The sequence below is a fragment of the Stegostoma tigrinum genome, chromosome 30 (assembly GCF_030684315.1).
Source record: "Stegostoma tigrinum isolate sSteTig4 chromosome 30, sSteTig4.hap1, whole genome shotgun sequence".
Taxonomy (NCBI): Eukaryota; Metazoa; Chordata; class Chondrichthyes; order Orectolobiformes; family Stegostomatidae; genus Stegostoma; species Stegostoma tigrinum.
In genome coordinates, this window is record NC_081383.1 from 18,381,450 (window position 1) to 18,453,538 (window position 72,089).

Below are 72,089 nucleotides of genomic sequence, written 5' to 3' on the forward strand. Positions count from 1 at the left end.
CTTGCTCTGAACAGAACCACAAAATGAATCTGGTCTTATGAACAATGTTACTAACTATATAGAGACAGGAGACATTAAATATTTATACGTGACTGAAATGAAGAAGCTGTGTTTTCCTGATTTGATATTCTAATTACTTATACAATGAATTGCCGGCTTCATCAATTATCCCATTAAAATCTTTCTTCTTATGATGAGCGAAATGTTGCTTTTTCCATACTGATGATTTTTTTTGCATACAAGTGAAAATCATTGTTGAACATCTTGACTCAATTCTTTTCAGACACTTGCTTTTGAAAAACTTGAGTTAAATTTTTGCCTCCCCCCCGACGTTTTGGTAAAACATAATGTCATTGCTAAGAAAGGTGATGTGGCTGTAGTACCTGATTTGCTTCAGGACATGGTCGAGCAGTTTCAAGGCCGAAGAGACTACGAGGGAGTTGCAGTGGGAGAGAGATCCCTGAGGTTTGTCCAGAGGGAGGATGGTAACTTCTTCAAGGTAGGCATCCTTAGAAGAAGCTTTGCAGTGGGGTTAAAATTGTAACAGCGATAATAGGAACTGCAGATGTTAGAGAATCTGAGATAATAAGGTGCAGAGCTGGGTGAACGCAGCAGGCCAAGCAGCATTATAGGAGCAGGAAGGCTGATGTTTCAGGCCTAGACCCTTCATCTAGGCCCAAAACATCAGCTTTCCTGCTCCTCTGATGCTGCTTGGCCTGCTGCGTTCACCCAGCTCTACACTTTGTTATCTTGAATCAGCGGTGGGTTATCTCAGATTCTCCAGCATCTGCACTTCCTACTATCTCTGAATTAATTTATCATTATGTGCTCTGGAATACATAGCAATTACTGGGCAATAGAGCTACATGTTAAAGTTTGTAGTCTAATAGTCTTAATACAAGTTTAATTTGATTGATTGTATTATCACGTGTACTGAAATACGGTGAAAAGCTTTAATTATGAGCAGTACCGGCAGATGACAGCTAGCAAAGGATGTACAGGTCAAAAGGATTTAGAGGCATACAGTTGCATTGCAGGTTACAACATTTGAGGCTAGAGTCCATTCAATAGTCTGATAACGGTCAGAAAGAAGCTGTTCTTGAACCTGCTGGTGCATGTGTTCAGGCTTCAGTATCTCCTGCCTGACAGAAGGGGCTGTAGGAGATCGTTACCAGGATGCGATATGTTTTTGATGACGTTGGCCACCTTTCTGTAGCAGCGAGCCATGTAAATGGAGTCTTTGGATGGAAGGTTGGCTTCTGTGATGATTTTGGATGTGCACAAAACCTTCCCTAGTTTCTGATGGTCCTGGGCAGACCAGACACCATACACCTGGACAGCATGCTTCCAATGGTTTATCTGTAGAAATTGGTGAGGGATCTTATGGACATATCTAATTTCCTCAGCTGCCTGAAGAAGAGGCATCGCTGTGCCTTCTTGACTGTCACATCTACGTAGGAAGTCCAGGACAGGTCTTCGGCTATTGTCACTGTGAGGAACTTGATGCTCTTCACTCTTCTCAACCTCAGTTCCATTGATGTAGATGGGGGCATGTTCTCCTCCCTTCTTTCTGAAGTCAATAATCAATTCTTTAGCTTTGCTGACATTGAGAGAGAGAGAGACTGTTCTCATTGCACCATGCCACCAAGCCTACTATCTCCCTTCTGTATTCTGACTCATCATTGTTAGGTATCTGTCCCGCTATGGTGGTGCTGTCTGCAAATTAGTAGTTAGCGTTCATTTGGAATTTGGCAAAACAGTCGTAGGTGTACAGGGAGTATGGTAGGGGGCTGAGGACCCATCCTTGGAGGGGTTTTAGTGTTGCATGTTATTGTGGAGGAGATGCAATTACCTATCCTCACTGATTTCAGCCAATGGGCCAGAAAGCTGAGGATCCAGTTGCAGAGGGCATAGTTTTGAGGTCAGTCTGAAGGGGATAATAGTGTTGAAGGTAGATCTGTAGTCAATGAACAGGAGTCTGACATGTGATAATGACGTAGGTGTGTTTGTTGTCTAGATGTTCCACGGATGAGTGCAAGGCTAGGGATATGTTATGTGGTTCTATGTTAAGTCAGTAGGCAAACTCTGGGGAGTCGAGGCAGTTTGGGAGACTGGAGTTAATGTGGGTCATGACCAGCCTCTCGAAGCACTTCATGGCTATTGAAGTCAGAGCCACTGAGCGATAGTCATTAAGGCACATTGCATGTGCTTTCTTGTGTACGGGTCTGATGGTGGTCTTCTTGAAGCGGTGGGGGGTGGGCTTCAGTTTGTAGGAGGAAGAGGTTGAAGGTGTCAATGAATACCTCCACCAGTTGGTCTGCACATGATCGGAATGCTTGGCCGAGGACACCGTCCGAACCATCGCTTTCCTTGGGTTGATGCCCAGGAAGGCTGATCTGAAGTCTGCAGCAGTGACTGAGGGAACAGGTGTTTCTGGGGCTGAAGGGGTAGACATTGACAAACTGGTGGCATTCTACACAAACCGAGCATAGGAAACATTGAATGTCTCAGGGAGAGACGTGTCATTGTCTGCTACCTTACACCATCTCATTTTGCACCCTGTAATGTTGATTAGGCCTTGCCATGGATGGTGGGAGACTGTTTGGTCGTTCTAGGCCTCCAACTTGGCCTGGTACTGCCTCTTGGCCTCCCTGATGGATTTGAGGTCGTTATATCTGGATTTTCTGTATTGGTCCAGGTCACCCAACTCGAATGCTACACACCTGGTCTTCAGTAGGGAGAGGGTTTCCTGGTTCATCCAAGGTTTATGTTTGGGGAACACTCAGATTGACTTCTTTGGTACACTGTCCTCCAGGCATTTGCTAAAGAAGTTTGTGACATTGGTGGCGTATTCGTCTGGGTTTTCCGCTGAACATTTGAACATGGTCAAGTCCACTAAATCCAAAAAAAGTCATCTCTGAGACAATGTGATCAGAGATAATGGGAACTGCAGATGCTGGAGAATCCAAGATAACAAAGTGTGGAGCTGGATGAACACAGCAGGCCAAGCAGCATCTTAGGAGCACAAAAGCTGACATTTCGGGCTTCTGATGAAGGGTCTAGGCCCGAAACGTCAGCTTTTGTGCTCCTAAGATGCTGCTTGGCCTGCTGTGTTCATCCAGCTCCACACTCTGTTATCTCTGAGACAATGTTCTGCAGCCTTGGACCAGCACTATGCTTCATTTCATGAAAGGATTCTCCTGTTTCAGCTTCTGCTTGTAAGCTGGGAGGAGGACCACCGCGCTGTGGTCAGATTTTCCGAAGTGTGGGCGGGGAGATTGAGCAGTAGGCTGGTTGTGTAGTAGGGGGGCAGAATGTTTGGTCCTCTGCTTGGGCATGGGGAGGTGTTGGTGGTATTTTGTCAGCAGCCTCTTGAGGCTAGCTTGGTTGAAGTCACCAGCCACAATTAATAGGGCCTTGAGGAATTTTGTCTCTGAAGTGATTCATAATCATTTAAAAGTTTCATAGTCATTTTAAAACATAGGCATTTGGGGAGAGGCTCTCAATTGAGGTAAATGCTGAATCATTCAAAAATAATGTTTAAAAATTAGAAAATTGCTAATTAGATGTCCCCAAATGTAATCGCATGAATAGTTGTCTTTTGCCCTGCATTGTTAAAAAGTATCTTCTGATCAAGGGTCTAGGCCCAAAACATCAGCTTTCCTGCTCCTAAGATGCGTCTTGGCCTGCTGTGTTCATCCAGCTCTACACCTTGTTGTCTCTTTCATGAAGGTACAATTCAGCCTTCAGAAAGCCAATGACTCTTCTTTGATTGAGTAATTGCAGTGAAATTTAATTTTGTGATAAAGTGAAGCAAACATTGCTTTAAAAAGCTCTCTGATGAAGGGTCTAGGCCCGAAACGTCAGCTTTTGTGCTCCTGAGATGCTGCTGGGCCTGCTGTGTTCATCCAGCCTCACATTTTATTATCTTGGATTCTTCAGCATCTGCAGTTCCCATTATCACTCATAGGCTTTAAAATGTCTTTTGTGTATGTGAGTGGAATTGCACATTCAGAACAATTCCACCAGTGCTGATTTACAAAACTTCAATGAGTAGTTTTCCTTTGATTACAAGCAAACTCTGGGAATGCAACTCCCTGCTGTTATTTTCAGCTTTCCAAAAGAATAGAACTGTGCTTTGAGTTGACATTGCTGTGATCTTACCCAGGGTGACAGGATTTTTAGTATATCTCAGTTACAGACAGATTTTAAAAGCTGAATGCCTTCTCAATTTCCAACCTGCTAAATCAACCATTCTAGGCCTTTTTGTAGTAATGTGATGAACTTTGATACTGGTATCCTGCCAATTGGAAATAATACAGAAATGTCAAAAATAGGAGCAGGATTAGACCATTTGGTCCTTTGAGACTGCTCTGCCATTCTATAAGATCATGGCTGATTATCCAACACAGCACCCTATTTCCCATTTTCTGCCCAAACTCTTTGATTTTCTTGGACAAGAGCCATATCCAACTCTTTCTCAAAAACATACAAGGTTTTAGCCTCAAGATAACAAACTGTGAAGCTGGATGAGCACAGCAGGCAAAGCAGCATCTCAGGAGCACAGAAGCTGACGTTTTGGGCCTAGACCCTTCATCAGAGAGGGGGATGGGGAGAGGGTTCTGGAATAAATAGGGAGAGGGGGAGGCGGACCGAAGATGGAGAGGAAAGAAGATAGGTGGAGAGGAGAGTATGGGAGGGGATAGGTCAGTCCAGGGAGGACAGACAGGTCAAGGAGGTGGGATGAGGTTAGTAGGTAGGAAATGGAGGTGCGGCTTGAGGTGGGAGGAGGGGATAGGTGAAAGGAAGAACAGGTTAGGGAGGCAGGGACAAGCTGGGCTGGTTTTGGGATGCAGTGGGGGAAGGGGAGATTTTGAAGCTGGTGAAATCCACATTGATACCATTGGGCTGCAGGGTTCCCAAGCAGAATATGAGTTGCTGTTCCTACAACTTTCGGGTGGCATCATTGTGGCACTGCATGAGGCCCATGATGAACATGTTGTCTAAGGAATGGGAGGGGGAGTGGAAATGATTCACGACTGGGAGTTGCAGTTGTTTATTGCGAACCGAGCGGATGTGTACTGCAAAGTGGTCAGTTCCCATTATCTCTGATCACAAGGTTTTAGCCTCAGTCACTTTCTGCTGCAGAAAATTCCACAAGCTCACAACTCTTTGGGTGAAGAAATTTCTCCCCATCTCAGTCCTAAATGGTGTACCCATATCGTTAGACTGTAAATACCAATTCTGGGCTCCCTGGTCAAGAGAAAATCCTTCCTTTATTTGCCCTGTTCTCAGCCTGTTAGAATTTTATAGGTTTCTATGAGATGCCCCTCATTCTTGTAAACTCCAGTGAATATATACAATCTTGTATCATCTGCTTCTCCACTGCCTGCTACACGTGCATGCTTACTTTCAGTGACTGGTGCATAAGGACACCCAGCTGTCATTTCACCTCCCCACTTCCCATCCAATAACATTCGGATAATAATTTGCCTTCCGGTTTCTGTTAATTAATAAATGGGGAATCCCTTCTGTCAGGTTTGGCCAAATGATGCAGTGGATGGCATAGTGACCAGGTGGGTTGCTTTGCCCTGCATTTCATGCTGAACAGGGCAAGGAAAGAAAAAGTCACAAGAGACACTTCTAATACTTTCTTTGTTGAAGCTGCTAATCAAAATAAAGATTACCATTAATACAGCTTAAACTGGTGACCAGAGAAAGTTGACATTGAGAGCTGTCTCTGTGACCTGCCTATACCCTGGGATATCAAACAGTTTACGGACAGGTAGAGAAGCAGAAGGCTGGAAGAACACAGCAAGCCAAGCGGCATCTGGAGGAAAGGAGAAGTTAATGTTTCGGATATTATCCTTCTTCAGGGCTCTAGTCAAGTTTATCATAGAATCCCTACAGTGTGGAAACAGGCCCTTCAGCCCAACAAGTCCACACCAACCCACAGTGCATCCCACCCAGACCAATTTCCCTATAACCCAGCTAATCTACACATTGGGCAATTTAGCATGGCCAATCCACCTGGCCTGCACATCTTTGGACTGTGGGAGGAAACCTGAGCACCCAGAGAAAACCCACACAGACACAGGGAGAATGCGCAAACTCCATACAGACAGTCGCCTGAGGGTGGAATCGAACCCTGGTCCCTGGCGCTGTGAGGCTGCGTGCTAACCGTTGAGCCACCATGCTGCTTTACAGTTAGGGAGTTCCAAATTGTCAATTTGAATTTTGTCTACTGCAGCTTTTTCAACCTGGATAAAACAGGGTATTATCATCATCATGAGCTTATCAGATGCTTTACCTGTTAATTGTTTATTCAAAAGTTAAACTAATGTTCACTGTTGAGACTGCAGAAAACATGTACAACAGCTTGGAGTAGATTTAAAATCATTAATATGATACCGCGAGATTTAATTTCTTTCTTTAAAAGAAACTCCATTCATGCTGTTTTGCAGGTTGGTCCTCCAACCTTCCTTACCTTCAGACAAGTTTCTGCTCAAACTGCATTTTCAAAGTTGCAAAGTATGTCAGGCTCTCTCTGACTCAGTCTCCAGTGTTTATTTGGCTTCTTGTGAAAAAGTATGTCACAGTGATATCTTAACGGATAATGGTTCTTCTCCCGGCAAGGAACCAGAAGCAAAAAAGTGTAGCATAACATTTAATGTTGTGAGAATCATAAAATATGTTTTGGGTGACTGTAAAGACAAATAATTTTGTACTTTAATTCTGATACGATGGTTGGGTCCTTTCTGCTTGGTGCAAATTTGCTTACTTGTGAATTTTTTTTTTGCCTTTTGTTTCTCTTCATCAATTACGTTTAACCTAACTCAGTTCTATTTGGAAATAATGCTGACCAATACCAGACAGGTAGCATGTACAATAACTCCAGTGGTACGCAACAAGATTTGCAGGCACTTAACCACTCTAACAGCATTGCAGCTATGATATGAAGGCTCTAATTCCCATTTCATTCCATAAGCTCTCCATAGATGTTGACTGCACCACTTTTGGAACAGGTCCACAAGGGAATTGAATAAAATGTCAAGCTAAATTAGATTCATAATTTTAATAGGGCTGTGTAGCAGTTTGTTAGAAGCAAGATTAATTTACTTTGAGAATATTTTGAGTTGGAAGTAGTTGTAAAGTGAGCTGCTGGTGAATCTCTTAAAAACGAAAAGTGAAATTTGAAACAATGGGGTTAATTTTGTGGTAGTGTGCTGGTGGAATAAATTGTGAATGTAAATATGAATGAAAATTGGGTCAGTTCTGTAGTAGGTGGACAATGTGTTCCACCAGTTTATTGCCCCACAGGCAATGAAGGTGAAGTTAACTGCGCTCCTTCAGAAAATGTGTGTTGCTAGTACTTGTTTTTATAGGAAATGGGAGACACTAGTTGTTATGAAGGTGTATTTTGCAAGGTGCAAAAAATAACTATTGTCAGTCATCGTAATTGTATTGATATATCATCCAATTAACTCTTTTAAAAAGAAAACATTTCCACTGCGGTACTTATCCTTCAGAGACCTTGAATGTGGTCCTGTTTCAGCAGATGGTTTTTTAAGTGTTCTACTTTCTTTTTTGTAGTACTGAGGGAAAGTATAAAAGTCAAACAATGTAGAAACAAATATCATGTTACTTCAAAAATTTTCAAAACATTTTCACAAAATACAACTCCATGTGTACTTCTTCCCCTCTTTTTCCTCTCTCTGCATAACCAGTGCTGTGTATTCTGTGTGCTGACCTGTTCTGCATTTGCTTTGGTGTTTAATACTGAAGCTGTTCAAAATCTTACGATTTGTGTTATCTACATTTGCCAATTTGCCAATCAAGTGGACCTGACAGCTTAAGGTTCTCTGATGGTAAGATTGATACTGGTGAAATTTGTTGCAGTGGCTGATCATTGACATACACTTGAAGTTCTTGATTGTTGTCTTGATTTTGATTACTAGGATTGTACTTCCTTCCACTACATTTATTCTGTTTCCTTGTAGTATTTGTTGTTGATTAAAGTTGTTGTAAAGATTGTCATTATAGTATTAAAACTGAAAGCTTTTGCAGTTTCTAGTGCTCTAAATCCTGCTTTCAATGTAAAAATTCTATTTCCTTTCTGAAGATGGCTGAAGAGTTCTAAAAATTCTTTGAATAGAAAATGGCTTCAATCAATAAGATACATTGAGTTTTCAGATGGATTGAGTATGGTTGCAGTGATGTCATTTGACTGTTTTTTTCTGCTCTTGAAGAATTTTTGTTCTGATTTCAACATGAACAGAAGTGCTTTCTCTTTGCTTCTGATGTCTTTTTAAACAAATAAATTCAATAAAATGTTATAGTTAAGACTAAAATGTGTATTTTTCTTACCCAACCCATCAAAATAATAAAGCTTTAGCTGTCTTCACTGTTAGGGACACTGCAACTTAGAATTGCAAAATAACTCTTATTTCTAATTCTTCAATTGATCAATGTACCTTAAGCCTGTTCCTGAAGAATGCTGTTAATGTGATTATGATAGATTCTCCAACAAATAAACAATCTAAAGCTGTTAAATTACTGTCAAAATTCTTAACTTTACTTCCCAGCTACCTTCTGGGTTTGATTCTGCAATGCAATGGAATCAGCTGTTGGTGTTTAGTTATTGAATTCTTTTTAGAAATTCTCCATTCAGTTTTCCCCTTTCTGCTAATTGCTTTTTATTGCTTTCACTGCTTTCTTTTTTCCCTTTAAAAGTTTCTTTCCCAAATATAGGTCACAAAAGATTTTATGGCTTAGTTGAGTGATAATTTCTCTGAAGGTATTTTCTAATCAGAGATTCTTCCGTCTCAGCAGCTGTTATGCTCTGAGCTTTTTAGGCTTTTCAGGCTATTCTTAAAGTTATACAAACAATGTTTCAGAAATATGGTTTATTTTGGCCACTTACTTCTGCTGATGGTTTTAGGTCTGTTTCTTGATGTTGACACTGCCACATTTTCTAGGCAGTGGATCCTTTCACTGCCTTCATCTTTTGTCATGTAATTTAAGACCACATCTGAAAGTTTAGGTTCAAAATAGACTGGTAGAAGAGAAGGCAAAGTCAAGAACTGACTTCAAATTTATCTCTACTTATTGCACACCAACACACAGTACAACTACACATGGCTGTCTGAAAGATACCAAGTTCTGATCATATTGTTACATTTTTAAGAGACTGTTCCCTGAACTCCAACAATCTTCAATCTATCTACTCACTATCTAACTAACTTCACAAATATATTTAAGTATTTGTACCAGGTGGGAAGCAGTTCTGAGACATCATCTTAAGATTGCTCCAGGGTCCTAAAGCCCTTAGCTAATATCCGGAATGAGGCTCAGTTGTCAAAAAGCCTATGTAGGACCACATAGTCCAGAGTACTCCACCAATGAGTGATGACAAGTTAATGTATGATTCCCCTATTTCTGGCTTAGAAACTTAAAATGAGATCATTTCTGGATGTATGGGCTCATTTCACATTTTCTACGTCTGAGATACCCCTGATAACGGTCAAAAACTTTATTTGATTGACCCACTGAGCTGTTTGAAATAGCTATTGAAAATTATTTGAAAAACAGATTGCTGCGGAGAGATTGCATGTTGAAGAGAGGTAAAGACGTTAGGTCTTTAGGGAAATATTGAATGGCCCAGGTTTTCTTGAGTGGTTGTTGGGAAGAGCACTCTTGGACGACCTAAGGTGTTGCAAAACTGTGCCTTGCTTATTACCAAAAGACCGTAAGACGTAGTACCAGAAGCAGGCCATTTAGCCCATTGAGTCTGCTATCCCACTCAATGAGATCACAGCTGATCTGAAAATCCTTAACTCCATGTCCCTTGTTTCTCCACCTAAACTTGGCAATAGCGCATTATTTGACCTCAGGACCACCTCTGAGGCTGCAGTTAGGTTTGGTTTGCTTGAACGCAGCCAGAACTTGTCTTGGCTCCCCCAAACAAGCTAGTCTTCAGTGGGGGCTTTAAATAGTGGGGGCTTTGTATTGAAAGATATAAAGGTGAATTATTTTAATCTTTTGCCATTATTTAACAACTGCCAGTGGATTCAGCACTTCTGCTTCATGAAGAGATCTACTTCCTGCCCAACATTTTGGATGTTTAGAAATTTTTTTCAGTGTCTGGTAAGTGGGCAGTGTGGGGTTGTACTTCTAAGTTCAAGAATTTCACGTTTTGATCTGTAGGGCTGGGAATGATGCTGACTTGAAGGTGCAATAAGGAAGGAAAGACCAGAGGATGAGTTAGGAATATAGAGCTCTGTTATAAACTGGCTCTCTAATGTTCGAATCAAAGGCCCATATAGCAACCACCACCCCCCATCCCGACCCTGACCCTAGCCCGGAAAAAGTTTCAATAGTCAGCCTCTTAGTTGTGCAACGGTGGTTTGTGGTGTGAAAAAAAGTCAACCAAAAAGTCACTCCTATGTGTGAATGTACATAAATGGTGTGAAACATTTATAGGTATAAACTGATAAATGGAAAAAAAACCTTTATTTTCAAATTTGGTCAACATACTCGAATAACTTTGTTCTTTTCTGCAGTTTTATCAGCAATAGCCACCATGCAATAGATTTTAATTGGGTTGTATTAACTTTTTAAGATATTTGGTCATGTAACTGTCTTTCTACATTAACATGAAGTCATCCTTTGTTATGGAATGAAAGCAAGTTGAATGACCTAGTTACTGTAATGGAAAGAGGGTGGAAGTTTCTCCTATAATAAAACGTAATACAATATCTCCAGCTATTGCTCCCATTAAAGAATGTCTGCTGAGTTTGTATAAACTATTGAATACTGACAGCAACAGTCACATAATTTTCTGGGATATCTTCCCAATTCAAGTGGGAATTTTCATCAGAAAGTTCATAGATTTATTTGCAGGTGAGATTCAAAATGGCTCTTCATCCACAAGACACTGGGCTTCTGAAAGTCAACAATGAAGACAAAGGGGGAACCAAGTAGAGTTGAAGTGAATGAATCAAACTCGTGGAAATATTTCATGAGTACCAAGTGTTTAATGCAGCTTTTTTCCCTGCTCATGAAAAAGGGTTTGCTTGCAGTAGTTTTGCAAAAGGTTACTTTGCACATTTTGTAGGCTTCCAGAATTATAGCAGGATGGGTGGCACTTTTGCTGCCTTCGGTTGAACCAAAGACAAGGTAAGGCATGAACACAACTAAAAGCCAAGCACCAATCTGTTGTCCAGAGCCATGAAGCTGGACGGTGGTTCATGAAGTGAGCAACTGAGAGGGAAACATTTTGCAGCACCACCTGTAAAACAAAGCAAACGAACATTTTATTTTGCACCTCTGACCAGCAGCATCTCAGGAGACTCCAGTTGTCTATCATGTCACGTGGTAACAGAAACCCAGAGGAAGACTGATTCCCTGATGAACCACTGCACTTGCAGCAATTGTCAATGTTGCTACCACCCTCAACTATCTTGTACCTTGATCCTCCTGGGGCTCTGCTGGAGACACAACCAGCATCTCAAAGCCAGCAGCCTACTAACAATCATTCCCAGAGTCAACAACAATGTCAGATTTCCCTGTGCTGACACCAGTTTGAAGGAACATTAGGTTTGTAATTCTGGCTAGCATTCCACAGAGCAAGGCACCATTGATTGTTCACTCAATTTGAGAAATCCTAGACTACCTAGGAATATTCAGCTATCTGAGAGGCTTTCACTCCAACATTGTGCAGTTGGCATGCGACCACAGAAATTTACAGATGTGGACTATATGCCCAGGGCACTGCTATGATATTCATGCTGTGGCAGTTCCAGCTGACATGCAAAAAGACCTGAGGCACAGCTGCCAAGTGCCAAGTGCATAGCCCGTTCAAACTTGGCAAATGATATCTCTCAGAAACTAAAACAATGAATGCACCAACTCGAGAATGGGTACATTTGACCACCAAATGTGCAAGTGAACAAGCCACTGCAAAGCTGAAGAAGTGCAAGGGATGTGTGGTCAGAATTGCACGCATCTTCCAGTACATCCCAGTCAGGGTGTTCACAGTGGTCATCCTGTGCAGTGCTAAGCGCACCTTTCCTCAAACAGCAAGGCATGAATCTGTGTGGGCGGAGCAAGGTAAAGGGTTTTGATCTTTCTCAGACGATTCCGATTGTGAAGGCAGAAGAAAAGGTAGATGAGGAGGAAGAAAGTGATTCAGTTTTAAATAGTTGATGGCCCTGATAATACAAAGTCTTTGCATGCCTTGTCACAACTCTGATGGGAAAACTGGATTGGAAATCAAGCACCACTAATCCACAAATTAATACAAAAATAATAATGGCAATTTGTATCACTACGATGCTGAATGCCCAAGGTAAAAGGAATCTACATCAGGTTTATTCAATGAAGAAAATAAAAACATATTTATTACAACAAACCTGCTCTCTAACATGTGGCAAAATGGATTATTAATTACTAACATGCAGAATCAAAGTACACCCCTTTTAAATCCAAATGTACACATTCAGACAAACACATCCAGTGTCACTGAGTCAATATCATGGAACTCCTTTCCTAACAGCATTATGCATCTGTCTTACACCAAATGAACTGCAGCGGTTAAGAAGGAAGCTCACCACTACGTTTTCAATTGCAACTAGGCATGGGCAATAAATGCTGGCCCAGCCAGTGATACCCACATCCCATGAATAAATTTTTAAAAATTCATTTGTATATAAACTGAACAGGCCAAAAAAGACAATTTTGCAGAAATATTGCAGGTAGAAAAACAGACAAAAGAACAAAATTATCTGAGTCAAAAGTCCTCACAAGTGGATGAAGGAGTGGAAGGGTGGATTAGCAAGTTCGCAGAGGATATGAAGGGAGGTCATGTTGTGGACTGTGTGGAGGGCTGTTCTATCTACAAAGGGACATTGATAGAATGCAGAGCTGGGCTGAGAAGTGGCAGATGGAGTTTAACCCTGAAAAGTGTGAGGTGTTTCATTTTGGAAGGGCAAACTTGAAAGCAGAATACAGGGTTAACAGGAAGATTCTTGGCTGTGTGGAGGAGCAGAGAGATCTTGGGGTTCATGTTCACAGCTCCCTGAAAGCTGCCACCCAGGTGGATGGAATTGTTAAGAAGGCATATGGTATATTAGCTTTCATTAGTAGAGGGATTGAGTTGAAGAGCCGTGAAGTTATGCTCAAGCTATACAAAAGCCTGGTTTGGCCACATCTGGAATATTATGTCCAGTTCTGGTCGCCTCATTACAGGAAAGATGTGGAAGCATTGGAAAAGGTGCAGAGGAGTTTTACCAGGATGTTGCCTGGAATGAAGGGAAGGTCTTACGAGGAAAGGTTGAGAGAGCTAGGGATTTTCTCTTTAGAACGACAAAGGATGAGAGGTGACTTGATAGAGAAGTACAAAATGATCAGAGGTGTAGATAGAGTAGACAGCCAGAGACTTTTTCCTAGGGTGGAGGTAGCTTTTATGAGGGGCCATAGTTTTAAAGTGAAAGGAGGTAGATATCGGGGAGACATCAGAGGTAGGTGCTTTACTCAGAGAGTGGTAGGAGCATGGAATGCATTGCCGGAGAGGGTAGTGGAGTTGACCTCATTAGGGGCATTTAAGCGGCTATTAGATAGGCATATGGATGATAGTATAAGGTAGTGGTGGAGGTTAGATAGACGTTAGGTTTTGGGTAGAAATTTGGCACAACATCGTGCACCGAAGGGCCTGTACTATTCTATGTTCTGAGTGGAATAAAGTGCACTTCTCACTGTTCTTTTAGTTTTTTGTCATAAAACCGTGTTGTTGTTGACCACTATGATCCTTAATTTGGTATCTGGTCAGTTGGACCTCGGTCTTTCGTTTAACAATAAGAAGTTTTTCTTTTCAATGCCTTTTAGTGCTGGTTTTCTTCCACTCACAGGGCGAAAGAACAAGAGATATGGCTTACTTCCAGCCTTTCTGAGTTCTGAATGTCCATGGCTCTTTTTCGCAGTTCTGTAACAAATTGCTTCTTAAAATTAAACTAGTAGCTTTTGCTGGGCAGTTTTTTTTAAAATTCTAGTTAGTGGCAGTTAGTTTCACAAAAGTATCAAATCCAGAACCTCCAAAAATTTACGCAACTCTTGCGTAGCCTATGAGAACTTATACAGTTCCATTTTGGCTTTGAGTTGAAAAAAAACAATTAGCCTCGTCTCTGCAACAGTAGTCCAAGCTTTTTTTTTGCAGGTTATGTTTCAAGTAAAATGTAGAGGTCCTCGCAAGAATAGCATGGAGATTAGTTAAAAGTTTTGAGTGTGTTTATTGTACTCCACAGTTCAATTACTAAGCCATATAGAGAAGGGTACGCCTTATAACTGATGGTATAATTTGAGAACAGATATGCAAATAAAGAGCTAGAAGTCAGAATTTCTTATCTACGATAGATACTAACTTTGGGAACCAAACTCTGCTGTTACACTTCCTTTCAATTAATCTGTATAAGCTTGGAAGTGACAGCTGAACACCTATATTCTAAACTTCAAAAGCAGAAATTCAGATTTTATTAATGGAAACTGCTTTCTTTCATAAAATCAAAACTTCTTAAATTCCTGCAAAGTTGAATTTGTTTGACACTCCCCACCCCTCCACTCCCACCCGTCCCAGGTTTAGATCACTTCATGCTCAGCAATTAGAGATATTGGCGTTGATCCTAAGTGCCAAAACCATTATTTATGAACAGTAATGGCCTCAAAATGGTGCCCATAGACATGCAACTCCAATAAGGCAACTATTAGAGTCATAGAGCTGCACAGCATGGAAACAGACCCTTTGGTCCAACTCATCCATGCTGATCAAATATCCTAAACTAATCTAGTCACATTTACCAGCATTACAGCTTTTACAGGAACAACACCAATGTTGCAGATAGTAGGATTGTTATAGGAACAAAATAATGGTAACTACCATTCACTTTCCAATCAGCATCACTGGCTATAGAGCAACAGAGACTCTATTAAATCCTTATTGACTCCACTTTTATTTGACTATCTGTTTACTCTGTATATGTTTATAAGAGACTTTGGAGTTCCCTTCCAATTCTGTGGAATAATCAGGGTCACTGCCACCTTGGCATGCCCCACTGCAACATGTTTGTAACCATCCCACCCTTGCTTTGCCCACCTCAGGTGAGCTGTGTTGTTGTGGTTACAACTTTACAATTAAGCCCCAAAGTGGCTCTGGCTTCTCAGTATTGAGAACAGCCAGGCAATCAGTCAGCCAAAAGTTAAAATGAATCACTCTGGGTGTGTTACAGAGCCTTTACAGCAAACAGGAAGCATTAATTCCTCACTGGAAGAACGCATACTTACGTAATTCTTCTTTTGTGGCATGAACATCAACTCAAGTCCATCACAAAAAGGTTTTCTTTGATTAATTCACACCTCAGATTAAATAACGCTGAAAGGATTAACACTGACACATTTTTTGAGGTGTGAAATTTCAAAAACAGATTGAAATTGGGTCTCTATATTTGTTACATAATTTCAGCAGAAAAATAAAGAGAAAACAAGTTTTCTTCTTGACTATATTGAAAGCTGCAACTTTATATAGGAATTTTTAATAGTGCACACAGAAAAATAATTCAGTATATAAGATTTATAATGTTCAACTTTGTGGTTTTGCTTGTAGCTGCCAGGAGATAGAAATGTAGAAAATTGAAGTGGGAGTCGGCCATTCAGCCCCTTGGGCCTGTTCTGCTATTCGTTATGATCATGGCTGAACATCCAATTCAATAGCCTGTTGCCGTTTCTTCCCATATCCTTTGATCTCCTTAGCTTCAAGTGCTATATCTAACCTTTTCATGAAATCATACAATGTTTTGACCACCACTGCTGTCTATTGCAGTAAATTCCACAGGCTCATCACTTTTTGGGCGAAGAAATTTCTCCTCACCTCAGGCCTAAATGGTTAATCCATATCTTTAAATTGTGACTCTCTAGATTGGACTCCCCTGCCATCAGAAACATTCCTCTTGCATCTACTCTGCCTCATCCTGCTTGAATTCTTTAGGTTTCATTCTGATCATCATAGAATCCCTGCAGTGTGGAAACAGGCCATTTAGCCCAACAAGTCCACACCAATGCTCCAAAGAACATCCTCTTCAGACTTACTCCCACTTACCCTACCCCTGCATTTCCCACAGCTAATCCACCTAACCTACACATCGCTGGACACTGTGGGCAATTTAGTATGGCCAATCCACCTAGGCTGTGCACCTTCAGACTGTGGGAGGAAACCAGAGCAAACTTACATATGCGGGGAGAATGTGCAAACTCCACACAGACAGCTGCACAAGGCTGGAATCGAACCCAGGTCCCTGGGGCTGTGAGGCAGCATTGCTAACCACTGATCCACCATACTACCCCTGAACCTCTGATTCTTCTGAATGTAAGTGAAAATAATCATAATCAACTCAACTTCTCTTCATTTGTCAGTCCTGCAAGAATGCCCTTCCTCAGATGAGGAGGCCAAAGCTGTACACAATATTCCAGGTGTGATCTCACCAAAGGCCTTGTGTGATTGCAGCAAACCATCTCTGCTCCAGTACTCAAATCCTTCCATTATGAAGGCCAAAATACCATTTGCCTTCTTTACTGCCTTCAGCACCTGCCTGCTTAACTTCACCATTTGGTGTATGAGGACTTCCAAGTCTCATTGGGCATTCCTTTCTCTCAATTTATAGCCATTCAGATGATAAGTTGCCTTCCCAGTTTTGTTACAAATGTGGATAACCTCACATTTATCTGCATTATACTGAATCTGACATGCATTTATCCATGAACTCACCTTGTCCAAATCATACTGAAGGATCTCTGCATCCTCCTCATAGTTTACCATCCCAGCTAGCTTTGTGCCATTTGCAAATTTGGAGACATGGCATTTAGGTCCTCCATCCAAGTCATTAATATCTATTCTGAATAGCTGGTACCCTAGTGCTAAGTGCCTGCCATTTGGAAAAATTTATTCTAGCTCTTTGTTTCCTGTCTGCAAACCTGTTTTCTACTCATCTCAATACATTAACTCCAATCCCATGCACTTTAATTTTGCATGCTATTCTCTTCTGCGGGACTTTGTTGAAAGCCTTCTAATAATCCTAAAAATCCAAACTCACTGGCTCCAACTCTTCAACTCTATTAGTTACATCCTTAAAGAATTCCAGTAGGTTTGTCAAACATGTTTCCCCTTTCGTAAAAGCATGCTGACTCTGTCCATTTTTAGCACTGATTTCCAAATGTTTAGCTATTAATTCCTTTATAATGGACCAGCATTTACTCCAATATCGACATTAGGCTGACTAGTCTATAATTTACAGTTTTTTTCTTTATGTCACTTCTTAAATGGAAGAGTTACATTTTCTACCCTCCAACCTCAGTGAACTATTCCAGAGTCTAAAGAATGTTGGAAGATGAGTAGCAATGCATCCATTATTTTTATATTTCTAGGGCCACTTCCTTAAGTAATCTGAGATATAGATTATCAGGCCCTGAGGCCTCTGATCCCATCAATTTGCCCAATTCCACTATTTCCCTATTAATACTAATTTCCTTCAGATTATTCCTCTTAGTAAATTTTGTATTTCCCAACACTTGTGGCATATTATTTGTAGAATCCTTTGTGAAGACTGAACAAAACAACGTATTAGCTTGTCAACCATCACTGTGTCCCCATTATAAATTCCCCTATTTCTGATTGTAAGGGACTACATTTGATCTCAACAATCTTTTCCTCTTCACATACTTGGAGAAACTTCTACAATCAGTTTTTATGTTCCTTGCAAGCTTCCTGTCATACTTTCACTTCCTAAATCAATCCTTTGTCCTCCTTAGTTGAGTTCTAGACTGTTCCCACTTCTCACATCTGCTCTTTCTTTTGACCAATTCGTATGCTTCTTCCTTGGATCTAATCCTATCACTAATTTCCCTTGTAAGCTATGGCTTGGCCATCGTTCCTGTTTTATTTTTGCAGCAGACAGGAAAGAACAATTGTTGCAATTCACCCGTGTGCTCTTTGAATGTTTGCTACTGCCTTTCCTTTATGTACTGTTTGCTAATCTATCATAACCAACTCGCACTTCCCACCACCATAACTTCCTCTATTTAGATTCAGGATCCTAGACTGACAATCAACTACATCACTGTCCACCTTGATGAAAAATTCTAGCATATTATGGTCGCTCATCCCCACAGCACCTTGCACAATAGACTGCCAACTGTGTAGAACTGGATGAAAACAGCAGGCCAGGCAGTATCAGAGGAGCAGGAAAGCTGACGATTCGGGCCTAGGCCTTTCTTCTTCATTTCTGAAGAATGGGCTAGGCCTGAAACGTCAGCCTTCCTGCTCCTCTGATGCTGTTTGGCCTGCTGTGTTCATCTATCTCCACAGCTTGTTATGTCAGACTCCCCAGCATCTGCAGTTCCTGCTTTCTCTGAGACTGCCAATTGTTCCTTGCTCATTATACAATATCTATTCAAGGATAGCCTGTTCTGTAATTGGGTCCTCAATGAACTGTTCCAGAAAACAATCCCAAAAACTCTCCAGGAATTCTTCCTCTATGGTATTGTTACTAATGTGATTTACCCAATCTATCTGCAAATTAAAGTCACCTGTAACTGTAAATTTTCCTTTATTGCATGTGTCTCCAATTTCCTGTTTATTGTCATTCCCAACATCACCCCTATAGTTTGGGAGCCTACATACAATCCCATAAATGTTTTCTGGCCCGTGGTGTTTTTCAGCTTTACCCATTAGGGTCCCGCATTGTCAGCGCTAATATCGTTCCTCGTTATTAGGTTAATTTCGTCTTGAACCAAAAATGCAACTCCACTGCCTTTTCCCTTGTTTATATGTCCTTCCCATACCCCTGGACATTGCACCATGCATTACGGGAAAATGATTTGCCTTTTTACCATTTGCTTTATTTATTCACCGTGTCATTGATTGATCCTAGACTAGGACTTTTCTGCCTATCACTTTTCTTATTACCCTTTCCATCTTTTCTTTTTGTCCTTGATTTCCCTTCCCCTGGCTCCTTGTTTAGGTTCCCATCCCCCTACGATTTTAGTTAAACCCTCTCTAGTAAATAATTCCCCAAGGACATCAATCTCTGTGATTTCCAGTTATAACCTGTTCAGTTTATACTGGTCCCAGCTCCCCCAGAACCCCATTACCCCAGGAATCTGAAACTCTCCCCTCATACCACGCCTTTAGCCATGTATACTTCTGATTTATATATTTCAACTCTAGCTAACATTTGGTTCTGGCACTAATCCTGAGATCACTACCGTTGAGGTCACACTTCTTAACTCCTTATATTCTGTGTTTAGGACCTTTTTTAACCTAAATAGTTTGCACCAATATGTACCACGACCACTGGCTGTTCACATTGCCCCACCAAAGTATTCTGTAGCCACCCGGAAACATTTTTGACCCTGGTACCAGGAAGGCAACATACCATCCTGGAGTCTCATTTGCAGCAAAAGAAATGCGTGCCCATTCACCTTACAATTGAATCCTCTATGACTATTGCATTTCCATATGTTTTACTCCTCCCTTGTACAGTAGAGGCAACCATGGTGCAGTGTACTCGGGTATTGATGCTTTTCTCAGCAGGTCGTACTCCTCAACAGTATCCAAACAGGTATATCTTTTGCAGGAAAATAGCCACAGGAGACTCCTGCACTGCCTGCCTTGCTCTGCCTGGAGATAACTCATTCCCTTCTTTTTTATGAAGTCTTAGCCTACAGTGTGATCACCTCTGTACTTCACAGATGCTTCACAGCGAACACAGCTACTGCTCCAGCTCTGAAACCTGGGCTTCTAGGAGCTGCAACTGAAGACACTTCCTGAGCGCAAGCTAGCCCCAAGCAATGGAAGTGTTCCCAACTTCCCACATAGAGCAGGAAGAGCACACCACAGCTTTGAGCTGTCCTGCCGTGACTTATCCATTTCAAATTACACCTTTTAGAAAATGCTTGATATCAAATAGTATCAATTTCTGTAGGACTCTCATCCCCAGTTCCTCATTATCATAGTTCTTACAAGTTATATATCACAGAAAAACAAGGAAAACATCTCTTCCTTCCTGCATCAAATTCCTACTGTGCTCCAAACTCCCAGAAACTCATACTCATTCTGACTGTGTGTCAGGATATGCTCTCCCAACTGTTCATGTGAAACTTCGTGAGATATGATGTCATGGTGTGCTACACGTATTTGTCTTATAACCCACAGTAGCCTATCTACAAGCTCTCTGTGATATCCACCATCCACCTATGCCCAGGTCAGTCCCTCTTTCTGCTGCCCTCTGGAAGAGATCCCTTTTGCTCTTCAGATTCAATCAAATGATCAAAATACTAATATTCTCTTTTCTGGATGTCACATTTTAGAGTTCTTTTTACTCTTGCAATTTCAAGCACCTCTTAATTTGTTGTATGTAGATGGAATTTTTAGCATTCCCATTTCAAGGGCTTCTAGTTTTTTCCACAGGTCTTTATTTATTGTCAAGCTTTATGAAGCAAACAAGGAAGTAGATAGAATCTTGAGTTTCTTTCTTGTTACAAGTTTGAGATTTCTTAATAACATAGTTATTTCTGTCTATGTCTGATCTTCTAACTTTAGCATCACATCTGCCATATTCTGTTGTCATCTCTCCTAAACAGACAAATATATCCCTCTGTTCCAATGTGGCATCATCCACTTCAATCTTCATTCTGGTTCCTCTGAAAGATTCCTTCTGACTGTTATTGTTTACATGTTTTTGGAGGTCATGTTCAATCCATATTTTAAAATTCTAAACTTTATTTGGGCCACAATATTTTGTAGGATGCAATAGAATCAGTTTGAAATCTGCCTGGTCAGGATGAGGGGGTTAAAATGAAAGTGGAGGTCTTGCAGTGCTCCCAGTACATTCCTTCTTCCCTCATGATTTAACTGGATCACAGAAACACAGAATTATGCAGTGCAGAAGGAGACCATTCAGACCATTGTGTATGCATTGGCTGTCCGAGCTAACCTGGTGCTAACCTCTTGTATTTTCCCCATAAACCTGCATGTTTTGATAAAATATTCATCTTAGCCCTAATGAATGTCTTAATTGAACCTACCTCCATCACACTTCCAAATAGTGCATTCTGGACTACTTTTTGTGTGAAAAAGATTTTTTTCACCTCACATTTACCTCTTTCACAAAACGCTTCAAAGTGTGCCTTCTGCTTCTCACTCCTTTTACTATTGGGGCAAATGTCAACTCTGTCTAGGCTCCTCATGATTTTGAATGCTTCAATTATAACATTTTTGTTGTAGTCTCTTAGCCTTCTACTTGCCACAGAAATCAATCACAGAAGGCTACAGCACTGGAAGCGAGCCCTTTGGCCCAATTTTCCAAGTCCTAAATTCTCCAATCATTCCTTGTAACTGAAAGGTCTCATTCCTGCCACGTTGTAAATCTCTCCTGTACTCTCTCCAATGCATTCACATCCTTCCTCTGGTGTGTCACTCAGAACTGTAAACAACACTTCAGCTGAAGTCTAATCAGTGTCCTGTATAACCCCTCTGCCTTGCACTGTAGGCACCTCTTCATCAAGATTGGAATACTGTATGCTTTATTAGCAGATCTCTCTATCCATCCTGCCCCCTTTTAAGTACTTTTGTATTTGCATACCAAGGTATAGCAACTTCTGTACACCCTCTAGAATAGAGCCCTTTGCCTTATACATCTCTGCATGTTCTTTGTACCAAAGTGTATCACCTCACACTTTCTGGCACTGAACTTCATTTGCCACCTATCTGCCCACTCTCCTGGAATTTCGAGAGCATGGACACCAACTTCACTAAAGACAGGAGGGGGATTCAGTTTAAAATGTCAGAGTGGATGATGTAAAGCAGACCCCAGCACAAATCTTACTTGGAGATATATGAATGACACACAATTTCTGAGCTGCCATCGGAGAAGACCCCATGAGAGTGGTGATGATAACTTTGTTAAGTTTCTGGGAAGCTTCTCGTGGCCCACAGGGAACAGTAGTGAAAATGGTGGGTCTGCACTACCCAGCCCTTTGCCCTTCCCACTTCATAATACCCCTCCCCTGTTTATGGATGGCCCATAACTTCCTACCTCACCCCATACCCACATTTCTCACTTACCTCACTAAGGGCTGGCTGATTCAACCCTTGGTGGCCTCTGTAACCATGAAATTTTCCACACATGGGTCTCCATGGCAGCCTACTAGTTTCAGGACATTTCAGTGAAGCTCTCGCTGAAGGTGAGTTAAAATCTCTTGGTTCTCAGTTGCACTATCATTGGCTCCCTCTGTTACCCAGCATTGAAATTAGAGCTTATATTTTGTTGAAATATTCCTGCGTGCCATTTTAAGCTGATGTGTTGGTTTTCAACAATATTTGGGAATAAATGAATTTCAAAGGGCCGCATTATATCACAGGGCATTCAGAGCAACCTAGACATTTTTTCCACCAGTCTTTTCTCTTTTTTATTATTTAAAAGTTACTGAGGTGAAGTGTATTTCAGGCTCAGCTCCATCAATGTCAGAATCAAACATACAATTCATGCAGGACCCAGGCTGTACATCAGGTATATCAGGGCCTAATCGTTAGGATACCGGGCCCCAGAGGGCCGGGATGAGACAAGGATGAGGCTGTTCTGTTTGGGTTGCGTTAGGGCCAGCTATGGGCGGGTGAAGGAGGGACGAGGGGATACAGGCCAAGAGCAGCACCAGAACCTATGATTTTTGTTCCTGCATTTGAGTATATGTCACATCCTATCTGCCCCTTGGCTGTTTTTGTCAGTAGCAGTTTACCATTAATTTGCACTCTCAGGTCGAGGAGGTGGTTCTCAAGCCTATCTCAGCTGGAGCCCATATTGCAGGCATTATCCTAATGCAAGGTCCTGCCAAGTAATTCAAGTGGCCTCCACTACAGAACAGTAATTTATTGCAACAATTTGCATCATCACTAACCTTTTGAGGAAAGCTCCCCTTGCACTTGGTGTGGGGGAGTCTATGGAGGGGACAGTGGGTGTTCTATCCATTTACATCATCCAGTGTTCTCAATAAGAGCAAGTACACCAACAAGCAAATGGAATGACTCTCAAAATTAATTTCGGAGGACGGTCAACAAACAAAGTATTTTTTCCCATTAGACTGAGCTGAATTATATCTCATCCAGTGCAGCCACAGGCTGCGTCTGTTTGATATCACGTGGAAAGGTCATATATAGCCATGAGTTAATAAATAACAGAACAGACAAGAGGGCTGAATGGCTAACGTTTGTTCTTCTATAAAGTCGATTTGGTGCTCCTGAATGCTTTCTTAGCACGTTTTATTTTGTCAGCAAAGAGTTAATGGCAAAATGCTACGGTGAATCTGAATGACAATTATTCAAGTGTCAAAATCTTTTGTACGTAAGGCACTGTTCCAGAAGCAAAGCCTCACTGTGAATGAAAATATTGGCAGAAATAGCAGAGCAAGCCCAAAGGCACAGGTGTGTCGTATTCTGCAGCAACATCACTTCATGAAATGGAGAGGGATATGCAGTTAGACCAAGCAATGTGTCATCATAGATTTGAAAGTGTTTGCTTTATCTACAAATACAATGGGGTTCTGTACCAATATATCAACATTGCATTCCTATCTTCAGGTTTACTTAGAAGTTACACTTCAGGCTAAGGAAAAATAGCATGATAATACTCATTAATTGACCGTAAGTAGTTGCTTTCAAAGTTGGGAGTAGCCACTTGACCAGCTATATTATTTTATCCGTGTGATTATGGGTGTTCTTGTTTTTGTTGCGTGTAGTATTTTGTCTTCTACTCATTGTTGTTCTACCTGTTCAGCTCTCAAACAAGAAATTCAGGATCACATCAATTAAGTCATTGGTGATCCCTGATCGAATGATCTCTAGTGGCACAACCCTCCACATAAAAATATCATGAAAGGACACTATTTCCTTTAAACCTCAGTAAGAACCATGTTTCCATCCATGTTTCCTTTATTAACTAGGGTTCTGTCGAACACACTAATTTATTCATTACATCCTTTAACAAAGCATCACGTATAATGACTCTGACAATCTTATTGTTAGGTCAATATTCAAATTAACCTCAAATTCTCAAAGTACCTAGCATACAACCTTCAGATAGACATGTGCTTGGCATTTTCTGGCAACCAGTGAGACCTTGGCAGAATTTTATAATCGTCAGCCATTTGCTGCATGCCAGTCTATTATTCTGAACAGGCAACTATTAAAACCAGGAGCTAGATTGGGATCAGACCCCTTCTGGGTCACTGATCCCTTTCTTCTATATATCTGTCCACAAAATTAAGCAGCACAGTGAAATTTCTCAGATCATCAACCTGCTTGTAGCCCTGGAATTTACTCAATTTATGCCCTATATTAAAGGCAGCAATTGAATTTGCAGGTTCAGTGTAGCTCTTAGGTGAGGTAAGTATTTCCTCATGGTGCAGGCATTAGAAACTCTAAACCATCTCTTCGCGTTGAAGAGGTCATCACCATTAGGAGTGGCCTGCTAAGGAGTCAGAACACTGAGGAAGGAAGGTGCAAAATATCTTGGCACCTTCAAATGTCACAACTATAAACTGTATTGTAACGTAAATGCATTTTTAATGCAACAATCATAGAGTTCAGTTCTGTAAAAGTAAGGTAATCCTTACATTGGCCAACCTTCTTTAATTGTTGCCATACATTCAGTTTCCAAATATTTTATATTCATTCTCAGAGCTAAAGGGATTGAAGGGTATGTGGAGAAAGCAGGGTACTGATTTGGATGGTCAGTCGTCATCATAAAGAAAGGCAGAGTAGGATCGATGGGCTGAAAGGCCTACTCCTGTTCCTGTTTTCTATTACTCAAGGCATATAGGGAGTCACTGGCTGTGCTATCATTTATTACCTGTCCTTCGTTGCTTCTGAGAAGGGGTGCTGAGCTGACTTCTTGAACCATTGCAGTCCATTTGGTGTAACTGCACTAGAGCGTTATCAGAGAGGAGAGTTCTAGGATTTTGTCCAAGCAACACTGAAACTATGGCGATGTATTTCCAAGTTAGGATGGTGCATATCTTGGTGGGCAACTCTCGGGTGATAGTAATCCCCTGTACTTGCTGTTTTTATCCTCCTGGGTGATAGTGGTCATGGGTTTGGAGGGTGCAGTTTTAGGAGCTTTGGGGAATTTCTGCAGGTCATCTTCTGCAGTAGATGGTATAAGCTGCAGCTACTGAGTGTAGTGGTAAAGGGAATGGATGTTTGTGCATGTGGTGACAAGAGAGCAGGACGCTTTGTCCTGGATGGTGTTAAGATTTTTGTGTATTGTTGTACTCATTTGGTATCTGGTAATTGGCCAAGAAGGTAAGGCATTTTTTTTTATCCCTCTGTCTATAAGGGCTGCTGCCTTTTTACACCTTCTCTGATGACCCTGCCTTCATTTGACATCAATCTACAATGGCCACCAAGACTGTGTCAATACTATTTCATGAAATTGTTCACATCGCTGTCTTTAACTGAAAGAAGGTAACAAATTGCAATCAACAGCCAGTGCATAGAAGTCTTGTTTCATCTCCCAGAGATGTGAAATAACTGGGGACCCAGGAATAAGGTGACTGATGGAAGGATTAGAGGAATGGAAGGAAACATCTTTCACACAGAGGGGTGTGAGTGCCTAGAATTAAAAGCCCGCTTTAGTGCTTGAGGCACAACCCCTCATCACAATTAAAAGGAGATAACAAAGTGTGGAGCTGGATGCGGACAACAGGACAAGCAACATCAGAGGAGCAGGAAAGCTGACATTTCGGGCCTAGACCCATCTTCGGAAAAAATTAAAAGGAACCTGGATCTGTACCTGCAGTGCTGAAATCTGCTAGACTAAGGACTGGGGACTGGTAAGTGAGATTTAGAATGTGCAACTAGTTTATTCAGCAGGTGCATCACAATGGGCTGAATAGCCTCTTTCTGTGCTGTGACATTTCTTTGGTTCTAAATTTATGCTCCAGGCTCACTCAGCAATGCAGGCCCTGATTGCTGTCAAAAGTACACTTGTTTCTGCTCCAAATGTTCGTTCAAACACAAAATTCACTGTAAACTAATGCAGTCAGACAGTGTAGTATGTTCTTTTAGAATTTAGATTTTTCAATTTTTTTTGCTTTAAAAAGGAATTATAGAATCATAGAGTCATACAGCACAGGCCCTTTGGTCTAACTCATCCACGCTGACCAGACATCCATTCTAAACTAGTTCCATTTGCCAACATTTGGCTCATATCCCTCGAAACCCTTCCCATTCATGTACCCATCCAGATGCCTTTAATTGTTGCATTTGTACCTGCCTCCCCGACTTCCTTGAAATATTAAGCAGTTTAACTTGGTGCAATTTGATTAATACAGTGGAAAACTATTTAATCATAAAAAATAAGTATTTGTATCATGGCATCATTCCACCATTGCTGAAAAAGAGCTCTGAAATGATGAGTGTCCTGCATATAACAGAACTAGATTATTTTTATAGCCTGCGAAGCCTCGAAGGCCTGGGAAGGAATACAATTCGCAGAAATTCCTGATGGTGATTAACGTACACCTGGGGCATAGCCAATTTCATGGGCAGGGCCTTCCAGAAAAATGTTATGAAACCAGTAAAAAACATTATGGAATCATAATATGCATGACTGTAATTTGTGCTTAAAATTACATTTGCTTAATCATTTGCTTATTTTGGGTGAACTGAACTGAAGAAATGGTCGCAATTTGAGAAAGCTCTAAGCCGTAATATATCTAAAATCTCATTTCGACCTTTTTTTAGTTGAAGAGGTGGTGTGGTGATAATGCCACTGGACTAGTAGTCCAACAGACTGAACTAATGTTCAGGGGATAAATGATGAAAGCCCAACACAGCATTTGGTTCATTAGTTTTGAAATTAAAAGCAAGTTTCAGTAATGGTGGCCATCAAACTATTGGTAATTGTCATTAAAAATCCATCTAGTTCATTCATATCATTTTGGGAAAGAAATCTATCATCCGTACTTAGTTCAGCCTATGTGTGATTCCAGAACCACAATGATGTGGTTGACACTTAATTGCCTCTTAAATGGCCTATCAAGCCATTCAGTTAAAGGGCAACAAATGCTACCATGGCCAACAGTGTCCACATTCCATGGAATCAAAGAAAACTGTTTTGCACTTTCTATGCAATTTCTTTCCGACTTCTAACTATTCCAATGGGCACCATACCTCTCCCAAAGGCCACCTAAACTCCCTCAGAGTTCACCTGACCTCCCCAAAGGTGTCTTGAGGGCCATATACACAGGGGTACCGTAACTATCCAAATGCATTACCTGGTTATCTAAAGATATAGGCAAGGTGCCAACATGCTCTTACTGGGTCTACTCAGCACAATTTTGCTTTCACACTTTGCACTAACAAACCACACAACAATGGAGGCAGTCGTTGATTTAAATGGCAATTTACCTCCATGAATAGCACATGTGTTAACCCCAATCTGGCCCCATTCCTGCTTTTGTGAAAGTAGGAAGTGCTGAGTTTGGGACAGGGACCTGACATTACTGGCTTGTCCACCACTTTCACCATGACAGAAAGTTTCTGCATCACAGCAAAAGTCGGGGCCATGGTCTGCCTGGGATTTGTCACTTTTGTCTTAACTCTTGCTCAAAATTGAGTTGATTCAAACCTCACAAAGTTACATAGGCGACCGCTGAAATTAAAACCAGAAATCTTGCAAATTCTCAGACAGTCTGACAGCATTCGGACAGAGAGAGAACGAAAACACAGTTAACATTCAAGTGGAATCCTCACCAATTTATCTTTCACTCAAACAGCACACTGACCACACCGCAGATACCCACTCTTGTGAGGGAGCTCATTGGAAAGATTAGTTTATCAGCCACGGACTGCTTTACCTTTGGATCCTTAGCTAGATCCTACCACAATACATAACAGATGACAAAGCATTTTTCTACAAAAGTATTTACTGCTGCAATAAGTTAGCTGAAGACAGGCATGATTTGAGCATTGGTTTTGCTTGTTCAGTGATATGTCATCCAGATAAAACCATTACAAAAATGCTTGACACCTTCATTTCTTCTGCACTATATCTCCTATAGAGATGAAGATCTGGATCTTACATGTTTTCGCCAGGTGTGGCAAAAACTGGGTGGTTTCTTGCACCTGCCTCTGCCAACTCAACTCATCCAGCCAAGTGTTGGGGTGGCAAACCTTTGCCCATCAGAAAGGTGCTAGTTAGAGTTGCAGTAATGGGAGGTGTGGGATTCCATGACCAATTGGGACCTTGGGCACTTTTAAATTCACTCATGGGACACCGCTGGTTAGGCCAGTATTTATTGCTAATCTCCAGATCCCTTCAGAAGGTCGTGGTGGGCTGCCTTCTCGAATTACTGCAATTCATTTGGTAGAGGTACATCCAAAGATAACTCCGTGAGTGTCCAGGTGCTGACAGGCTTGCTGAGCTTTTCCAGGTTTTTCCGTTTTTATTCTAGATACTTTGCCCAGCAGCAAGGAGATCAACTAGAAGTGAAAATCAGGGGTATGTCCATGCCTACGCAGGACTGTGGACAGAAACATCAAGTAGTAAAAGGTAAAGTATTGCAACCAGGAAGTCTGTTGTGGCAATAAAATCCTTAATAATTGGAAATCTATCTCAGCCTTGAGTTTATCTAATGACCCAACCTTGACAGCATCTAAGAACGTGACAGATTCACCATGCTCTGAGAGAAAGCAATTCTCTGCTTAGTTGTAATAAAACACTCTTGAACTTTTTCCCACTTGAAATCATCAAATCAGTAATTTCAAAAGAGCTGGTGAGTTGCCAGTTTCTACTCCTGCTCACTTTTCGTAACTTCGGAGAATGACGTGGTGTTTCCTAATTCCAACCAGTGTCATCACATATTATTTCAGTTTTGGGTAGGGTTGATGGGCAGGCAGCCTGCTCAAGTTGCAGAATAAAATCCTGCCAGTGGAGAAGATCACTGCAAGAGCAGATATACTTTCTTTATATTGTATGCTCAGTGCAAAATGGAAGACTATGGATGCAACTTTGACTTTGTATGATCGCATTAAATGTAATGAATTGACATCTGGTCCTCTTATTTAAGAAAAGATATCATCTCATTTGAGGCAGTTCAGAGAAAATTCACCAGAAGGATCTCTGGTATGGGGGGATTGTCTTATGAGGAAAGGCTGTACAGTTTTGGACTCTACTCAGTGGAGTTTAGTGAAGCATATAGGATTCTTAAGGGGCTTAAACGTGCTAGAGAGGATGTTTCCCCCCAGAGGGCATAGGTTCAGAATAAAGGGGCGCTAATTTGAGACTGAGATGAGACGGGACTCATTCTCTTGTGAATATTTGGAACTCCTTGCCACAGGGAGCTGTGGGATAGAGTCCTTAAGGCTGAGATAGATAGATTCCTGATCAGTAGGGCAATTTAGAGTTAGGTGGAAAAGGCAGAAAAGTGAATGTAAGGAATGTCTGATCAAACATGATTCAATTGAATCGTGGAGCAGGCTTGAGGAGCCAAGCAACTGCTCCTGTTCCTATTTCTTACGGTCTCGAAGACATTTGATAATACTCTTCAAAGTTTGATTTCCATTGGCCTTAACAGAGGCTTCCCATTCATTCTCACTCGTCTTACATCATCTCCAAAAAAAATCTTTTTGGCAGTTTTGTTCTTTCCTCATTGCAGAAAGGATTTAAGTAAAATTATGTTCATGCTAAGCCAGAACTGCCATAAGCGAAGATGCTGCTCACGTGAGAACATGGAGATTTTGAAATTTGATGATACATTGTAGGCAGTCATAGGGAGTTGAGGAAAATTCATTTGGAAATGGTGTCATCAGGCTGGGCTATGTCAAGAGAAACCAGAGCAAATCCAATGACAAAGAATTCTGATGTGACTGAATTATATGAAGCAAGAGGCAAGGAAGTTAATTACAGGTTAAGAAAAAGGATACATGGTCAATCAGTGTGTGACAATTCAGTGCACTTATCAGAATGCCCTAGAACGGGGGGACTACAGAGAGCTAGCATGAACATAATGGGATCAATGGCCTCTTTCCGTGCTATAACTATTCTGTAATTCTAAGAGTTGTGTTTAAACAAATGGTTGTTTCGACATAGTTGCTCTGACACAGCAGGCTGGTAGTATGGGAGAATGAAATGAGCATGATAGGGCATGTGGCATTGGTCCTAATTTCCGACACAGCACTTGGTATCTGCCATCTTTGCCAGTATGTGGAACAAGTTCGGGTTTTTTAAATTCATTCAAGGGATATAGGCATCACTGGCCCAGCCAGCATTTATTACCCATCACTAATAGCACTTAGGGCAGTTACCACTTGCTGTGGGCCTGGAGTCTCATGTAGACCAGCACAGGTAAGGGTGGCTGTTTCCTTCCCTAAAGAACATCAGTGAACCAGCTGGTTTTTTCTGACGATTGAAAAATGCTTCATAAAAGCCAAAAGGACTGCGGATGCTGTAAATCAAGGACAAAAACAGAAGTTGCTGGAAAAGCTCGGCAAGTCTGGCAGCATCTGTGGAGGAGAAAACAGAGTTAACGTTTCAGGTCCAGTGACCGTTCCTTAGAACTGACGGCGACTGGGAAAATGTCAGTTTATATGCAGAAAATAGGGAGGTGGTTGGGGTGAGGAGTAAACAATAGGATAGAGCCCAAAGAGAGAGAAAGACAGTTGGACAGACAAAGGAGTTGCTAACGATCAGGCTGGGAGGGTGAATAGTTGTTAATGGGGACTGTTAGTGACTAACAACAGGGGGTGTGTAGTGGCAGACTATGTGGGAACAAGGCCTGGTGTGTGGGGTGGGGGGCTGGGACATGGGAGAGTTTAGGCCCTAAAATTATTGAACTCAATATTGAGTCCAGAGGGCTGTAGGATCCCCAAGTGGAAAATGAGGTGTTGTTCCTCCAGCTTGCGCTGGGCTTCACTGGAACACTGTAGCAAGCCAGAGACAGAGATGTTGGCCATGGAATAAGTTGGTGCATTGAAGTGGCAGGCAACAGGTAGTTCAGGGTCTTTTTTGTTAGCAGAAGGTAGATGTTCTGTGAAGCGGTCACCAAGCCCACATTTCATTTCCCCAATGTAGAGGAGACCACATTGTGAGCAGCGAATGCAGTAGACTAGATTCTTGGAAGTGCAGGTGAAGTGTTGCTTTACCTGGACGGTATGTTGGACAACAGAGTTGTTGTTGATAGGGCCCTCAATTGGGTCCGACCCATCTCCTGCATTTCCGCCCTCACTGCTCTTCTTTCCTCCCGCAACAGCGATAGGGTTCCCCTTATCCTCACCTATCATCCCACCAGCATCTACATCCAGAAGGTCATCAGACGCTATTTCCACTACCTCCAGCAGGATACCACCACCAGACACATATTCCCCTCCCCTCCCTTGTCTGCCTTCCGCCAGGACCATTCCCTCCGGGACACTCTGGTCCACAGTTCCTTCACCCCACACCTTCCCACAGCCCTATGGCACCTTCCCCTGTAACTGACGAAGGTGCAACACCTGCCCATTTACCTCCTCCCTCTCCAGTACCCAAGGGCTCAAAAATACCTTCCACGTGAATCAACACTTCACCTGAACTTCCAAGAATCTAGTCTCCTGCATTCGCTGCTCACATTGTGGTCTCCTCTACATTGGGGAAATGAAATGTAGGCTTGGTGACCACTTTGCAGAGCATCTACCTTCTGCTAACAAAAAAGACCCTGAACTACCTGTTGTCTGCCACTTCAATGCACCAACTTGCTCCCTGGCCAACATCTCTGTCTCTGGCTTGCTATAGTGTTCCAGTGAAGCCCAGCGCAAGCTGGAGGAACAACACCTCATTTTCCACGTGGGGACCCTACAGCCCTCCGGACTCAATATTGAGTTCAATAATTTTAGGGCCCAAACTCTCCCATGTCCCAGCCCCCCACCCCACACACCAGGCCTTGTTCCCACATAGTCTGCCACTACACATTCGCTGTTGTTAGTCACTAACAGTCCCCATTAATAACTATTCACCCTCCCCGCCTGATCGTTAGCAACTCCTTTGTCTGTCCAACTGTCTTTCTCTCTCTTTGGGCTCTATCCTATCATTTACTCCCTACCCCAACCACCTCCCTATTTTCTGCATATAAACTGACGTCTTCCCAGACGCCATCAGTTCTGAGGAACGATCACTGGACCCAAAGCGTTAACTCTGTTTTCTCCTCCACAGATGATGCCAGACCTGCTGAGCTTTTCCAGCAACTTTGTTCTTGTTGTCGAAAATGGTTTCATGGTCATCGTTAGACTCATAATTCCAGATTTTTATTGAATTCAAGTTCTATAATCTGCCATGGCCGGATTCAAAACTCTCTGATGAAGGGTCTAGGCCCGAAACGTCAGCTTTTGTGCTCCTGAGATGCTGCTTGGCCTGCTGTGTTCATCCAGCCTCACATTTTATTATCTTGGATTCCCCACAATATTACCTGTGTCTCTGCATTAATCGTCTAGCAATTATCTTACTAGGCCGTGATATTGCATAAGTACAGCGTGCATTACTAGTCAGACATAATTACTAAAGACTCTCAGGAGCTGTACAAAACACCTCTGCCCCCAATGATGGCTAATGTAGAACTTGTCTCTGCCCACCCTTATTGAACAGGGCACCAGGATTATCAGATGCTGGGATTGTACCACTGGATATTAAGCCTGTTCTGCACCTAGGACATTCAGCATTTCGTAATCATCAAGGGTGTCTAAAGTCATGACTTGACTCAGTGAAATTTCAGAAACTATGTAAATTAATCAATGATATCACATTGCTGTCAGAAATAATGACAACATGTTCCATTCCCCTGCTTCCTGTATCAGATGCATACTGATCGTTTAATGCTGTTTCATCTTTTTGGACCACGTACATGTTTGAATTGAGTGGCTGGAATATGTTGGATTGTTTTAATTAACAGAACATGGGCATCAGTGGCAATTCCAGCATTTATTGTCCATCCTTTATTGTGCTTAAGAAAATAAGCCCCCTCCGATCCACTGCCTTTTATCTGATGAAGGTTCTTTACAGTTCTGTCAGGACCAGGATTCTGACACCAAACTTTTAAAAATTATTTGTTCATGGGATATGGGTGTCATTGGCTAGGCCATCCTTATTGATCATCCCTAATAACCCTGGAGTTGAGCTGCCTCCTTGAAGTGCTCCAGTCTTAGCACGTAGGAACACTCTCAAAGCTGCTAGGAAGGCAGTTCCAGGACTTTGATCCAGAGACAGTAAGAAATGGCCATACAGCGTGGTAAATAGCTTGGAGGGAAACTTGCAGGTGGTTGTGTCGATGTTGCAGGTTTAGAAAGTGCTGTTGAAGGAAGCATGGTGAGTTACTGTATTACATCTTGTAGGTGGTACACTGTGTTTTGATGGTGAAGGGAATTAATGTTAAAGGTGTTAGATGGTGTGTTAAACAAGGTGGATGCTTTATCCAGCATGGTGTCAAGCTTCTCCAATGTTGTAAGAGCTGTAGCCATCCAGGCAAAGGGAGAGCATTCCATCACATTCCTGCTTTGTGTCTTGTGGATGGTAAACAGGCTTTGGACCGACAGGAGGTCAGTTACTCACCACAGAATTCCTACAGTAGCCACAGAATGTATATGCTAATTCAATTCAATTTCTGGTGAATAGGAACTCCCAGGATGTTGATGTTGGAGTATGCAATAATGGCAATGCAATTGATCATCAGAATTTGATGGTTAGATTCTTTATTGTTGGAGCAGATCATTATATAACACTTATGTGGTGCAAATATTACTTTCCATTTATCAGTCAAAGCCTGGATGTGGTCCAGACCTTTTTATATACAGACACTAAGTGCTTCAGCACTTGAAGAGTCATAAAAGATGCTGAAAATTGTGTAATCGCCAATTCTAACTTCATGATGATGCGATGGCAATTGATGAAGCAGCTGAAGATGGTTGTGCATAGGTCATTACCATGAGGAGCACCTGTAGTAATGTCCTTGGATAGACATAATTGACGTTGAATAACCATTCTATATTCTTCTGTATGAGTTATGACTCCAATGACGGGAGGGTTTTACCTTTGATTCCCACTGTCTTCACTTTTGCTCAGGCTCCTTGATACCATACCTGCTTGATACTTCATGTCAATGTCTATCACTTTCACCTGACCTCCGGAATTCAGTTCTTTTGTCCATGTTTAGACTGAAACTGCAATGAAGTTGAGAGGTACAATATAGCCTGAGTGTCAGTGAGCGTGTTATGGAAGGTGCATCCTTGCATAAGAGAGGCAAGGAATTACTGGAGTGAGCTGCTGTAAATCGGTTCGAGAATTATTAACAGACTGACAGAAAGCTTCCCTGATCACTAGATGTTATAACGCAATGGAAAAGTCATTAGAAAGCCCATTGGAAACTCAAAGCAATGTTGGACAGTTTTCAAAAAGGACTGCAATTCTGGTGGAGTGTGTGCAGTAATGTACAAATGCAGCACAGGATTTATGACTATGGTAAAATGCTGGTAAGGATGTTTCTTCTGTAGTTTAGGGAATTACCGCTCCACTAAGTAATGTTTAGTCAATATAGATTTTAGTTTGCTTTTTACACTATTTGTCTTAAAACATGAAATCTTGTGTTTTATTTTAAGTCAGTCACTGGGAATTCAAATTCAAATCTCTTTTTAAAAGCTGTCGGTCTTGACAGAAATCATAATACCAAATAAGAGATTGCTGTGAAAGACTGGGGGCAGATGTCCTGCATCCATTATATAATGCTTTGCGCTAGTTAATGATTTCCTGATGGCTCTGCGCTGCTCAATGACAATCTTCCATTCAAAGATTGATTTGGGGGCAAGCAGGCAGCATGTGCTTGTCGCATAAATTCTACCGTGTTGCACCTTTAGCACATTATTGCATGGAAGTGTATGGCCAACATATTAGTATATGGCAACATGCCGAAATCCACTAGGAATTGTCCTTGAGCATGTTTGCCCAAATACAGCAATTTCTCAGTTTATATAGAAACTAAAAATGCTTTCACCACAGTTTTAAAACTGCATCCAATTTCTCATCTGCATGTGGCTGACAATGGAACTTGTCCAGAACCTCAATGGTATCCAGGAGTATTCCGCTTAGTGGGTCAGTCTATCTGCTGGTTCTGGAACAGTCAGAGGAAGTGGAGTTTCAGAGTCAGAATGCAGGCGCATACACCCTGCTACTTGTGCACATATGCCAAATCATCAGCTTTTGGCAGGTCCAAGGATGTCTGCATTAGAAATGGTGATTCATGACGGAAGCTGTGACAGAATTATGCAGAGTTCTGGATCCAAACCTTGAAGCCACTTCAAGGATAAATATAGCTCTCTCAGAGTCTACCAAGGGGGCCACAGCCTTGATTTTGCTTTTATTTCTGAAACAACAACAGAATATATCTAAATAAAGAATAAAACATTCTCTTCAGGTGCAGTACTGTGGTGTGGTAGCATCATGTTTATAGCCCAAAGCAAACGACTTGGACATGATGGGGCTGATGGTGGTAAATCTTCTAAGTTCAAATCTAATTAAAGCAGCTGGGAGAACTTATGCTCGGAAAATTAATCTAATAAAACTGGAATAAAAGGCTAACAAAAATCTTGGTGACCAAAAAAATCACTAGTTTGTCATAAACACCAATTTATTTCACTAATATCCTTACCCAGTCAGGCCCATATTTAAGCACAGATCTTCAGCAACATGGTTGATGTTAACAGTCCTCTGGAATGGCCACAATTGTGGCAAACTGCTGTACAGGGCCGTAATAGGGATAAATCTGGCCAGAGCAGCTGGCATCAACCAAAGCTCCAGATCTGACAAAGACACACCCAACGCAGTCAACACTGCAAAGCCCTCCTCGCCAAATCTTGGAACTTAAGCCAAAATGGGGAGATTGTCCTACAGACGAGTCAGGAATTTGACTGACATGGTGATTCTCATATTATCATAGCTTTCTAGCAACATTCCAGATTGAGTATATCCCATGCTTGCTGATATTATTGTTAGGAGGCAAGGGCTTGGATATTCACAGCAGTGATTCATGACCCCACGAAATCCCACAGCATCAGGTCAAGGAAGGGCAGGGAAATGTTCTGTTGATTATCTCCAAGCGCCCTACCTGATGAATGAGTACCACGTTGAATGGAACTTGAAAGAAGCCCTGGGAGTAGTAATATTCAATACTGTGGATGGGGATGTCAAGATCCAACACTGAGTGGGTCAATAGCACCTAGAACCATAGCATGCGGAAGCATGCCATTAAGTCCACACCAACAGACTGAAGAACATCCCACAGAGACCCATCCCCTTACCTATCCCTTTAACCCTACATTTCTTGTGGTTAGTTCACCTAGCCTACACATCACTTGATACCATGGGCAATTTAGCATGGTCAATCCACCTACCCTGCACATCTTTGGACTGTAGGAGGCAACCAGACACCCAGAGGAAACCCATGCAGACACAGGGAGAATGTGCCAACTCCACACAGCCTTACCACCTAAGGCTGGTAATTGAACCTGGGTCCCTGGTGCTGTGAGGCAGCAGTGCTAACCACTGAGCCACCACGCCACCCTGCCATGCTAACCACTCCTTACCTAGATTGCCAAATCCTGCAGACCATAGTCACCAGACAGGACCTGTGAAAATTAATGGAAGTTTCAATGTGCAATAAAAATCTGCTGGAACTTATCCCCACCAAACCTGACCACCTTAATGAATGCATTTGTGCATGATAGCATTGAAAGGAGTTGGTGGACAGTGTACACTAATCAAGGAGACTTAAATGAGGATGATCATTAAATTTGGCACAGATATAATTACCCTGGTAGAGGTGTATGTGCAAGACCATGACGGGTTTAGATAAGGTACTCAAGGAAAACTAACCCAGTTAGCTGTGAGTAAATAATCAAGAGAGACAAGATTGAGGGTTTGGGTAAAAAAAGTGTCAAAGGAATGTAGGGAAGGGTTTTCTTAACCAGCAAGTGGTAATGATTTGGAGGCAGAGGTGATGAATGATTTCAAAAGGCAATTGAATGGGCAATCGAGGGTAATAAAATTGCTGTCTTGTGGAGAGGTGGTTTGCCGTGTTTGCAAGGTGCACAGTTACCAAACTGGCATTGCCAATGTCATTCCTTATCAGGGAAAGAATGAATTGGGATCCCACTGTCTGATGACCTCCTCCTCCTCCATGTTGAAAAAGAAGAATAAATGAAAGAACGCCAACTCCAGTAATCACAGGAATTTAGCAAGAGGTAAGGCAGCACAGTGGCTCAATGGTTAACACTGCTGTCGCACAGCACCAGGGGCCTAGGTTCAATTCCACCCTTGGGTGACCGCCATGTGAAGCTTGCACATTCTCCCTGTTGTCTGTGGGGGGTTTCCTCCCACAGTCCAAAGATGTGCGTGTTAGGTCGATTGGCCACGCTAAATTGCCCATAGCATTTAACGTGGGAAATGCATTGATGGAATAGGGGATGGGTCTGGGTGGGATGCTCTTCAGAGGTTCAGTGCAGACTTGATGGACCAAATGGCCTTCTTCCATACTGGAGGGATTCTATATGAAGGCAAAGCTAGAATTGTCAACTATGTGCTAAGTGGATGCAGGAAAGTGGATGAAAAAGCCATGAGTATAAATGGTGTTAAAGTGAAGGTTTCACTGTGTAACTGCAGGTTATTGGTGTTAAAAGAGAACAGGTTAACAAGTTAAAGCCAGCATTGCTTGTGTATTCCTCAGCAGTAATTGTGCAAGTGCTGCCTTCAGACATTGAAGTATGTGTCAATGCCCTAAATGGATAGGAAAGAACATACGTTACTTTGTCAAGGCATACAGAGGTTTCTGAACTTCCAACAGCGCTGTTCTGCTGTGCCACCTCACCAAGCGTTCTTGGTAGAAACATTTCAGACAGTGGCACACATATCTATCTATAAGCTGTCCTGACTTGAAAATATTTGCAAAGCCACATGTTTTTCACCTCAGCCAACAGACCCCGACATTGATGTCTAGACCAGAAAGTCAAAATCCTGCCCCTATTTGCAATCTGGGAATACAATTTGCTGGGTGCATCAAAGTTCAAAGTGTGAGCATATTATGTTCCCTACCATTAATATCCCTCAATTCACATAAAGAAGCAGTTAATGCTTCTGATGAATTGATATATTTTTCATGGGACATAAGCATTTCTGCCAAGGCCAGCATTTGTTGTCAATCCCTAATTGCCCTTGAGAAAGTGGTGGTGAGCTGGCTTTCTGAGCCACTGCCATTCAAGTGGTATAGCTGGACCCAGAGTGCTGTTGAAAAGGGAGTTCCATGTTGTTGACCAAGCAACTGTTCTGATGAAGGGTCTAGGCCTGAAACATCAGCTTTTCTGCTCTTAAGATGCTGCTTGGCCTGTTGTGTTCATCCAGCTCCACACTTTGTTATCTCGGATTGTCCAGCATCCACAGTTCCTATTATCACTGTTCAAGAATGATGATTTATGTCCGTGGGGGTTTGTGTGATTTGCAAGGGGACTTTAAAGACATTGGTGGTAGGTTCTCTGTGCCTGCTGACCTTCTCCTTACAGGAGGTAGAAGTCATAAGTTTTGTGAGGTGTTTCCAAAGAAGACGAGGGTTTTTAGTTATTAATGCCAACGTTTTCATAGACAAGTAAGTATTTGTTTCTGAAATACAATCATTTGGCAAAAGTGCTCATTAAAAGAATCCTAAACAGAAAGAATAAGTAATTAAAAATACTACGAAGTTTTAGTAGAAGTTTGCCAATTTCTTAAGATATAGCTTCGTGTTTCAAGTAAGCTAACTCTTTCTTGTTTAAAAAGTATATGTCAAGGAACAACAAATACAACACATCAAATAGATGATATGAATTTCCTGGCAAAATCTTTTAGAAGTAAAATCTGATAATTCAAGGCAGTGACAAGATCAGCAAAAAAAATTTCCTGAGCAACTTGATTTTAAATTCAAATTGCTTTTCAGAAGTTGGAGAATCTTAATGTTATCTTGTTTTTCACAGTAGCAAAGGCAAAATGACTGAATACATGAATACTAATTACTGCAAAACTGGCTTTAGGAATCAGCATTGTTTACCTGGTGTGGAATGAGCTAAGAATGGATTAATCACATTCATGTTCTTCCTTGTAGAACTCTCTTCAGCCTTTATCAGACAAAAAATGCATGAATCCTTATATAATAACACAGAAGTATATTAGTACAGAGAAGGCCATTTGACTCACTGTGAACTTCCCAATTCAAAGATATATCCAGTCCAAACCCTCCTTCCGCTTCTTGGTTCATGTTGTAGTTTATGGCATTTTAAGTATGTATAACCAATACGTTTTGACGTGATGAGTGTTCTGTTTCTACCACCGATTCAGATGTAGAGTTTCAGTCCCCAAAATCTTCTGGATTAAAAAAATTGCTTCTTAACTCTTCTCTAATGCTTCCACCAATTGATTTAAATCTATGCCCCCAGGCTATTGACCTCTCTGCTAACATAAATAGGTCCTTCCTATCCATTCTATTTAGGCCACCATAATTTTATAAACTTTAATTAATTCTCCCCTCAGCCCTTTCTGTTCCAGTGGGAGAACAATTATTAATTGCTGCAAGGAAGATAATTGCAAATATTGATCATCCAACTGAAGGATCAGATAGTTTGTGGTTTAGAGGATTGCAAATATCTTCTCAGTTTAAATTCTCACGATTGATTCTTTCAAGGCATGTTTTTCTTTGGCAATATATTGTATGTTAAGTCAGAATGGAATGTTGTTCTTTATGACAAAAGGATTGTGCAACAATGTTCTTCGGTTAAGAAAAAGCTACCTGCCCTCAGCCGAGGTGAAGTACTTGATAAAGTTAATTTCATGTGGTAACTTCATTATGTCTCCTGGCACCTTATGAGTTGAAGAAAGATTATAGTGCAAAACCAGCCATCTCTTTAGAAGCCAATGTTGTGATAGTCCTGTCACCAGCATTGCACACAGGGAAATTGTTTCAAGACTCAGGTGACCATGGGGCGATTTTGCTGTAGTGGCAATTCAAATCCTGCCGTCTTAGCCGATGGGATTTAAAGGTGGCCATGAACCTTTCACAAATTGTCATGAAAAAAGAAGTCTGGCTCAGAAATTTCCTCAAGGAAGGACGTTTATCATCCCTACCTGATTTGGCCTACCTGTGACTCTAGACCACAGCAACGTTATGACACCTCATTGCCCTATGAAAAGACCTAGCAAGCTATTCAATTCATCCATAACCAATACTGGCCTTGCCAGAAATGCGCACATTCCATGAAACATTGAAGAAAAAGTATCATTCACTACTGCATGGTGGCATTGTTAAAGCCCTCAATCGCTATGCACGTATTAATACTGTATATAGAATAGCAATGAAAAGTAAACAGTTCGCGTTTGACAACCTTGCAAACTTCTCCATTTAGATTGATACATGGTTTGGAGGGATATGGGCCTGGAGCAGACAGGTGGGACTAGTTTAGTTTGGGATTATGTTCGGCAAGGGCTGGTTGGACCGCAGGATCTGCTTCTGCACTGTATGACTGCATGACTCTATGTAGAACGTTTATGAGTGTGCCTATGTACACTCAGTTGTGAACAATCACACCTTGTGTTCCTTCTCTACTACTGCAACTTCTCTTTGTGAATGCCAAGATATCTGATTATGGGCTTGCACTCGAAGATTGAATGAACCCCAACCCTAACCCTAACCCTATTCCTAAAGCTAACCCTGAACTGATGAGCTTCTCTGGTGTAAATGAATCCATATACATGAAGCATACCTTTCTATTCTTTCCAATCTATGAAGAGAGAAACGGGTCCCTTTATGAGTTAGTAAGAACACGTCTGCAATTCACTAAAGGCTTTGGATGTGATTAGCTGTAGAACTATTTGCTTGGGATGGGAATTTGAGCAGATTAAATTGCTTTGAAAATCAGATGAAGAAAGTATGAATTTAATGCCCAACAATGATCTGCACTTAAATGAATATAAAATATTCACAAAGCAGCAGAAGCTAATGGAAACAAAGTTAGAGACAAAAAAACAGCAGATGCCAGAAGCCAAGATAGAAAATCAGGAGGCAAGAAGATCACATCAAGCCAGGCAGCATCTAGAAGAAAGGAGCAGTCAACTTTTCAAGTATTACCTTTCTTCAGGGCCAGATGTAGAGGTAGGGGGAGCTGCAGATAAAGAGATAGGGGAGGGGTGGAGGCAGAATGGTGGTGTTAGGTGGAGGTATGACCTGGTTAGTTGACGGGAGGGATGAATCCTGTTGGCGGCTGGAAGGGAGGACCAGAAGATGAAATGGAAGGGACGAGGTGGGAGTAGAAGGGGGGCCGGGGTTTGGGTCGGAAGCTTATTTGAAGGTTCTTCACTTTTGCCTGAGCACCCTACAGTATGGAGGACTCAACATTGACTTCTCCAATTTCAAATAACCTCCATCCATTCCCCACCTTCCCTTCCAGCCTCACCCCCTCCCATCCAATTCCACCTTCTGACCCTCCCTGCCACTAACTAGATTCATCCCTCCCATTGACCAATCAGGTCTTACCTACAACCAGTGTCCACCTATCACCACCATTCCACCTCCACCTCACCCCCCCCCCCACCTTACCTGCATCTCCCCCTACCCCACATCCAGCCCTGCAGAAGGTAATACCTGAAACATTGACAGCTCCTTTCCTCCAGATGCAGCCTGGCCTGCTGTGTTTTTCCAGCCTCCTGTTTGCCCAGCCAGAAGCTCATAGAATGTTATTTGTACAATGCATTGAAGTGGATTTAACACTTATTCACATAGGCATAAAGGTCTGTAGTGAAATAAAATAAAACAACAGTGGACACTGGAGATCTGAAAAAAATAGAAATTTCTGGAGAAATTCAGCAGGCCTGGCAGCATCTGTAGGAAGAAACCAGAGTTAGCATTTCGAGACTGGTGATTCTTCATCGCAAGACCTACAGGTACACAATGCAGGCAACACAAGTAAAAGAAGATCAAGAGCATACATCAAAGTTGTACTTTGAACTTATTCGGACTGTAATTTGAAATTGCTGTAATGTAGCTAGAGTGCCTAAGCAATAGTACAGTCACAAGATTAATGGCATGCATTGGGAGGTCTCATCCAATCATCTTCGCCTTCCTGCCACCACACCATCTTTTCATAGCACCACCCAGAGTAGACATCTCCATGGACAGAAACTCATTACAATTCTGTGCTCAGCACTGGTCTCCCAACCATACCAAGAAAGTGACCAAAACCAATAATGTGGTCCCCTACATCATTAGAGAAATGCTGAAAGAACAGCAGTAAATCATGTAGACTAACTTTCTTCACATAATGCCAGGAAGTCAATGCTTTCAAGTGCATGGAACATCTGAACATATCATACAGTACACGGATAAAACACCACACTGACAGACCAGATCATGTAGTTTAAATTATGTATGCTTTGTACAAAAATCAATTATTCAAAGAGGCAGATTAAGTCTATAGATAGTGTAAACCCAAATATCACACAGTTTCTATGCACTAATATTGCATACCATTAGAGACAATCTAGTTCAGTAGAAGTGAGTGATTAAACTGCTCTTACTTCTGTCCCAATCCTGAATCTCAAATTTGACCCCTTTTCATGAATTTTTCCAAAGGACACTTCACTCTGCTGGTGCGTGGAGATGTACAATTGCTTGCATGTATATGAATAAAAAAAATTGTTTAACTGAAGTGGAATTTATTTGTTTCAGTTTTGTAAATGTAGTTTTGTTTTGCACACAGAGGAACTCATCCCTCTTCAACTCCTACATCCTTACGCATGAATGAATCTTGAAAATCACAAAATCACCATCTCATATATCTAAATTGACAAATGCACTAATTTTTATGCAAAACAGGAACTGAGCACAATCATAATGTAAGATCTTATGAGATATTTCCATCTTCATTGTTCACATGTAAAGATTTATAAACTGAAGGAAATGAACAAAAAGAATGCAGTTGTTGGGGACATTTTGAAAAGTGAACAGATTTTCTTCCAAATTTGCCAATAAACCTTCTAAGTGATAGCCTACAGCATGCGTGAAATGCACACGATTCCACGTTTGATCTCTGTCTTTAAGTTACAAAGTAATCTATAAACTACCAGACCCAAAAATTCTTAGGTTGTGCTGTGCCCAAGTGAAGAATTATAATCTGGAGGACTATCGTTTTGTTTCTGAAACAATCCCCAAATGCAGAATAAGTATGTAGTGAGGTGATTAAATAGTTTGCATTTCTTTAGAGTGCCATGAAGGTTCAGAAATCCTTTGATCACATCGGAAGACTGTGAACCAAAGATCATTCCTGGGCCGCAGAGATTTACAAGTAAAGCTAATTAAATCATGTGATACTTTTCAAGGAGGGAAACAGTATTTGATTCAGCACAAGCAAGCAATAAAAAAGACTTCTTTCTTTCATCCTTCTCAGGAGAGTCAGCTTTGAATTAAGAATGACTTCCTTTTCCCTCCTTTTATTTCTTAACTGTTGTGCAAGAGATTTGTCTCAGGAGAAATATTTCTTTTTCCAACTTCTGCTGAAGTACAGTAGGCTGTTTTGGCTTGTCTGTAGGGTGAAATTATATAAATTTTGTAAAAGTACTTCCTGTGCTCGCTCAGTACCTCTAATCGCACACATTGGCATTTTTTTTAATGGTATCAGCTCTAGTAGCCTTTACTTCACAAGTTAGCAGTGAGGCTTTTGAATAGGGTCGAATGAACCAACATTCCAAATGAACCAGCAGACATAAAATTAAATAAATTACCAATCCCACAGAGATCAAAAGAGCATTTCATTTAGATGAGTATTAGTAGAAACAACTCTATTTATATAATTCAAAACAATTTTAGAATAAGCTTCTGAAAAAATATTTTAAACCACGTTTACTCACCATAAACTGATTTGCTCACATTCACAATAATTCTTTCTTGGGCTATTGCAGTATGTGAGGATTATGCCAGAAGAATTATTCCGCCTTCGGCTGAGACTTTAACTATTTTATTTTTATTTTTCATATTTTTGGTTGGAACTGTGAATTGTCGACTTGAAGTAACCTTTAACAATTTGATATTTGTTTATGGGATCTGGCCTGGGAAGTTATTTGCAGGTTGATTATTGCTGAAATAACGCTAATGACATTTTGACTCTGGAGATGCATTATACTCAAATGATGGCAAATGTTTGGTTGATGTTGAATCATGAATTTCTTCATCAATGAGGTAAGATTTGAACATATCCCAGGTAAGCAAACACGTTTATTGCATAGGCCTCCCAATTTCAAATTCCACACTTCTTTGATGGATTTCTTGCAACTCCTTTCATTCATCCAGCCTTTCCTGTGAACATGAGCTTTAGGATTTTCCTGAAATTTCCCTTTGGGGAGAATTTTGCACTTGAATGTTGTAAGGAGTAAGGACTTTTGTTAATGGGTATAAAAACATGAAAATGGAAATTCAGGTTACTTTGTCGCAAGGAATGACCCAGTTCGTTTCTTTAATAACATAAAGCAAACATGGAACGGTGTGGTGTTCACTTAAAATTTATAGAAATTTGCGATAATAAATAAGTTTTTGTTGCCTTCCTCATTGATGAAAGTTACTGTAAGTTTCTTTTACCTTAGATAGTGGTCACAGCCAGGCATTAATCATCCTGGTGAGTAAAATGATCATTGCCATATTTGTAATGACCCATGGAATAGTGGGATTTGATTTTGAGTGTGGTCAGCCCATCAGAATTCTGACAATATTACCAGCTTTACTTTTGTGCCAGCAGCCATGCAAGATGGAATGACTGTTTACCATGATATCTCGGTAGTCACCTTTGCAATCCTGTAAAGATTGGATCTCTTTATTTATGAAATAACAATCTTGTTAATCTGGGTAATGGTGTTGCTGGCATATGGAAGTTCATTAATGTTCCAATGAAGACAATTGGTGTGTGTTCTTTTCTCCATGCCTGATTCCAAAGTGGTGGAATTTGATGGTTTTTGTCATTAGTTTCAGGTGGCAGCTTTCACATGAATTCATTTTATGATGGAATGCCAAATCACATCTTTTCATGAATTTTATGCATCACCTGGCACCAGCCGTGAATTCTGAAATGCCATCTTCCTTTTGCCCTCTCAGGGAGCAAAGCTGGATGACTCCAAGAATAATAATATGACTAATTTGTTAATTTTGTTGATTGGTTGAGAGTTGGCATTAGATTATTGGAGAGAAAGTCTAAAAGCCCTTAAAGATGTTTCTGAAGCTTAATTAATCCTATTAATTATCATTAAGGAATAAATAATCACAACATACTTTATGTGGTGAAACCCTGGTCCTTGGCTGATTAGTATACCTCAATTCTTAAAAGTTTTAAGACCAGATCCTGCGTGCAGTTGTTTCAGAGATAGTAGGAACTGCGGATGCTGGAGAATCTGCAATATCAAGGTGTAGAGCTGGATGAACACAGCAGGCCAAGCAGCATCAGAGGAACAGGAAAGCTGACATTTTGGGTCTAGACCCTTTCTGAACCCTGCTCCTCTGATGCTGCTTGGCCTGCTGTGTTCATCCAGCTCTACACCTTGTTATCCCTGTGTGCAGTTGCACAAGTTAGGATTCCAGGTAGGATACTCCAAATTGTCAAGTTCTAGAATGATGTGGGTGGTGGACTGGAACACTCTCTGTATTCACCCAGCCCCTTGGTTGATCACAATGAGGGTAATTTACAAAGAATCCCCTCCCTTGTAGATACCTTTCTCCCAGACCAAATGAATTTATGTTTCAAAAGGCACAATTTGAACAGCTCCTTTTTGAGTTAACAAAGAGTGAACTTCGGGTGGCATGGTGGCTCAGTGGTTAGCAATGCAGCCTCACAGTGCCAGGGACCTGGGTCTGATTCCAGCCTCGGGTGACTGTCTGTGTGGAGTTTCCACTTTCTCCCCGTGTCTGCGTGGGTTTCCTCCGGGTGCTCTGGTTTCCTCCCACAGTCCAAAGATGTGCAGGCTAGGTAGATTGGCCATGCTAAATTGCCAGTAGTATTCAGGGGTGTGTGGGCTATAGGGGGATGGGTCTGGGTGGGATGCTTCAAGTGGCGGTGTGGACTTGTTGAGCCGAAGGGCCTGTTTCCACTCTGTGGGGAATCTAATCTAATCATAGGTACTCAACACAAAAATAAATCGTGAACTAAGTCTGGCCTACTGTGTTCATCCAGCCTCACATTTTATTATCTTGGAATTCTCCAGCATCTGCAGTTCCCATTATCTTGTGAACTAAGTCTGACTGTTTTTGGCTAAGTATCAATTTGGTCGAGTCTGATGGACGGTTTCTTTCCAAGATATTTACCGAAATCTCTCATTGCGTCTTACCAAATTTGCCTCTGACTACCTACACTGCCCAAGTTGCAAATTCTACCACCCACTATTCCTGAAACAACTCGTCACTTAGATGATATCCATTGAGAGACCAGCATCCTGGCACCCTCACTTACTGTGCACATGGGCAAACTTGGTAATCTGTCATTGCCCTTCACCTCAAAGCCACCCTGTTCACAGCATATAGCCAGCATGGCTGACACTACTTGGCAGACACAATCCCATTCCCTCATCATTATCGCCATACAGTTTACTTGTTCTTAACAACACCATCTCTAAGTTATCACTATTCTGTCCCCAGTACCTGCCGGAAACCAGCAGCTTGTCCATGTCTAGTAGCAAGCAATTGTTCAATTCAGAGATAAGCTTTTATTTACAGCCAGCACAAACAAACTCAAAGAAAACAAACAGAGAAAGTGCAAGATAATAAAATGTGAGGCTGGATGAACACAGCAGGCCAAGCAGCATCTCAGGAGCACAAAAGCTGACGTTTCGGGCCTAGACCCTTCATCAGAGAGGGGGATGGTGGGAGGGAACTGGAATAAATTATCCCATTATCTCAGAGAAAGTGCAAGGCCACCTTGCAAACCAAATGCTAAATAAGAACCAAAAGAACTGCAGATGGTGTAAATCAGAAACAAAACCAGAAATTGCTGGAAAATCTCAGCAGGTCTGGCAACATCTGTGAAGAGGAATCAGAGTTAACATTTTGGGTCCAGTGACCCTTCCTCAGAAGTAATGGGTAATGAGGAAAATGTCAATTTTTATGGAGAAGATAGGATGGAGGAGGGGGTAAGGAGTAAACAATAGGTGGGGATAGAGCTCAGAGAAAGAGAGGACCAGTTAAACAGACAAAGGAGAGGATAATGATCTACATAGAAGAGTGAATAGCTGTTAATGGAGACTATTAGAGGCTAACAATGGGTTGTGTGTAATAGCAGACTGTATGATAATAAGGCCTGGTGTGTGGGGGTGGGGGCTGGGACATAGGAGAGTTCAAGCCTAAAGTTATTGAACTTGATATTGTGTCTAGAAGGCTGCAGGAAAATGATGTGTTGTTCTTCCAGTTTGTGCTGAGTTTCACTGGAACATTGCAGCTGGACATATTGGCCAGGGAACAGGGTGGCATGTTACAGAGGCAGGCAAAGAAACTCAGGGTAACTTTTGCTGGCAGAATGTAGATGCTCTGCGAAGCAGTCACCCAGTCTATGCCTAGTTTCCCCAGCGTAGAGGAGACAACATTGTCAGCAGTGAATGCAGTATACTAGATCGTGCGATGTGCAAGTAAAATGTTGCTTCACCTGGAAGGTGTGTTTGAGCAGTTGAATACTGAGGAGGGATGAAGTAAATGGTCAACACAAGTTCTGAGGAAGGGTTACCAGACCCGAAACATTAACTCTGTTTTCTCCTCCACAGATGCTGCCAGACCTGCTGAGCTTTTCCAGTAACTTTGTTTTTGTTCCTGATTTACAGCATCTGCATTTCTTTTTTTTTAAGTAACTGGTCAAGTTTTACACCTTTGGTGATTGCAGGAGAAGAAGTCCTGTGTGTGTGTGTGTGTGCGTGCGTGTGTGTGTGTGTGTGTGTGTGTGTGTGTGTGTGTGTGTGTGTGTGTGTGTGTGTGTGTGTGTGTGTGTGTGTGTGTGTGTGTTGGGGGTGGGGGGAGGTGGGGGTGGAGTTGTTGAAAGTGAAGGAAGAGTGGACCAGGACAAACCAAATGCTGTTGTAATGATCAGCCACTATTTTACGCTCCATGATAATGTGCTGCCCCCAGGTCTCATCGACTGTCAGCCAACTCCTGTTGGGTTTGTAGTGCTTGACGCAGCTAAGTTTTGTCATGCAATAGGAGCACTTCCTCCTCCCAAGTGTCCTTCTCCTCCTCCTTGGAAGGCTGCTCCCATGCCCCCAGTTCCTCACAATCACTTCATTGCTTTATTTCTTCATTGCCTGCTCCAATTATACAAAGCAGAATATGCCAGGACTGCACCGTAGGCCTGTCCAGTCTGATCCAAGCAGTAAAACAGTATCTTCTGCATCTTATGGCACTGGTCAAGTCATGGACAGCACTGTATCTGCGGTCCACATCAGTCAAGGGGTCGCCCAAAGTTGTCATGAGCCATTGTCACAGTGGGTAGTCTCTGTCTCCCAGTAAGTAAGGCACTCAGACCCTCAAACACACCAGATACATGAGAGTGTTCCAGATGTGGGGGACATGGCAGCTGTTAGGGTCGTGGACACACATCTCCAGGAAGTGGTAGAGTTGATCTTAGATCAGAGAGGCTGTGAGAAATCACAATGTGTAAGGAAAGATAGATGACTGAAAGGGATTGCAGGGCAAATAATTTCAAAGTGATAAGGAACAAAAACAGAAGTTGCTGGAAAAGCTCAGCAGGTTTGGCAGCATCTGTGAAGAAAAAATCAGAGTTAACGTTTCGGGGGGTGGGACTCGCTTAGTATGGGATTATGGACTGGTTGGACTGAGGGGTCTGTTTCTGAGCTGCACGACTCTATTACTCTATGAATGGGACCCTTTCCTACTGATGGATTCAGCAATATGTGATAAAACTCTTTCAGTGTCAATACATGTGCTGTTGATGGCATCTTGCCCCTGGGGCAAGCCAGCTATATTCCTGAATCCTACTGCCCAGACTGCAGTGTTGACTTCATCATGGGGGAATGAAATGAACAGGTGCCTTTCACTCTGATCCTCCTGCATTCACCTTTCCCTTTTTTAGGAAGTTGGCCCCAGCAGCCAACATCCCACCAATGATTGGGTTGATGCATGACTCTTACAGCAATGTCCTATGTTGGGAACAGAAGGATCAGGACAGATTCTGAGCTCTGAGAGCAGTCAATGATGGCAAGGCCTGCAGATCAGGGATGCACACACTGCTCCAATTAGTGAGACATACAGGGCCCAGATAACAAGGATCATGTCTCCATCATTTATCCAGCTTCAGTGTGTGCACCAACCACACCGACTTAGTGACCAACTCATTAGACAAAAAGAAAAGGTTATCTGCTGTGGTCCAACCACTTTCCCATCCCAGAAAAGCATCAATGAATTCAGGAGAGTCCACTGCAATACTCACCTGACAGAAGATGAAGCAACGCAGGAGGACTAGTGGGTCATTGTTTTACCTATGGCCTACACAGCGCATAGTACTTAAACCCAAGCTAGTAATATGCGTACCTCAGCTAAATGGCACACCTTCTCCACTAGCACGCACAGTTCAAGGTTGAATTTACTTTTCTCCTTGTTGGTGATGTATTCTTGAAAGAGGAAGTCTCAAAACACACTTATCACCCAGACTACCTCTTTTTTCCCATCTTGATCACAGTCTGAGATAACTCCCAGGAAATTACACTTGTTTTGCATTTCTCCATTTCATTCAATATGTTTAAAGCTTCATTGACACCTCATCATGTGACATTCCAAGGTCTCGCTCTCCAGACAGCCATTGAATTTAGAGGTATAACAGTGTGGAGCTGTCGGAATACAGCAGGTCAGGCAGCATCAGAGGAGCAGGAAAGTTGATGTTTCAGATCAGGAAATGCCTTGCGTTATGTCTGATACTAGCATCTTCAGTTCTTACTATCTCTGAGCCATTGAATTTACATCTGCAGTCAACTGGCTGCATCAGTTCTCTTTTGAAAAGCACAATAAAGTTTGATATGTCTATAAATGATCTGGGATGATGATCCAGGGTCCTGACATTAAGCAACACATTTCTTAAAGGTGATAGTACAACAGTTCCTAACATCATCATGTTTTTTAATGATAAATTTAATTTAGTGTCCTCAGTTAAACCTCAGTTGTTTTTCCTGATTTACCTTAACCAAATCCCTCATAATTTTGAACATTTTCATTAGATTTCCTCCTAACCTTTGTACTAACTAAAGGACCCTACTTTCTCTCAGTTGTGTTCTGTGAAGGCAATCATGTTTTATTCCTATGAGGAAAGGTCACTGGACCCGAAACGTTAACTCTGATTTTTTCTTCACAGATGCTGCCAGACCTGCTGAGCTTTTCCAGCAACTTCTGTTTTTGTTCCGTATCACTTTGAAATTATTTGTCCTGCAATCCCTTTCAGTCATCTATCTTTCCTTACACATTGTCATTTCTCACAGCCTCTCTGTTTTGGTGTAGCTGTTCTACATCGATAACATCTCTTAATAAATCTATTTCTATGCACCTCCCTTTCCCTTTTTACAGAGTTGGGTGTTGAGCTTTTCTTTCAATTATTGACACCCTTCTCAATTCTGACTATCTTAGCAAATTCAATTTGCTTTCTTTTTATCACATATGATATTGTTTATAATAGGAAGCAAACTGGTTTAGTGGTTCTCACTGCATCAAGTAAAGTGCCTCAGGGAACAGTGAACATACTGTTCTGAGCTAGTGCGCCAGCCATGGGCATTTGTATGTATTAATTAAACAGGAAACAATATGGTTTGATTTTGTAGATTTGACTGATGCCTTTAAAAACACCACTGAAAAGTGACGCTCCAGATTCAACAAACAGATTGTCTTTCAGTGAAAGGAAGATAATGTATGTGCCAGGATATATCCTTGCATTTGTACAGGTCTAATTGGATGCAATTAGTTCAACAGAGTTTAGATGAGATTGTACAGATCTGTGCTACAAAGGAAACTGTCAAAGTGGACAAAGTTGGTAGGAAAAGCAATAGTCATTCTGCCATTATAGTTAATAATAAGTAGTGTATCCTCTGCCAGATACTGCGATTCTTACAAATTGTGTAGATGAGGAGCTTACACTGCTCAGATTGGCAAGCCAGGTGAATACTTTGGACTTTTGTTCAAAGTTGGTGCCCCTCTTTCTTTTATTCCTTTTCTTTCCTGCTCATTCTCTCCTGACAGTGTTTCTTCATATCTAATGTTAGCTATGATTTTGACACTAGAACAAATATAGGACAGATTTTAAAACAAGGTATTGTTTCTCTCCTCCATATTCATTTTATGAAATTAAACATAAGCACCACTTGAATTATAATTAAGTGATTGTAAGTTGGAATTTTCTGACTGTCCATATATTGACAGTTTTTTTCCTTCCTAGTGCACTAGTAGAAAATGATCCACCTTTGGACTTGCGACAATCGAATGAATCAATGGAACTGTTTAGAGACCTACAGGGGAGAGTTCAAGATCAGCAAGTTCCAGTAAGGAGGATGGACAAGGATAGCAAGAGATAGTAAGGGACCCTCGGACAATGAAGGAGGTTGTGAATTTAGTCAAAAGGGAAAAAGAAGCATTTGTGAGCTTTAGGAAGATAAAATCGGACAGTGCCTGTGTGGAATGTAGGGAAAGCAGGAAAGTACTCAAGCAGAGAATTGGGAGAACAAAAAAAGGCCATGAAATGACTTTAGCAAGTAGGGTTAAAAAGAATCCCAAGGCATTTTATACTTACGTTAAAAAGAGGTTAAAGAGGGAGAAGGTATGCCCACTCAAGGATAGAGGAGGGAATGTGTGCTTGGAGGCATGGAATATGAGGAAGAACTTAAATGAGTACCTTGCATTGGTATTCAGCCAAAGAAAAGGATGTGAAGGATAGTTAGATTAGTGTGGAGTATGCTAATATGCTATGGCATTTGGAGATGAAGGAAGAAGTGCTGTTGGATCTCTTGAAGAACATTAAGGTGGATAAGTCCACCCCAGGTTATTGAGAGAGGCAAGAGAGGAGATTGCTAGGGCCTTGAACAAAATTTTTGTATCCTCACTTGTCACTGGAGAGGTCCAGGAGGACTGACAAGTAGCTAATGCTTCTCCTCTGTTCAAGAAGGGAAATAGGGATAATCCAGGAAACTATATACTGGCGAGTCTCACATCAATGGTTGGAAAGCTGTTGAAGAGAATTCTTAAGGATAGGATGTACTCTCATTTGAAAAAGCATGGCCTAATTAGGGACAGTCGGCGTGGCTTTGTGCAGGCCAGGTTATGTCTTACTAACTGGATTGAATTTTTCAAGGAGGTGACAATGGTGCTCGATGAGGGTAGAGGAGGGATTTTAGTAAGGCTTTCGACAAGGTCCCTCCTGGTAGGCTCATCCAGAGGATTAAAATTCATGAGATCCTTGGTGACTTGGCTACATGGATTCAGAGTTGGCTTGCCCATAGAAGGCAGAGAGTAGAGGTGGAAGGGTGTTTTTCAGGCGGGAGGTCTGTGACTAGTGGTTTTCTGCAGGCATCCATACTGAGACCTCTGCTGTTTGTGATATGTATAATGACTCGGATGAAGATGATGCACCTTTGTTATTGTGTATTTCAGTGATAAGTAAGAGCTTTTTTCCTTCTGTTTCAGTGTTAAGATGTATAAGCGTTCTTCCCTACGTCCCCTGTTAGCCTGGGTCTCTATTCTTCTTTCTCTATGCCTTTCTTTCTGAAGGTCTAACAATCAGCTGTACACTTTTTAGTTTCTTTTGCCCCTTTCTGTGTTTCTTTACGTATGATTACATTGTCTCCTTTTCCAGATCCATTGAGGCCTGTAGACATATAAACCTTTATTAGCCTCAGAAACTGGCTTGTCTCCTTCCAGAACTTGGTGCTGAGCTGTAGATTGATAATTTTACTTTGTGCAATGTGGTGTGGGATCAGGATATTGCTTTCTGTGAGTTTCACACTGTCCTTGAGCAAGAACGAAATAGAGTGCCAAAGTTTGCAGCCTGATATGTGACAATGTGAGAAAACAGTATTTTGTTTAGGTGATGAAAGCCTTGTCCACGGGCAAAAAAAAAGCAGGGGCAGCCCTACCTTGAACTTTTCAGGGTGCCTTGATCGGAATTTATTTCATTAAATTTGAGGTTCCTGTCTTTTTACTGCTGGGCGCTGCTGGGACTACACCCGTCCGTGAGAAACAAAATAGACACATGGCGTGGGAAAGAAGGGAAAGGGGCTTGGGGTCACCAGAGTCAGACAGACTGGTTAGTGAAGACAGTAGAGGGCATTTGCCATGGGGGCATCCATCGTCAGTAAGATAACCCCTCATGAAGTACTGTCTGATCATTCAATAGGGTAAATCATTTACAGTGGGAATTTTAGCCTTACCGTACCCTCTCAATTCATCAACCCCAAACAACACTTGTTAAATGGCAAAATGCTTCAGTTTCCATGCCTATCTGACTAAAATCATTTGGACCTACTTCCATTAATAGAACTTTTCTCTCAAATCTTTGCACTGTCTTGCAGAGTGTTACATTTTTTCCACTCTAATCACAATATGTTTTTAACTTAACATCAGTTCTCTGTATAAAGTATTTTATATTTGAATCTGTACACATTTGATGTTTCGAAAGTGGTGAGGCTAATTCACTTTATGAAACAATTATCCACATCACATTCAATCAATTTGCAAGCAGGCTGAGTGTGGAATCAGATCAAGTGGCAGCCATTGTTTGAATGCAATGTGTCCAATTTGGAAACCAATATTGTGCCCACTTTGCCTGCAAATGTTTCTTCCTGAGTTGCTCCGATATCACACTAGTGTTGGCAAGCTGTTGGCAAGTGAACTACTATAAGGCTTCCAGACAATCATATCATTCCCAGACAAGAGTGCAGCAGTAGACTTGCCCCTGGAAATAGAGCACGAAAGGAAAAATGAGTAGAGGTCACAGACAGCTGGACAAGCCTAGCTGGCAGACAGGCAGATACTTTCAATAGGGGTATGGGCTTGTGGCTTTGGAGTACAACTGCAATCAAGCAGCTCTGGGCTTAGAAACCAGCACTCTGCCCCATTTCAGCATGAGCAGCATGGGTTGGCAACAATATCAGAAACTGCTGGAAAAGCTCAGCAGGTCTGGCAGCATCTGTGGAGGGAAAGTAAGGTTAACATTTTGAGTCCAGTGGCCCTTCTTCAGAAGTTGACAGCTCAAGAAGAGAACTGGAGGGTGAACGCTGTTACGTTGGGAGAGGACAGCAAAATTGTGCTCCATGGAAACACTGCCACTCACTCAAGTTAGAGCCTCAAAAATCCTGTTGGAGAACAGTTTACTGGACTGCTGTGATGTCTTGTACTGCTCTCTGAATTTTGGTCCTCCCAGCCAAGACTGTACCAGTCTGAGCTTGTGAGGTAACAAGGTGAGCAGACATGGTTTGAGTTCAAACTTTCCCAGCAGTCCTTAGACTTCTGCTTGAAGCTGGTTGTGCTGCCGTGAATACTATTTAAATAGAGAAATGCTGCAGAACAGGGGGACTTGGGAGTCCTTATGTATAAATCACAAAAAGCAAGCATGAAAATCCAGTGTGTAACAAATGAAATATTGACCTTTATTTCAAAGGGAATAGCATATAAAAATAAGGTCTTGCTACAACTACACAAGGCACTAGTCAGATCATAGCCGGAATACAGTGAAGGTTTAGTGCACTTATCCAAGGAAAAAAGTTCTGGCATTGGAGGCAGTCCAGAGAAGGTTCATCAGGCTGATCCCAGATATGAAGGGATTTTCTTCAGAAGAGATGTTGAGTAGGTTGGGCTTAAACTCATTGAAGTTTAAACAATGAGAGGAGTCACTATTGAAATGTATGAGGCACGTATGCAGCTTGACATGATAAATACAGAAAGCTTGTTTCCAATTGTCTGGGAGAGTCTAGGACCAGATGGTGTCATCTCAGAGTCAGGAATTGCCCAGTTATGACAGAGATGAGCCTTTTTCTCTCAGTTGGTGGTCAATCTGTGGAATTCTTAACCACAGAGGGTTAACAAGTTCTGCTCACTACAAATGTTCAATGCTGAGATAGACAGATTTTTAATAAGGGAATCAAGGGTTACAGGGAAAAGGCAGGAAAATATGACCAAGTCAGCGATGATCTCATTGAATGGTGGACCAGAATGGATCGATTGATAGGCCTACGCCTGCTCCTATGTCTTGTGGTCTAATGACCAATGGTAACTGAGATATTGACCATCTAAAGTAGATCCTCCATGGGTCCAAAAATGTTCTGATGAAGCTGACCTTCACTCAAACTCTGCAAAAAGCTTTGTGCCAATTGGTCCTACACTCTTCCATGCTCCTTGACAGTGACTACATGTTTTCTAATAGGTTTCCTGATTCATTAAGTGGTTTGTATGCACAGCCACCACACTGATTTTGCATCCTGACCAGTTAAAGCTCTCAACTGATTCCTCTGCAACAGAATTGATTTTGGATTCACTCTTTGGGGAATTAGCTCTTGAACTATCCCCACCCCCCCATCATAGTACCAGCAGATGCCTGGTGTCCCACCACATGTCAATCCAATCCTTACCTACTCTCTGAGAATGTGGTGTTAGTCTTGAAGTTGGTGACTGCGAGTGCAAAATCAAATGGTGGTGTATCTTTATCATCTCTGTCTTTCATTGGCATTCATTCACTGCCTGTCCAGGCACAACATCTGGCGTGTCTGCAAGGTAAAGGGTAAGGTTGTGGTGTATGGAATGGGAAGCAGTTAAGCGATCCATGCTTATATCTTCAATCACTCGAAAACAAGTGTGAAGAGAGAAGCAAACAACATGTCAGAAAGAGGGTTAATTATATTATGTCATTTTTAGTTGTCACGTCCTTAGAAATACTACCCAGAGGTGGCGAGCAGCCCCTCTTACATGGTTATGGTTACATGGATATATAAGAAAACCTATTTCCCCCAGGGGTTAGCTTCTGCCAGCTCTGATCATGTGCCATCTTCTCCTGAAAGGGACCTGTGAGTGAGAATTGTGCAACATGTTTGGGCAAAGCAGCAGTCATGGTTGAGCGGCAGTTAATGTAAACTGTGAGATGTGGGTGTGAGAATTTGAGCAGTACTCAGTGCCTGAGGGTGTGGTAGAGAGCGAATATTCAGGATGAGCCCTGATTGGTAGAGATTGTTGATAGTTGTGTCTTTGGGGGTGTGGTAATTTGAGCAGCGGCTGATAAAGTCTTGATAAAAGACTTGATCAACTTTTCTTGTGCAGAAGTATGAATGGACTCAAATCCGTGATCACATAGCACTTGGTGCTGTCTTCCTTTTTTCCCTTCCTTGCACTCACCGATGTGCTAAACCATCCTAATTCTGGTATCAATGTGGACTTCACAAGCTTCAAAATCTCCCTTTCCCCCACTGCATCCCAAAACCAGTCCAACCTGTCCCTGCCTCCCTAACCTGTTCTTCCTCTCACCTATCCCTTCCTCCCACCTCAAGCCGCACCTCCATTTCCTACCTACCAACCTCATCCCACCTCCTTGACCTGTCCGTCTTCCCTGGGCTGACCTATCCCCTCCCTACCTCCCCTCCTATACTCTGCTCTCCACCTATCTTCTTTTCTCTCCATCTTCGGTCTGCCTCCCCCTCTCTCCCTATTTATTCCAGTTCCCTCACCCCATCCCCCTCTCTGATGAAGGGTCTAGGCCCGAAACGTCAGCTTTTGTGCTCCTGAGATGCTGCTGGGTCTGCTGTGTTCATCCAGCCCCACACTTTGTTGTCCTAACTCTGGACCTTGTTTTGCAGGTACTGTGATTTCAAGGTCTGACACTGCCAACTCTTTCATTTAGATTTAATCACATACCATTCCTTTTCAAGTTCAGCTTAAACCTTTTGATGTGTGCAGGCACTGTCCTCCCAATCCTGTTTCTTCTGAAACATTTTCTTGGCCTCTCGTGGGCTCAATTATTACAATCCTGGTGAATTGATGCCTTGTCAGAGTTCCAGCCTTTTTGAATGTGACATTAAACCAAGGCCTCACCTGCCCCCTCAGGTGACTGTAAAAGATCTGGCAGCAGGGCATAGCATGCAAAGCATAACAGGGTGTTATCGCCCAGTCAACATACAGAAACAGCTTATTTGGTTGATATCACATTACTGTCTATCAGCAAATTGACTACCGTATTTCTTACATTAGTAGACTGACAGCACTTCAAAAGAACATCATTGGCTGCAAAGTTGCTCTTTGAATGCAATTTGTTCATATTTTCAACTTCTAGTTTCATCGCTGTGCAATCTATTCCAGACCCTCAGAGCAACTATTCGTTTCTGATCATAGTTGTTTGTTAACTTTAAAGCCAACATGACATCTATGGTAATCCAGTGTGGAGCTGGAGAAGCACATCTGTGAGCCATATTTAGCCAATTTTAGTTCTTATCAATTCTGAAAAGATAAGAACTGAAACTGGAGCTGGGGCCATGCTGTTGTTAGCGGCTGTGAGAAAGAGACATGAGGTGAGAGGTTGCTTGTGGGAGACCAATGATCTGATTGGTTTATATGAAATTCTAATGGTATTTTGTGTTTTCCATTCTTTAGATTAAATACCTATAAATGGAGAAGTGTTTAAAAATGCTTAAAATGAACAGGCTACATTGTTTTGCATTTTGCTTTTAAAAACATAAAAACAGAAGAAGTAAGAATAAGGCATTTGGCCCCTGGAGTTTGCTCCCCATTTGATAAGATCTTGGCTGATCCAATTGTGGCCTTAACTTTCCTGTCAACCTTCTGTACTCTTGAACTCCCATGTCAGTCTAGAATCTGTTCTAATTCAGCCTTAAAAATATTCAATGCCTGCTCCCATTGCTGTCTGTATAATAGAATTCCACAGACCAACGCCACACTAAGAAAAAAGTTCCCCAAATTTTCATCCGAAATAGGAGACCCCTTATCTGTAGACAGTGCCCCTCAGTGCTAAACTTTCCCACAAATTGAAACATCCTTTCAGCAAGCACCCGGCCAATCCCCTCAGATCTTTTATGTTTCAATGAATTTGCCTCATCATTTCTAAACTCCAGTGGATGCACAGGTTCAATTTCTCCAAATTCTCCTTAAAAGTCAGACCCTTCATTCCAGGAAGCAGTCAGGTGAGCCTCTCTGCACTGCTTCCAATGTAATTATCTTTTTGAGTTCTCCATCAAAAGCAAGTCTGATCCACAATGCTGTGATCTCAATCACAGATAAGCCAGGGGGCTAGATTCTGAATGCATCTTGGCCAGAATAGGGGTTGAGCACCATTCAATTGACCCCAATCTAATCCACACTGGCCACCCAGCCAACTCCCCAGGGAGTCCAAGTTGCAATGGTGATGTACAGACATACATACATGTTGTAGACATGTACAGACCGTGATTCTAGAGGCTCCAATTTCTATTGATCACATGGCTGACCAGGAATTTCACACACTTTTACCACCTGTCAGTGATGCACACTGCAAGGATTTACAAGTCAATGTTAATCCTGTCAGGCTGCGTCATGAATGAATCCTCCATGACCAGCAAATCCTGGAGTAGCACTTGAAGCAGGAGGCTCTGACCCAAAGGGCTACAAGACATTCACATTGCACTTAAACCCTTTTTTAAGTAAGGAGAACAAAGTGGTTATACAGTATTCTAAATGTGGCCTAAACTTCTGCTCAACTTTTAAGATGCGAGTAAAATGTACGGTGTGTAGGACTAATAGAAATAGGACAGGAAGACTATTCTGTTGGATGAAAATAGCACTTATAGAGTCATGTGATCATGGGCCTTGCAGTCTCGAGTGCTCTCCACTGCCATAAACTCTTCTAATTGTATAGACAATACAGGGACACACAGACAACATTTTTATTTTTAAAGATTGCAGAGCTGATTTCACACAGTGAAGACATGCTGTCAGTGGGATCACCATTCTGGCAGGCAGTGAGGTTTAGAGATAAGGGTGCAACATTACTTCAATTCTCTGACCTGTACTGCCTGTGAATGGAAATGATATTTCCAAAAACAGAGAAATGCATGAAAATGTACAACATAGAAACGGGCAATTTTTAGGAACTAGTGGGCCAGCAAGGGGACTGAGTGCCCCATCATCCCAGATAATGTTATTTTAGCTTGCCGATGATAAGTTTCCATTCTACATGTTTCTGTTGATTATTAGATGTTGTTTTTTTTATGGTTCCTCACCAAGCTGTCTAACTTGTTTAAATCACTTCAAAAGCGTAATGAAAGCTTAGAAAGTCCATGTAGTGGATATTCTCCACACTAAATGCCTCCCACACCTCTTTATCCATCCCTATTGGCATAATCTTGTATTCCTTTCTTCCATACTTGCCTGCCTAGTTTCCCTTTAAACAATCTATACTATTGCCTCAACCACACCTTGTTATACAAGACTCCACATTTTAACTGCTTTTATCTAGAATCATGTTTAGAACTTATTAATGCAGCTTAAATATCAATTTTCTAAAGCTGGAGAACAAAAACGAAAGCCTATTGAATTATGCATTCAAGGCTCAAAATCTAGTACATCTCCTTTATTGTAGTAAAACTGCCATTTGTGTTTACCTGCTCTTCCATCACTTTGTTTAGCATTACAAAGATCAAAGAAATGCTGCAGCCTGGCCAGCAGTTACATGAGTAAGGTTCTTTCACTTTGCTAACCTGGTGCTAAAGTAAAGGAAAGTGTGCCATCACTTGTGTAAAGGTTAATTCTGTGGCCGTATGTTCCTTCAGCTGTTTGTCTCACAGGGTTTAATGCCACCCTCACATCCTGCTTGCTTTTGGCACTTTCTCTGACTGCAGAGGGAGACTATTTTCAACTCCAGTGCTCGTTCTAATGCCAGCCACTGCAGTCATTAATTTTATGCTCTTTTTATGCTGCACCGCAGGCTCTGAAATGGCATCCCCATGGGTGCTATTCTGATGCCAAATGTAGAGTGCAAAACAGGTGAATTGGCATAGTTATAGTGAATGTATGGAGAGTAAGAAGAGGTGACCCAAGGCTGGTAACAATCTACATTGGCAGAATCCAACATAAATGCCTGTAAACCAAAAGATATCATTTTAAACTGAAGTCCCCCTCTGCAAATACAAACAGAAAATATGCTGGAAATACTCAGGGGGCTGAACGACATCCATGCAGAGAAACAGCAGGACAGGATTTTGTTTCTATGGTGTGAGCAACGCTGAGAATTTTGGAAAAACATGGGAGACTGAAAAAAAAATCACAATCTCAACATCAGGACATTTTTTCTGATTTTCCCTTCCAGTACTAAATTGGGATCTCAGAATCTCAAAAGCAATTAAACAAAAAAAACGAAAGAAACTCATCATCACATGGGCTGCTAGCACAAACAACCCAATGGTCCCTATTGGTAGCTTTTCATTCTCCCAGGCTTTACTCAGTCATTTTTATGCCCAACTGTTTATCTCCCTCTCTGGGCTCATCTCCCACCTATTGTTTACTCCTTCTCCAACCCCCAAGCCCTCCAACCTTTCTTCAGCATATATGCCAACGTTTTCCAAGATATACTCAGTTCTAAGAAGGATCACTGGACCCAAAACACTAACTCTCTCCACCAATGCTGCCAAACCTGTTGAGTATCTCCAGCAATTTCTGGTTTTGTTTCTCAAAAGTGATTTCCTTACTTTCTCGCATTTGCATCTCACCAAAGCTCTTACTTGCCTTTTTATACGTTACTTCCTATCCAACTCTTCTTCCCCAAGAAACTAGATGGCACCGATTCCCTAATATGTAAATCACTCATTAAACGTATCTGTTGGCCCCCATCAGACTGTTTCTTCACCACAATGTCCCTGCGTTCTTCATGGCTCCCAGCCTTCTTGACTCTTCGTCCACATGAATCAGCATTAGGAAATCACCAGCCTGACCACCTCACCCACATTGAAAGCTGGAGGATCAGTGCTTTAACTGTTAAAATGAAAAGCGTTCACACAAAGCATATAAGGAATAAGAGTTGGGCGTGACTGGTAAGATTGTAATTTAATTGAGGAGCTCATGTGATACCATATATCATCGATTTAATTTAGTACTGCTTTCCAATTAGATTGCCAATTACTTTGATTTTCTTTATGTACCATTTCCTGAAAAAAGTGAAAAAGAATTAGTCTGTTTGCCAGGAAAGTCTTGAGCTGTAAGTTCAAGATCCTGAAGTTTTGGGAGCTTAGTTCTGTCATCAGAGGAGTGACAGGACAGGACCTTTGGCCACAGTCTGACCCGATATTAAGGTACTCACAGACCCTGAGATACTTGGCCATTTATATGAAGAGGGTAGACACACATGCCATTTATTGTGTCATAGAAACATCTGCCCCACATTGAGATTGTACTAAGGGCTGATCTGTCAGCATGGCAAATAATTGCATACCAGTATTATGCACCTTAATTGGGTATTTGCACTGTAGCCATCGTAAAATGGGTGCAAGAAAAGAAGGAATTCTATCATCGGTATAATCCCACCTCAGCATAAAAAGGGGGACAAAAAGCCTATTCTTCCTCACCTTCAGAACTTACATTGAGGAGTGCTATAAGTTAAAAAAAATGCCCCTATGGTTACTATCTTATAATGCTATGACCATGTTCACCTGTACCATCTGGGATACCCTGGATAGATTCATCGCCAGAAAACATTAGTGTTGGCACTAGTCTAAGCTTAATGCCATGTGGTTAAGCATACCCACACAATGTCTTCAGCAGAAGAAACAGCTTATATCAATCAACAGTACTTATTTATTACATTGTATTTAGTGGCTGTTTGTATCACATCAGAGACACCTAATTGTCTCCTGAGAGACAATCAGGCTCAATTTAAGAGTAGGTACACCTTATTGTTGGTACATTGACTTAGAACTAGACTAACAACTGAAACACAATGGGTACAGCAACACAACTGATTTTCCCCTCCCAGGAACAGCCCTTCATATCTGGGAGAATCTTATGGGAGAATCTTATGATGTCTGTTAACCATCTCAGCTATTAACTGCTTTATACAACAACATGTAAAGAACATACATGTATACAGCAGACAGGACAATATCAAGACATCCTGAAGAGCACAAGGACTTCACTTATTACTTTTCAATTAATTGAACAATTAAAATTTTGGCCTTCTTTCAGTTTGGATTTACTTGCTTGTATTTAATGCTGTCTCATAGCAGAAGCTGTGTTGAAATGTTGTAAATTGAAGAAATGCACACAATTAACAGGCATGTGTCCACGTTGTGTGTCAAAAACTGACTGTACATCAACTAGCTACAATCAATAGCCATTCAAAAAGTGCTAAACCGATTGTGATGTAACCCTGAGATAACAAGATGTAGAGCTGGATGAACACAGCAGGCCAAGTAGCATCAGAGGAGCAAGAAGGCTGACGTTTTGGGCCTAGACCCTTTGGCTATGTTGAACTGCAGCTATTTGCTGCAAGATGTCAGTTTACCAGATAGTTTAGCAATAACTTGAAGTTTATGTATGTCCTGCTGGTACATGGGGAAGTAAAGTAAGCAATGAAAGATCTGTAACAGTGTCTGAAAACTAGGCTGATGGTCTCTTCCGTAACCCGAAGGGCATTCCCTCCTAAGCATCGCATTTATTTCTGTGACACCCTTTAGTTACACAGCCACAGTACACTTCTTTGATAGTTCCTAAAGAGGCAGAGCAGGCTCAAAAAAAATAAAGAAACCACTTACTATATTAGTAATGTATTACAGGGGTTAAATGTTCCACATTGCAAAGCTGTTACATAAACCTCAGTGTTAGTAAAACTGTACTCATACACTGTATTAGTTACTTGTGATATGTGGTGTAGCATGATCTCATGGATGGATTAGAAAGTGTACTTACGTAGGAGCCCATGCAATTACTGGCAAATTACATAACTGTTTCAAATACAATCAAGAGGTAGCAAAAACTAATTAAATGAAATAAGTTGTTCTACTAATTTAAGAGATTTGAACTGTTCTTTTGCTATTTGTGCTCGGGCAGAAGTGTCTCCTGCCTGCATGTCCAACACTCATGCAAATTTGACTCATGCTCTTCAGCAAAAAGTTCATTACTCGTGGACTCCAGGCTCACACCAAGACTTTGGTCACTGACAGACAGCATGTAATTGACACACTGAGGAAACTCCAATCATGTGGCAACAGATATACCTCTACTGTACCACAAGGCATGATGAGGGACCTTATAGGTCCAGGAAAGCTTAAAACTCTGTGAAACTTGCTTGAAGTATACCCTCCCTCAAATGTTGCATTTTAGTGCTATTTCATGCTATCTCCTAGCTACAGACTCAGGGAGCAGAGAAAGATAGGAAGAAACTGACTTGGAGGTTTTTCCACCCGTTGTATGTAGTGAGCAGGCTGTCAGTAGATGGCCCCAGTAGACTCCAGTAGGAAGTGGAGATCAAGGCAAGGAGACCAGAGTGCGGGAGCTCACTGAGAAATGTTCCTGCCCTTCCTCCTCAACATAGGACAGAAAAGCCAAGAAAAATTCGGCTGATTGAAACTTCAGCAACATTAATACGAGGAGATTTGACCTAGGACCAGAAAGATCGTTGGAATTGAGAATGATCATATTTCCTCGTTTTGTGCCTTGTGTACCAAAACATCTGCGCATAATTTAAGCAAAATTTGGATCTTTGCACACACGCCCTTAAGGCAGCCTGCTAGTTTTCCATCCTCATAAATTAGTCAGCAGAAAATTGGCAAGACTGCTTTAAGACTGCTTGTCTAACCATTTCAGTTCCCTTCATTCACTGACTCTGTATTAACATGTGCAGAACTGGAAATATTCACTCCTGAATGTTATTGTCTGTGTTGTTCTTTTTGTAGCTGTATGTTCAGTCATAACTAATCTTGTCAGTGCTGTTTCATATGAAGAGAATGAAAGGTATTGTGCACTTAGTGCTTTTGAATCAGATTTTACAATCAGTCAGTTTGAGAAGCGCTAAAGCGACAGCGATGTGATCCTGTTTCCTAGCACCCTGATTCAATAACCTACTTTTCCACAATCACGTCAGAAAGCTTTAATTGCCATTGGCTCTAAATCTGTTATATGATCAGAGTAGAGAAGTAATAGGCTGAATTTTACTATGAATCAGCATTGTGTCAATTTCAGGAAGTTTTGTGGAGGCTTTCTCTCTGTGAGCTGTAGCCAGGTATCTCACACAATTCCCTACTGCTCACCTCTTAACTATGTACCACACCTGTAGAGCACTTCACTCAGCAGCCCTGAAGTGCTTGTGCTGCCAGGACCTTCTGGGATTTCCACTAGCAGTGCCACATTTATAGTCCAGCTATACGCAATGTCAATTACTGTTGGCCAGGTATAGCCCTTCACAGTACAGGTAGTCAGAGCGAAAAATAAACTAATCCCATCTAAGGGCACATGTAAAATTCATATAAGTATTGCTATTTTACATTGTGACCTGCATTTTGACTATTAGTGTAACTACTGCTACAAAAACCAAGCTGTGCTGGCTACTTTTCCATAGCTCCACCCATGTTAACACGTCATCTAATAGAGTGCTACTTTTTCCGTAATGCATACAGTCTTGTCTATGAGACATAGGAAAGCCCTTAAAAAGTTGAAAATGCTAATGTTTAGTGAACAACGGAAAACCAAAGGGAAAAAAAAGAGAAAATCCATATTTTTCTCTGGTAATAAACAGGGGTTGCTTGCCTTTTGAGCAACAACAAATTTACCATCAATGAACAATCACTTCACCCAGCTCACATCTTATGTAAGCAGGTCCAGTTAAATCCCATCAGGTGGGTTGCACAGTAAACCACCCCACTCCGTCACACTGAAGGTAATGTTTCTCCTGCTCTGTGTCCTCATCTTCCTTTTCAGAAGACTGATGCTGCTCTCCCAGCTCTACAACTTTCATCACGTCCCCTCTTTGCGTCATTTGTGCAGGGAACTGCATGAAAGGATTATGCAGACTCTACTGCATTGTATCTACACCAACCACACTCAGGGGGCTGTATAACAGAGTCATCAGCCATGGCTGCAGAGCATAGCCCTTGCCTCACATTAACCATTCTTGCAAGGCACCTAGTCTTTGAAATGTAGTCAGAACATGAAAGTCAGCAAGGGCATAAGCATGATGATATCTTCCAGGGTGACTGGCACTCACTCCTATGATGTGGTACTGATGAAATGGCAATACTTCTGTTGATGAAGTTGGCTGCATTACGATATGACATTCCCAACACTATGTGTTGTCAGTTTATCAGCACTGCACCTGGGGGAGGCCAGCTTTATGGCAAAGCCTGAAGACCCGGCTGCGGAACTGACCACACCACAGGGAAACAAGATCAAGCTGTGTGATCTGGCATAAACGGCATTGGTAATAGCCTTGATTCAGTTGTGGGTTGAGAATTGAGAGATGCTACGCAGGTCCTCAGCAGATCCTTAGAATCAGCCAGTTGCACAAAAGATTAGTGCAGCTGTCACTTTGACAGCCAATCCAGATATGGACGACACCCTCCCCTGACTTGTGTCTGCCCTAAACAGCAAGGCAAAGCAGAAGCTCTGGGAACCCATACATTCTGAATGAGGCAGCAAAATGCAAAAAGGCAAGGTAAGGCAAGGTAGAGATGCTGCCAGCAATAAAGGTGAGCCGCAGCGAGAGACTCCACTATTGGTGTATCGATTGCAGGCGGCAGGCATGTGAATCACCCAGCGACGAAAGATGGCACCCGAAGATAGGCAGCTTCTACATTAGTTGGCTCTGGCATGGACAGTGATGAGGCGGTGGTGGTTCTGAGTCAGTTCAGAACTTGAACATAGGTGGACTTCTATTTAGCTGCATCTTTTCATTTCTCTCTTATTCTTCAACTATCAAAATGGTGCCATAGTGTGGCGACAAATGAAAGCTTTTTGCTGTATGTTATTGTAATTCTTACTGTAAAATATACGTGGCAATAAAATTATTCATAATTCAAAGTGAGTGAGCCCTAAGACAGCAAGCAAATGAACCCTATGATGCAACCTGCCCCAATTCACGAGCTGGGGACCAGTCCCTAAGCACCAAGAGGCCCAGCAGCATTGCAATGAAAGGTGTTTGTGAACTCCAGTATTGAACTGAATAAAGGTGTTTTAAATGGGTCAGAAGTGGGTCATGAGGATGTGGTGAGGCTGCTATGTATCTGATCCCAACCTCCATGGACCAGCGATGCGGGTGGTCACTGTTCATGAGTTTGCCCTGCGATGCTGCTCTCTGATGGCCAAGATGGAAACCCAGAGGAGTAATCAGAAAGCTGAAGCTACCAAGTAGTTGCCCTGCCTTTAGCATCGGAAACTGTCACCATTTAGTCTCTCTGCCAAGTACAGGAATAGAAAATTGCATATAAATGAGGCAATACTAGTTAATAATGAGATGTAAATGCATGTATATAGGTCTCTCGCTATTCTCTAGCGAGATTCCTGTCTCGCTGTTCAAGTCTAGGGTGGAAAAACCAGACTTACATTCTCAACTTTGAGAATCGCATTTTTTTTAATCTCACCATAATTCTCCAACCGACTCACTATTGCCCACATCATTCAACCCAATGTGTTGGTATATATCTGATAAAACATGAATATTACACACACTGAAATCTGATGTAACTGAAGAAAATGACAATGAGCAAAAATGTGAAGTTGGAAATTACTGCAGTCCATATTGTTGTCAAATGGTTTATGAGCTCAAACTCATATTCCTGTCTCCTCTCCCTTAACATGTCAACCTACAAATTTCAAGTAATTTACTAGTTCTGTGAGAATAATGAAATGGGAAATTTGTTTGAGTATGCTAAGTAATAGTACATCAATAATATTTATCCTTGCGTCCACTATTACTGGAATTTTGATGATGGTTTGGAAGATATTCTAGCTTCAGTCTATTGAACAAATGTCTGTTGTATTTTGTTTAGGTTTTTTTGAATCTTTGAATGCTGGATCAGTTAATATATTAAACTTTCACATTTATGGCTATCCAGAGAATGGTATGCAGGGGACACAGTCCAGACCATTTCCTTTGCACCACCACAGCCATTTCCCCTGTTAACCGCAGGCCATTGAAGATACGTGTTATTTCAAATAAAGAGTTACTATTTGGGCATATTGACTGTGTTTTTCTGCCTGGGACCCTTGCAATTGAGTCTATTTCTCTTAAATTGTCTTCTACTACATTTCACTGTCTCTAGTGCTGGACAGTAAGAATGCTTGGCATAGGAGTGCTATTTGTTTGTCTTCACCAGCCACTGCTAAATGCATCTCAATGTACCCACCTGAAATAACTCCACAAAGGCCAGTTTCCTGTCGCCACATCACCTTTTATTTACAAATACAGAGACCTTGACACTGTTCCAGCTTCCTCAGAGCCTGCTGTCAGAGTGAACAGAACTTCTGACATTCCTGTTTCTATCTGTCAGCCAGGACTCCCTGATCGGACTAGATTAACAGCCCCAATCGGGAAACTTGTATTCTATGAAGTCCGACTGACCTTGTTACAATCACTATATCACCCATGTCACCCAGTGTTATTTGCCATGGTTGAAGTCCTATTACTTGGCTGGCATATTGAAAAAGATACACAGCACAGGCCTGAAGGATTTTTCTGGGACAATCTATGTTTTATTATATTTCAAAGGTTAGCTTCCCCCTTTCCCTTAAGTATGTTTCTTGTTGAAATAGAAATGAGAAGAAAAACAAGGATTTGAAGGGAAGCTCCTTAATGTCACTTGGCGCTTCTTCAAACAGTCTATCCTTAAACTAACCACTTGCAATATAAACACTTGTGGAACTAACTCACTTCCAATATTTCCTGGAGTTCTGTGCTGGGTACATCTGGTGGGAACAATGTTTTGCATTAGATAGAAGATCACATGTATTGTATGAAATTGCATTGCCAAGCAATACAGCTATAATGGAAATTGCTAAATCCTGAACTTTGAATAGCAGGCAATGAGCGTCTCTGCAAAGTTTATCCATGTTCTTTGTAATTTTCTTCTTTTTAAATTGAGCTTTTCTGTCATGCAATTTTAGCCATATGTGTTGTTTTCTCATCGCTCCGTTGACCTTTTTCTAGTCTGAAGACGTGATAGGAAATGCAGTTATGATAATGTAGCTTTCGTCTGTTGTCTTCTTGCTCTCGAGATGAAGTGTTGTATCACCACCAAATGTTATAGTTAGTGCCCCATCTGCAGAATAACAATACTCACCTATGGAGAACAGTGATCAAATTTCCAACAAAGTCTTGATTGAAGCGTAGTTCTCTAAATTAAAAAAAAAAATTGTCTGCTAAATTTATCAGTTGAGCAAATGCTTTTCTTTCAGACGACAACATAGTGCCTGGTTGTCAGTAATGCAATTGTAGCAGCCAATTTGATTTGATTTAATTTGATTTATTATAATCACATGTACTGAGGTAAAGTGAAAAATCTTGTCTTACCCGCTTTACAAGCAGATCATACTATATCGGTGCATCAGGGTAACAGGACAAAATGCAGGATACAGCGTTACAGCTGCCGAGAAGGTACACAGAAAGAGAACAACATTAACATTAAAGAGATCCATTCAAAAGTCTGTTGACAGCGAGGAAGAAGCTGTTCTTGAATCTGTTTGTACATGTATATGAAATTTTATATCTTCTGCCTGACAGAAGAGGGTGGAAGAGAGTATAACCAGGGTGGGAGGGTGTCTTTAATTATGTTGGCTGCTTTCCCAATATAACGGGAAGTCTAGAAGAAATCAATGTATGTCATTGTGGCACTGCAAGAGGCCCAGGATGGACATGTTGTCTGAGGAATGGGAGGGGGAGTTGAAATGGTTCGCGACTGGGAGGTGCAGTTGTTTATTGCTAACCGAGCGTAGGTGTTCTGCAAAGCGGTCCCCAGCCTCACACCCTGTTCCCGCAATAACCACCAAAAGAGAATCCCCCTCATCCTCACGAACCATCCCACCAACCTCTGGATCCAACACATCATCCTCCGACCCTTCCGCCATCTGTAATCCAACCCCACCGCCAAAGACATTTTCCCTCCCCACCCTTATCTGCTTTCCGGAGGGACCACTCTCCCTGTGACTCCCTTGTCCGCTCCACATTCCCCTTCAGCCCCACCACACCCGGCACTTTCCCCTGCAACTGCAAGAAGTGCTATACCTGCCCCCACACCTCCTCCCTCACCCCTATCGCAGGCCCCTAGAAGACTTTCCACATCAAGCAGATGTTCACCTGCACATCCGCCAGTGGTTGGATTGCGTGATGGACCAGGCTGTGTTCACAAGTCCCTGTAATTTCTTTCAGTTCTGGGAATAGCAGTTGCCATTCCACACGGTGATGCATCCATAGCATTCTATGATGTGTCTATAAATATTTGTAAGAATCTTTGCAGACGTGCTAAACTTCCTTGGCCCCTGAGTAAGCAGAGGCATTGTTGTTCTTTCTTGACCGTCGTGTCAATATGGGTGGACAAGGACAGATTGTTGGTGATCATCACTCCCAGGGACTTGACAGCCTCAACCATCTCCATCTCAGCACCACTGATGTAGACTGGGGCATAGCCTCCACTCCACATCCTGAAGTCAATGACCAGCCCCTTTCCTTCCTGCTTTTGTTTTCAAATCACTTAGAAATAACCATTATGATTGTCAGATATGGTGTAGTCTTTTTTGGCGATACATATTAAAGACTATCATAATGTTCTGGCAAAAATTGATACTAATTATTCATGCTCCCATAGGGATCAATAATAGGTTCTATCTGATTTCCACATATTTCAGGAACAGCTAATTGTGACTACAATCTGCAAGAAAGGCAGTAATACATCATTAGCAACCAGCCTGAGAAAGGGGAATGATCCTGTGTCTCTACTTACCTCTCACTCAGAGGAGTATTAAATTTGAGAGGTTTGAGGATTGTTGGAAGAAGCAGTGTTTGCAAGTTAGTGTTTTAAATCTAGTTTGATTGTATTCATCAACTTGAATGAGTGGAGCTGACATCTACAGCCGATTCAAGCCCCAACGTTTTGCTGATAGTTCTCTCGAGAATCCATCTTTGAACTTGTGCAGCCATTTAATCAGAGATAATGGGAACTGAAGATGCTGGAGAATCCGAGATAACAAAGTGTAGAGCTGGTTGAACACAGCAGGCCAAGCAGCATCTTAGGAGCATAAAAGCTGACTTTTCGGGCCTAGACCCTTCATCAGAAATGGGGGATGGGGAGAGGGTGCTGAAATAAGAGAGAAACGTCAGCTTTTGTGCTCCTAAGATGCTGCTTGGCCTGCTGTGTTCACCCAGCTCTAAACTTTGTTATCTCAGATCTGCCATTTAATCATCTGAGTTGACTCCAGCTGCCAATAGAACCCCAAATAAGGGAAATCTGTGATGAAGTTCAGTCTGATTTTATTTTCCATGGAACTCTTTGTTGTAAGTAATCTCTCCACACTACAGCATAACAAAAGCCATTTTTTAAACATATTTATAATCCAAGTGTTACTTAATTATCCCTGGGAGCTAATAAAACAGATAAAGCTACAAAAAAAGAAGCATTCAGTCCATGAAAACCACAGCTTCCAATGTCCTGGGTATAGTATCAACTATCCTATCATGAAAAATGCCCCATCTCGTGAAAAAAAAATTTGCATAAATCTTCCTGGATCCAAAAAATCAAATAAAATCCACAAATTCCAAGCCTCCCCGCAGTTTTACTATTGTCACCATAAATTCTTCACAAAAATACTGATAAGTAGCTGATAACTTACATGCCACACAACTGCAGGCAATGACCTTCATCAACAAGGAAGAGACTCATTTCTTCCCTTAGAGAAAATGAATTTTTCCATGTCCTAGGGTGTGGAAACTCCATTATTAGTTAAGTTCAAAAGAGAGATTCTTAGATGACCACATAATAATGTCATCAAGAGATATGGGAATTCTTATGTTCCTATATTCCTATTCCTATGTTCCTAACCTTCCCCACTTGACATTCAGTTACATTATAATAATTAAATCCTGCACTATGAAGATCCTGGGTAGTAGCCATTGAGTGGAACTAAACTGAATTGAACCAGCTATGAGAACTGTTCAGAGACTTGAAGCAGTTATGACTTCATCTGTAATGTTCAACTCTTATTTTCTCCACCACTGAAGCACAATGACAGTAGTATGTACCACCTACAAGTTACCTACAATAAGCCCAACCCTTCGGGAGAGTTCTTGGGGAAAATTAGGATGGGTCTACAGAGCATGCTAATGTTAGGGCCATCATAAAATAGATGATGGCAGGTCAGCCAGCATTCTGCATTTCACCTGGTTTGTATTTCCATTCAAGTCAAAATCATAGACTGGATCCCGTCTCTAGAAGAAAACATTCAATATCAATATCCCAGGATCCCAAGTATCTTAATGATTATCATCATTGTCCTCACGACCAGCATTCCCTTTCTTCTATAGAACCATATCGATCTTGCCTTGATCTACCCACACAAAACAAGAAACTCCATTAATTTAATCCTGTACCAAGCTACTAAGAATTACCTTTTGTGTAAATTCCCACTACCTGAATTGTTCTCCTAGTACTCCCATGAAAGATCCCCAGCGGTTTTAACTTGGGAACTAGAAGGATACCAACCTTCCCCTGAAGATATTTCAGGTGCCTGTGGTAAATGATCTCCAGAAATCCTGAGTCTTGAGTGTTGTATGAGTAATTCTCACTGCCAACCTCCATGCTACAGGTCTCTGTACTGTTGCTCACTGTAGGGTAGGTTTGCGGCCACCATCCTCTTTTAGGATAGAAACCCACAAGGCCCACTTGATCTGATGTGGTAAAGGAAGATCACTAGCTCACCTAATCAGACGAGTCTCTTGTCTTGAGCAAGATGTAGCTTATTGTATG